Below are 71,736 nucleotides of genomic sequence, written 5' to 3' on the forward strand. Positions count from 1 at the left end.
TGGGGCCGGGGCTGTGGGGCCGGGGCCTGTGGGGCCGGGGCTGTGGGGCCGGGGCCTGTGGGGCCGGGGCTGTGGGGCCGGGGCCTGTGGGGTCGGGGCCTGTGGGGTCGGGGCCTGTGGGGCCGGGGCCTGTGGGGCCGGGGCCTGTGGGGCCGGGGCCTGTGGGGTCGGGGCCTGTGGGGCCGGGGCTGTGGGGCCGGGGCCTGTGGGACCCGGGCTGTGGGGTCGTGGCCTGTGGGACCCGGGCTGTGGGGTCGTGGCCTGTGGGGCGGGGCTGTGGGGTCGGGGCCTGTGGGGCGGGGCTGTGGGGCCAGGGCTGTGGGGTCGGGGCCTGTGGGGCCAGGGCTGTGGGGCCAGGGCTGTGGGGTCGGGGCCTGTGGGGTCGGGGCCTGTGGGGTCGGGGCCTGTGGAGTCGGGGCCTGTGGGGCCAGGGCCTGTGGGGCCAGGGCTGTGGGGTCGTGGCCTGTGGGGCGGGGCTGTGGGGTCAGGGCCTGTGGGGCCAGGGCTGTGGGGTCGGGGCCTGTGGGGCGGGGCTGTGGGGTTGGGGCCTGTGGGGCCGGCGCCTGTGGGGCGGGGCTGTGGGGCCAGGGCCTGTGGGGCCGGGCCCGTGGGGCTGGGCCTGGTCTGGCTGGGCGCAGGCGACAACCCGGCCTCTGCAGGATGGGTCCCAGGGTGGCCCGTCCCGCCGGGAGGAGACCGCGCTGCTTGCTGCCGCCTGGGGCGTGCGGGAGGCCTCGGCTGCTTCGCTTCCCTGGGGATGACCAGGGTTTGCAGAACTAGGGGAAGGGCCTCGGCCCCACAGCCCCTGCACAGTTGCTTTCCCTAAGCGTGCAGGCTCTGGGGCCCGTGTGCGGCCGCAGCCGCGAGCATCTCCCGGTCCCCACGGCGGCGACCGAGGCAGGACCCAGCGTCCGGAGCTCAGGGGACAGGCTGAGCGGGGCCATCAGGCTCCTTACCCGGCCACAGCAGGCATAACGGACGTGATAAAGAGCCGCTGGGGTCGCTAAGGTTCCCTCGGGGCTCATGTGGGGGCACCTTCTGCGCCCTTTGCCCAGTTTGCCTCACGGCCGCCTCGCAAGCACCGTGACAGAGGGGGGGACACCCGGCCGCCCGCGCCCCTGCCTCCTCCTGCTGGTGCCCCTGCCCCCTGCCCGGCCGTCCCCAGGACTGTGAGGCTGGAGCGAGACAACGCGGCCCCAGGACTATGGTGTCGCTTTTACAAAATGGCATGGCCCGTCCCATCACTTGCGTCCAGAGAGCCTCTCTTCGGGGCAGCTGAGCTCCCAGGGCTGCAGAGCCACGCGCGCAATCCCGCTGCTTCTGCGGGGAGTCCTGTCCCCCTCTCCTCGGGCCTATGGCCCGTCCTTGGTGCAAAGTCTGGCTCAAGACCCACTTCTCCCGGCAGTTGTTCTACCACCTGCTACACAGTGCTGCCAGCCTGCCGGGGACGGGCCACCACTGACCCCACCGCTCGCCCCACTGCTGGCCCTGTCGCTGGCCCCGATGCTGACCCCGTTGCTGACCCCATCGTGGACCCCGTCGCCCGCCAGCCCACCTGCTCCTTACCTCCCCGTGTCCTGTTTTCCCACGACAAGGCGAATCACCGAAGGCCGAGGACCCTGGGCGCCAGCCTGGAACCCGTCGCTCACTGGGTGCTATGGTAACTAACGCATTGTGAGGCCACGGCTTCGAGAAAGCCCTTTCTGCCTCAATTTATGCAACTGGACACTCGCTTGGAAGAGATGTTGAGAGGAAAGGTTGTTTTTGGTCAAAGGCATGAAAACTAATTTTTAGGAAGGTTTTTGTTGGATTCCGCTGTGTTCTTGCCTCTTCCCCATTTAAACCCTGGCGTCTATTCCCCCTTCTTCGTCCTCCATATAATACAGATAAACGGGGCCGCGAATGCTGACCACAACCAGAAAAACCGCCACACAAACTAGAGGTAGCTTGTGATGGGCGCAACGGGCAGGATGCTCGTGGGTGGGTGGAAGGGGCGCCGCTGGAGCGGACCTTACCTCGGGTGTCAAGGAAGGTGTGGGCATCTTGTGGGAAGGAAAGAGAGGGTTTCTGTGGTGTGTGAGTGGACACAACCATTTTCTTCTTCTCTAGAATGTTCCAGGCCAGTGGTTAGGGACTCACGGTGGAGTCTAGGCCCTGAACACACATTTTATAAGGTGCCCCACATCTCCTTGAGTTTAGGTTAGACGCTGGGTAAACCCATGCCGGCTTCAGCTAATCCAGGTGGGCACCAGGCCTTGTTTGCGTCTTAAAGTCAAGAGCATGTATCGAATCTCAGTAGTTGCGTTTGCCCGGTAGGGGCATAGCAGTGACTCATGATGCATTTGTTGTTGGTTCAGTGAACTTGAAAGCGTAAAAATATCAACAGTTGCTTTCCCTAAGTGTTTGGCTGGTTCCTTTGTTTTCACGAGACTTGTTGACCTTGGATCCGGGGCACTCACTTTCAAAGCATAGAGTGGTAGAGATTGTGGCAGTGTCCGAAAAGTGGCAGCCGGGGCCTTTCCTCGTTCCTTCTAAGGAAAAGATGAAGCTGTGTTAAACAATAGGTAATAATAATAATAATAATAATAATAATACCCGTCATCTGTGTACAGTGCTTCATCATTTTCAAAACCGCTTCACATTTTTTATTTTGCCTTGATAGCCAGTCGAATACAAAACAATCATGATGGGTGATCAATATGATGAAGGCGCGACGCTCAAAGCAGGACTGGAGAGAATGTGGATGATCTAAGCCATTTGTTGTACAAGTGTAATTTTTCAGTTAGGACACGTGCACATTTCCGAATTGCAGGGAAGGGAAACCAAAGCCGCCCGCCTGTGTCTCATGAGTCCAGGAAGGCTGCTCAGTGGGCAGCTGCATTTCATTACCTTTGGCTTTGGGGCAGGTTCAGAGGTGAGGGAGCTCTCTTTTTCATGTCCCTGTTATTAACTGTCTGATACGTATTAAAATTTTGGTTAAAGGATATTTTAAATTATGGAATAAGTAACTCGGGCTGTATCTCAGATCCTTGACAAGTGACAAGCCTGGGTTTCCAGAACAATACTCCATGTAGGGTCCAGATGCAAATACCACTGATAACAGCTACCAGGTGACTGAATAAAGAAAGTGTAGTCTGTGTATACAACAGAATATTACTCGGCCACAAAAAGAAGGAAGTCCTACCAACTGCAACATCACGGATGAACCTTGAGGGCATGATGCTAAGAGAGAGTAGTCAGAGAAAGACCAATACTGTATGATCTCGGTTGTAGATCTAAAAACTGAACTCATAGATGGAGGATGTTGACATTTGCCAGAGGTTGTGGGACTGTGGGAAATGAGGAGATGTGGTCAAAGGACACAGCCTCCAGGCGTAAAATGAGTAAGTTCCAGGGATCTACCGTACAGCGTGGCGACGCTAGTTAACTCTAGTGTATCATACGCTCGCGAGTTAGCAGGAGAGCAGGCCTTAAAGGTTCTCGCCGCACACACGTGTACGAGAGATAGCTATGTGGGGTGTTGGGTGAGCAAACTAGTTTTATGGTGGTGATCATTTCACAACACATAAAGGTATCAGACCATCACATCATTCACCTTAAACTTCCACAATGTTCTATGTCAGTTATATCTCAAGAAAGTTGGGAAAAAACTCCAATACACATAAATGACGATAAAAAAAAAAAAAACCTTGCTATCGGGTTAAGCACACACTGTGTATCAAAGTGAGCTAGCTCCTACCATTGGTCCCTTCCACAGTTGGAGATGCTGAGGTTTAGAGAGATGAAGTAATTAGTAACTAAGGGAGTTGGGACTGATTGATTGATTGCTTTTAAATATTTATTTGAGATGAGAGAGATGGAGAGAGAGAGAGAGATTGAGAATGCACGAGCAGGGGTGGAGGGAGAAGCAGAGTCCCCGCTGAGCAGGGAGCCTGATGTGGGGCTTGATCCCAGAACCCTGAGATCATGGCCTGAGCCGAAGGCAGACACTCAGGTGACTGAGCCCCCATGGCGTCCCAAAGCTTGGCACGTTTAATCGTTGTGCCACGTGCACATACCAGCGCTAAATGCTGACGGCAAAGCTGGTAGAGGGGAAATCTGTGTTGGCTTCCATGGATACCTGTCAGAATCAGAATTAGGATCAAGCCCCACGGCCAGTGACCACAGGTTAACAATTTACACGCTGAGTGAGACAGGAAGGAGAGGAAAATGGCAGGAACTACAACCTTGGCAGTTCCAGAAAGCGCAAATAGAATATCAACAGATTAGTGTTTTTTTTTTTTTACATTAATGTAGCATTATCACCATATGTATTTTAGTGGGTAGAACATTATGATGGTGACGGCCCCGAATAAATCCAGTCTCCTGTGTCTATACGATTCAGCTATGTAACTTTGCCACTTCTCACATAGAGAAGTGGAGTCTCTTTCCCTACTCTCTTGGATCTGGGCTGGCCTTGAGACTTTTTTTGACTAATAGAGTATGGCAGAAATGATGTTGCATGGGTTCCAGATCGAAGGCCTCTAAGGGGGCTGTGGTATCTGCTTTGACCATCTTGGAACTCTGAGACCTTCGTGTTGTGAAAAAGTCCATTTTAGCCTATTAGAAGATGAGGCCATAGATGGAGGAATAGAAGGACTAGACTGAGGTCCTTGCTAAGAACGAGCACCGACTGCAAGACATATTCATAGGGCCGTTTTGGGTCCTTTGATGAGGACAGCCTCGTGATTGACCCCAGCCTAGACCTGCTTACTTAGTTCTAAGTAGGCAACTCACCGGCTCAGGAAGAGTAACAAATTATTGTGGTGCTGAGCCACCATGCTTTGGGGTGGCTTGCTGTGCAATGACAGACAACAAACAGTGTCCGTGATCTTGATAACACTTCACGTTGGGTAACATTTTGCAGCGGTTTTCATAAAAACCTTGGGGTATGCCAGTCTAAAGCGGACAGTGATTGGCCCAATGCCGCACAGTTAGAAAGTAACAGAGCTGGTATTGGAATCTAGGTCTTGACCCAGGCATTAGGTGGCGGAGCATGAACACCAGTATTCCTTATTTCCTCGGATTCAAAGAAAAAATAATGTTGGTTCACTTGAAAGGTGACTTAATCATGTACTTAATAAATTTGGCTGACAGGTTTTACATACAGCCATTAGTAGGTAATCATTCAGTGCACTCAGGAGGGTGCATTGGAGGCCGTCTATGCAGCCTCTGGAAAGCACGAATGTTCCCAGGCACTGAAGTCATCCCTGGCTTTTTCTTTTTACCGCAAGGCTTAGGTTCATGAGTTCACTGCTTACATGGGGAGGGACTTCCCAATAGGGCGTAATTATTAGGAGGTTACTTCTCCTTCCATTTAGAGTTTATTGAAGTAGCAAAAATAAATTTCATTTTAAGAGATCAATGCAAGCTAACTAAGTTAACCATGTAAAAATGCTGTAGAACATTTCCGGAGTATTATCTTACAGCACCACGGGGACCACTCTGTGAGCTTGTTTCAAAAACAAAGCAAAAGCAAAACAAAACCAAACCGAACTGGGCTTCTCCAGAGATGGAATCTTTAACTTTTATCCAACTTAACACTCATTTCTAGCTGTGATTAAACACCACAGGCTTTTGGGTTTTTTTTGTTTTTGTTTTTGTTTTGAAACGTCGTGTCCCATTAAGTTTTGTGTGTGTGTGTTTTCAAGGAAGACAGGCTGCCGTTTTCCTTTACAATAAATCATAAGACAACTGGCAGGAGTAGGAGGGAACATTGCTTAGGTAGCATCGCACCCCTACATGGAAAAGAGCAAGGTCCTTGACGTGTGTACACGGCTTCACCTCTGGCCAACGTCGTCTGCTGTGGTGTCTGTAACAGTGTAGACGTTGGTTTCTGGAAAATGCAAGCCGTTTCTAGAACTCTTGGCTATTATCTTAAGCATCTGCTTGTGTGCCGCAAGAGTTGTTTGATTTGAACACGAGCAGGCACTTGTTTTAACTATGAAGTGACACAAAGTCAATAAAAAATCAGAAATAGTGATAATTTTGTAAGCTGGCTTTCACTAAAATTGACCTGTATGGTATTGGTTGATGGGATCGTTGGCGATGATTCTGAACGACGTCAGTGTGTTCCCTGGGTTTGCTGAAGTTGTGCGAATGTCTTTTCTTGGCAACTCAAAATGGCACTCGGTGTGTAAGGCCAATTATTTAAACATGGCCTAGATATTGCAGAGCATGGGATGTGAAAGTGACCGTAATGTGATTTCCTAGTCTTCCAGAAGGCTTCCTGAAAATTCCATTGTTCTGCTGCGATCATGCAAATGAGAAAAGATACAGGCTTTAGCTTCCGTATCCTGTGTATTAGGCGATGGTCGAAAATATGAAGGTTTTCCAAAAGAAAAAAAAAAAAAACCGAAATGTCCCGTGTCTATTTGTTTCTAATTTTCTTTCTGTTAATGTCACTGTAAATTTCAATGTCATATTCCCGCACGTTGCTGCCCCTAATCTGACAGTGTCAGAGGATCTATCTTCATTTTCTCACTCGTTTCATAATCTAATCCTCAGCTCTAACATGCAATTAGTGCCCTCTTCGCCCCCTGCATACCAAACAGGCAGCCGGTTACAGCCTTCCCTGTGCAATCCGTTTAAGCGAGGCCGCCCGTAATGAATATGTACATTCGGAAGACCTCGGCGCAGGGGGTCACAGGCAATCAACCTTGAATTCAATTATGCGAGTCAAGGTTAATGACTCGCTGCAGTGGTCAGAGGCATTCAGAATCCCGCAGATTAAATCAGCCTGTCAGAGCTGACAATGTAGAAAGGACGGAATTACTTGTGTGAGAAACAGGGAATCGTGCAAAGATAAAATGGTGTCACTCCTCAACGAAGATTACATGGAGTTCTCGGTGGCAAATCAGATTGTAAATCTCCTCTGGACTCGCAATATGATTAGTCTACATAAAGACGTTTCTAGATGGTAATACAGAGCTACTAATAAGACCTCCTGAACTCCACCCTCACTAGGTAACTTTGTTTTTTACCTCATCATTCACATCTTCTGATTGTTCAGCCTGAAAAATGAAATTATTATTTTTTGTTATTTTCATGAAGTGCGCCCCATGTGATCTTTTGTAGCATGACCCGACATTGAGTTGGTGGGAAAAATTAAAGATCTTTTTGCCTCCTTTTTTTTTTTTTTTTTTTTTTTAACATTCCATTTTCCCTTAGTTTTCTATTATGCTCTTGTCTTGGTAACACTAGAGCTAGCCAGGGAATAAAACTCAGAAACAGGTTAAAAATGGTGTTGCTCGTGAAAGGAAGTGTCTTATGAGTTAAAATAAAGTGTGTGCATATTCAGATTTTGTTATAATTTATTTGCAGAACAAACAAATACAAATTTGGTGCCAGAGACTAGCCGGTTTCTTGGTGCGTGCTGAAATATGCACATGTTCCCCAAATTCATGTGTGAAAGAGAGAGTTTCCCCTTCTTTATTCTCGTTAGAGCAGGGTCCCTGATTTAGACTCATTTCCAGCTGGAGAAGCCCTGACCTGTGAATAATCATCGGCGACACATTTCTTGCATATTAAAAAAAGCACATCCATATAATTATACATTCCTTTAAATGACAGACGTGTCCTTTAAATGTGAGGTTTCATTAAAACTTTTGTGATTTTTAACAATATATCAAAGTCAATAGGAGAGTTATTTTTCCTTCATTTTCTATTTTCTTTCCCTTGTTTTCCCCTTCTCTCTGTGTCTTCGTTTCTTTCTGTATTTACTGAGCATATACCATGTGTCTTGTCTGTGTTGGTGCAGAATCAGGATGAATTATCTGAATTTGTGGGGAGTTCCAGTCAAGTGAAGGAGGAAGGATGTAACCAGCCAGCGGGTCAGACAGCGTGGTGGGGACACCTGTGAAGTGCCAGGTCGCAGTGGAGGAGTGTGTAAAATACTATGTCAGATCCCAGAAAGAGGCTGTGGGTTCATGCCTGTGTGAGTGTGCACGTCAGGGGTGCGGGCGGCGTTAGGAAGTGGGGCTCAAGCAGCAAGGAAGACTTCACAGGGAAGGGAATCTCTGGGTCGAGCTTTGAGGAATCAACCAGAGTTTTCTAAGCGGGCCGGTGGAGAAAGGCCTTCTCGGCCCAGAGGACAACGTAAGCGAATGTAAGATGTGCTTGCGACGGTAGCAAGAGCCGCGAGCTGGTCAGGGGGTAGGGACGGCAGCAGGAGACAGAGGGAGAGGGCACGCGGGGCCCAGAGTCCCCAGGCTCCAGTGACAGTAAACCTCTTGGCAAATTTTGTCATAAAGCAAGACTCATTATCTAAACCAGATCATATCGTTCTTTCCCATTAATCTTTTCATAACGTGGGCTTTTAGGGTTGGACTTGCCGAAGTAGACGTGTATTGCCCGTTGCATCCCCCGGTGAAGGGAGAGGTCCGCTTCCCAGTCTCACGTGGGGGGAGAGCACGTCGGTGGAGGGGAGGGTGCGTGGCCCTGCTTCTCTGTCTTCACTCTGGGGACCAGCCTTGTGCCAACCCGAACACCAAGCCACGTTCATGGGTTGAGCAAAGGGGTTTCAGGGTACGTGTTAGGCCCCAAATGGATGCACATTCTTTTGTGCCTGAGGGCCTGGGCTCACACCGTTCCCACGACTGCCATCGGCCTGTTTTCTCTGCTCTTCCTTTCTGCCTTGAGGTCTTGAGTTCTCGTTCTCTGGGGTGACTTTCCAAGCCACGAGGCCAGGCGTGAGCTCGTCTGCTTCTGGCCTCAGAGCACTTGCTGCCCATGAACGTGGGCCGCTAAGCCATGCCGAGGTGGCCTTTTTTCTCATTTGATTCTTGTCTCTTAATTACTGGGAGGATTATTGTTTAATCACTCATTTAAAGGTTGACCCCATAGTATGGCCCACGCTGCCTGGTGTGACTGGTTCCTCTTACTCGGTGATTTTTAACGCTGGTGGGGAGGACGGAGGGCTGGAAGTCTGTGGAAGTCTTTGTCGTCTCCGTTCTCGGCTGACCGGGAGGTGCGACAGGAACTATTGGCTGGTAATGGACAGAGCGCCAGGCAGTGAAGGGACGGCGATGCCCCACTGCATTTTGGTACAACTCACTTTACCCTACCCCCGAGGCCTCACACATGAAGTCGCTCAAGCTGGAAGGGTGTCCCGCTGTCTTCCTCTAGCTGGTGACTCTTCATCCTGCAGGTGACAAGTTCATCTGTTGTCTATGTTCACCCCTCTAATTATTCGCTGCACAGCTCTCTTCCGATTGCAGCCTGTATTTGTAGGTATTTCTTTGTTTTCTTACTTATTGTTAGACTTTGAAGTCCATGAGAACAGGGATTTTTGTCTGACCTTTCTCCATGTAGCATCAGGACCAGTCATCAGCGCACAACTGGCTCCCAGTTACTATTTGTTAAGTGATTCTTCTTTTATAGACAGGGTATCCACATTTAGCAAACGAAAATACAAAACACTCACTTAAATTTGAATTTTGGATGAAGATTAAATAAAGATTTAAAAAAATATAAGTATGTCCCAAATACCATCTGGGGCATACCTATGCTAAATATGTATACTAAAAAATGATTCATTGCGTATGGGAAATTCACATTTATCTGGGCATTTGGTATTTTATTTGACAAACTTAATGTCAGTTATCAATAGCCTGAGGGTGCACACATGCGTTACACATCTTTCTGTTTCGTCTATTGCCTCAGTTAGTGCCTTCCAAAAGTAGGCACTCAAACATGTGCTGACGTTATTTGACTGAACTACATAGCATTTCAATATAACGGGATTGAATCTCTCAACTAATAGATTTCATAAGTGAAATCTCAGCGTAGTAAGTTTCCTTAGGAAAAAAATAAGAGTGAAAAATATCTTTTCATTGGGGATTTTTGTCTTGATGTGGTTTTTGGAGTTACTTCCAGTAAAAATTTCCCCATTTCTTTAGTTAAAACAAAGCCTATAATTCAAAGAGCTAATTGTGTTGTGAGACATTTTAGCTGCTAATCCCTAAACGAGCTCCATAAGTCACCGTCATTTTAAATGGGTTTGATATTACTCATAGGACATTTTGTTCTAAAAGATTATTCTGAGTCATGTTGAAAAATGTCCTCTACACAGGATTCAGTGATGGTCAATGGCCAAGGAGCTGTCAGTGGTTATATGGGGACTGGGGTTCTTTCATGCAGTTCCATCAGAATTCCAAGCAAGAAAACAAATGTCCTAGGGCTATTTTTATGAACCACATAGCCCAGAAATGGCAGAAATACCAAGAGGGCAAGAATTGTGTTCCTAGTCCTAAGTTTGGCCTGGGAGGGTCCAGCCATTCCTGGTACCCATCTGGTACTTGGGGTGCAGAATGCTGTGCTCTCTAGGTCCTACACTTCTTTTGTGGGTGGGTTTTTCTGGAGGAACCATGAGTGTTGGAAGGAAGACCCTGGCTTCGCGCTTGGGATAATGCAGGTCTTTTGGCAGGAGAAGCAGTAAATGAAGGGTGTGCATGCATTTTCCTGCTGTGCTCCCAAAGGTAAATATAGCTGATGGAGCAAACATACACTGGGTAGAAGAATGAAAAAAAAAAAAAAAAAAAAAAACAAGGAAAGAAGAATGAAATTCAACTAGCTCAGGAGATACGGTTTAAATCAGAGATCCTGTTGAATGGTCTAGTGTAATAAAAGGAACTGGAGTTCTATAAAATCATATAACGCCAGAAATTGTTATTATCTTTGTCATTATCAATATCACTCCAATAACATGATCCTGAAGCATCAAAATTTAAAAAATTCATAGGATCAGAAATTTGTTATTATTATCATTTTTTAAAGATTTTACTTATTTATTTGAGTGAGAGAGAGAGAGAGAGTGCTTGTGGGAGAGAGCATGTGTGGAGTGGGAGGGGCAGAAGGAGAGAGAGAAGCAGACTCCCTGGTGAGCAGGAGCCTGACCCAGGGCTTCATCCCAGGATCTTGGGATCGCGACGGGCACCAAAGGCAGGCACTTAACTGACTGAGCCACCTAGGTGGCCCCTGGATCTGAAATTTAATATGACTCTACCCAGACCTTCCAAACAAAAGAATACCTATCTCTTGGAAAGTGTGTTGCTGTTTTGATTTAGTTTACATAGTTAAGAGCGGTTAACATCAGAAGATTTTTTACATTCTTTATTCTGCACAAATAATATTTCCAGGTTTGTGCCCATCCAATAAGCCAAAATTGTTCTAGGAGAACAGAGTATAATTGCTACCAAGTTGCTTTCTGGTCGCACATGCTCTGCTTTTGTGATTCCTTGCCGTATCTTTGTGTTTTCTTCTTTTCCCATATCTTTAATATTATTCGTCCCAAATCATTTTTTTCTCCTTATTCTTCTCCTGATCCTCCCAGGATTTCAATTTTTCAAGAAAGCCATCTGATTCTATTAAAAAGCAGACAATGAAACAAATGCTTCCAAGCCCGGACTAGCCTGGGAGGTCTGGCCAACACGGATACCATGGGACTCAGAGGACGCCCTTGTGATATATGGGTCACACGCCCAATTTAATTTTAGATTATTTATGCTAAGTCAAGCCAGTCTCGAATTGACTACAATGTTCTATTATTATTCCCCAGCTCCCTTCCTGATCAGTGGAGGTGATAGAGTTGGCGAAGTTGAGTCTTTCCCAGATTGTGATTCTCTTTCCTCTGTTGCTATGTGAGTGAGCTGTGCCCTTTATGGAACTGTGGGAGCTTCTTTTAATGACAATTGATGCTGGTTTTCTGTTTGTGCTGTTAGTATACAATTGCCTTTATAAGTAAGTTAAAAATTGTTTGATTTTTAAAAACTGAGCAGCTAATAGTACAAAAGGTAAATAAGTATGGCTAACGTAGTAAGGTGGTCCAGTAGTGATCCAAGGTTGAGAGACACTGGGTGAGGGCCCACTGGCTGACTCATTCAGAGGACACCTCACGGTTTAGCCTCACAGCACCAACTGATGAGTCTCAAATTGTACTAGCAGAGTTGCCCTTGCTAAGAGAAAGGAAGCAATGGAATTTTCAGGATCCATTACTATATGAATTATGGATTAAATCAGTAAAGGTTCTGAGCTATAGATTGACATGATGCATCCTGTCAAAGGACCACTTATAAACTTGGAAGGTTCATTTATGATGTAACATGTCAAAAGCCCATTTATTAAAATCTCTAGGCCCTAGATTGATGATATTGTCTTTTCTCAAAATATATTTTAGTCTTAAGTGAAGGGAAGAGGAAAGAAAAGACAGCTTTCTTTTTAAAGTGACAGTTAGGAGACCGCTGTCGTAGGCCAGGTAAGCGATGGTGAAGGCCTTCACTGAGCTGTGGCTTTGGGAATGGTTTGTAGAAATATTAATGGGCAGAATCAATAGACTTTGTCGTCGCCAACTGGGTTGTGTCCCGGTTTAAAGGCCTTTGAAAATGGGGCTCGACCTTGTTCATCCTAATACCTCCTCCCCTCAAGGCCTGTGAGTGCACTTTGCTCACATTTGGCTTTTTCATGGATGAATAAAGATTTTGGAAGGGAAAGAGCCCAAACCAGTCTTCTAAGGAGGCCCCTCATCATCAGTGAATGCTGACGTGTAATAACAATCTGCTTTATACATTTAAAAAGTCTAATAGAAAAAAATGCGTATTGAATGTCCAATGACATTAAAGATGAGAAATTGGCATGTAGCTACAGTGAAATAAAAGTCATGAATACAAAGGGGTACTGGTGTTGTGAATTAAATGGCATAACAGCCTGTGAACCAAGTTCTGTGTTGGGTTAATTATTCTGGTAAATAGAAAAGATATACGAATTCACTCATTCATCCTTCTAGTGTATAAATATTTATTGAGTACATTGATTATGGTTTTATGGATCAGCAGTACCAAGCGTGCAGGTGGCCAGAACAGGTTGCGGACACTGTATTTAAGAAGCGAATGCTCTGTCCAGGAATTGCTAGCTAAGTGGGATGTTATTTACTGGTGCAGACAAATTAAAAACATAAATAACATTCCAGTGCCTAAATCTTTTCAATAAACACAAATTATGAGTTTTGTGTATGTAAAACACAATCTCCCAGTGGAAAAACACTTTATTGATAATTTATGTTGTACCAAGTGTGGGGCAACTGCTAAAGTCAAAACTATTTCCTAATTCTGTTTGCATTAAGAGTGCCCCCACCATAAACAACCCAAATATATATATAGATTAATCTGTGGATAATAAAATAGTGTCTGTTTGGTCAAATCTCATTCATTTGTTTCTAAATGGGTGGCTTTGGCATTTCATTCATGTTTTTGACTCCCGATTTGAGTCCAAGTCTACATTTGAAATGGTAACAAGCAAAGGGGCTGTCTCTGGTCCTACCCACACTCTCTCTCTCTGTGGCCAACCCAGGCGAATGGCTGGAGCAAGGGTAACTTGTCTTCAATGGACCTAGACTAGGTCACAAGGGCGAGTTGCCTTTGCCTCTAGCGCACTTCTTTCATGCCCTACTCACCCACCTTTTAGAAAAAATTTTTTGAGTTCAGTTGACACACAACGTCCACATTATTTTTAGGTGCACAACTTAGTGATTTGACAAGTTTATACACTTTGCTGTGCTCACCACAAGTGTCGCTCCCACCTGTCCCACTCCATTGCTGTTACCTCATCATTGACCGTATTCCTTACGCTCCGCTGCTTCTTCCCTGGACTTCCTGATTCCATAACTGGAGGCCTGTATCTCCCTCTCCCCCTCACCCATTTTGCCCAACCATCCACCACTGCTTCCCCCCAAACAACTATCAGTTTGTTCTCTGTATTTATAGTCTGATTCCGCTTTTTGTTTATTCATTTTTTAGATTCCATTTATGAGTGGAGCCATATGGTATTTGTCTTTCTCAATCTGACTTAATTCACTTAGCATAATGCCCTCTAGGTCCAACCATGCTGTCTCAGATAGTATGAGCTCATCCTTTCTATGGCTGTGTAATATTCCTGTGTGTGTGTGTGTATCACATTTTCTTTATCCTTTAGTCTATAAATGGAAATTTAAGTAGCTTCCATGTCTTGGCTATCATAAATACTGCCACCATAAACATAGGGTTGCGTATATCTTTTTGAGTTAGTGGTTTTGTTTTCCTTGGCTAAATAATCAATGGTGGAATTATTGGATCATATGGTATTTCTATTTTTAACTTTTTGAGGACCCTCCATACTGTTCTCCACAGAGGCTGCACCATTTGCTTTCCCACCAGCAGTGCACGAGGATTCCTTTTGCTCCACATCCTCACCAACACTTGCTGTTTCTTGTCTTCTTGAGTTTAGCCATTCTGACAGGCGTGAGGTCATATCTCGGTGTGGTTTTCATTTGCATTTCCCTGATGACCAGTGATTTGAGCATCTTTTCATGTGTCTGTTGGCTCATCCTACCTTTTAGATCCATTCTCTGCCTCATAGCCAGGAAGATATGAAGAACAAAACAACAAAAAAACACCAGTTAAGTGGAATCATGTCGCCATTCTATGGAAACATTACAGCGCATTCAGCAGAAATGCTGACTCTACCTCAGCTGATCCTGCCCAGCCTGCCTCCTTTTGCTCATCGTACCTCAGTCACATTAGTCTTATTTCTGTTCCTCATACTCCCTAAGCTCCCTTGCTTATGTTTCTCATAAGATTTTATCCCAGCCTGGAGTCTGGTGGGCAACTACTGACCCTTCGGGTCTTCGCTAGGGGAGCCTTCCCTGATCGCCCAGTGTGAAGTAGACTATCTCCTTTTGCCCACGGCTAATACCACTAATAACATCCTGTACTTTTCTTCATAACACTTACCATAATTTGCTGCATCTTTATTTATATTTTTGTTTATTTGTCTCTAGTCTAAAGTCCACGAGGGCAAGTAAAATGCCTCTTTTGTTGACCATTGAGTAATAAGCACAGAGTGCATATCTGACACAGAGGAGATAATAATTATTTGTTGAAAATGTTAACTAGAAACATTTGTTCATTCAAATTCAACAAGCCCATTTTGTTGAGGTACAAACTTCGGGTAAGACTTACACAGTTGTGCCTCTGTGGACAAAGGGATTGTGAAAGTTCAGGGTACAGTTTGTGGTCAGAGGAGGTATTTTGTCTGCACCCCTGAAATTGTGTGATGTGGTGACAGCAATGCGGTATAGGCAGTGTGTGGTCTTTGGCTCTGACATTTTTCGTTGTTACTTTTATCACTGTGGGAGGACAGTCTGAGCTGCTTGGAATTACTATCTCCGGTGGTAGAGACACAGTGGCCTTGTTGGTTCCCAAGTCCTTGAATAGGTACCGTCTCTATGAGCCATCTGTTTTCAGCTGGAACCGTGGCAGATAGAGTGAACAGTGAACATGTGGGGCAAGATTAGTGTGAGTTGAATAAAGTTTAATAAAGAGCTCAAAGTAGACTGATTTTATTTATTTTTATTTATTTTTTTAAGATTTTATTTATTTATCCGTGAGAGACAGAGAGAGGGAGAGACACAGGCAGAGGGAGAAGCAGGCTCCCTGTGGAGAGCTCGATGAGAACTCAATCCCGGGACCTCGGGATCACGCCCTGAGCCGAAGGCAGATGCTCAACCACTGAGCCACCCAGGTGCCCCAAAAGTAGACTGATTTTAATTTAAATCTTGGTCCAGAGCAGGAAAAGGAGTTTTTGCAATTGTCATATGGTCCAGCCCAGCTCCTTTCTTTAAGGGGCTCCAGGGAAGTTTCAGGGTTCCCTTTGTTGTGGTTCCCTTGATTCCTACTTGGCCTTAGGGTTTGGGTTCAAGACAGAAAGAGGAGAAAAACCATAGAATAGAGAGAGAAACCTAGAAGTGGGTTCTCAGATTCTCATAAATGGTACTGTTATTACAATTTTTAAGAGAATTAAATACAGTAACAGCTTGTAACTCCTTCACTCATTCCACTGACTTCTCTATCCCCTAGTACCAGGACCCCAGAGTACCCTGGATTTTAACTCAACATGTTCTCTTCTGCATGGAACAATGGGGGATGAGCACAGGAAGACCTGCACCCCCATTAGAATTTAAGAGTAAACTACAGCCTTAACTGGGACATCGCCCACCTGTCTGATCATATTTCCAAAAGGACCACATGTGTATGCTTAGGATTTGGGTGGACATTCCTCACCTGTTAGGGACTGAATGTTTGTGCACCCTTAAAATTCACATGTTGAAGCCCTAAGTCTCAATGTGATGGGAAGTAGCTAGTAGCTTGTGAGATGAGCTCACAAGGGTGGAGCCCTCCTAAATGAGATTAGTGCCCTTATAAGGGACAAGATCTCTCTCTCTCTCTGTCCCTGTCTTCCTCTCCCTCTCCCTCCACCATGACAGGTTACAACAAGAAGACAGCAGTTTGCAACCAGGAAGAAGGTCCTCGTAGAATCCACCCATGATCTTAGAATTCCAGGCTGGCATCCTGATCTTAGACTTCCAGTCTCCTAAACTGTGAGGAATAACTACCATTTTTTATGAGCCACCCAGTCTGCGATATTTTGTTATGTCAGCCAGAACTAAGATATTATTTCTGTTCTCTCACTAACTCCTGGAGCCAATAATCTGGTTGGCGAACTATTACTCATCTTACAGATCTAGTTAAAAAGCCATCTCAAGATTAATGTAAGCACTCAAAAGGGTTCCCCACCCATGATCCCTTTAGCCTTTAAAATGTCAGTGCTCCCAACCCCACCTTCCAACTACCACTGGTAGCATTGTGACTCTGTTCCTGAGGGTTTGTTCTGGGACCAGATCCTGCTCTAACCACAGGCAAGACAGGTCAGATGTGCTGGGGAATTAATGCCCCTTGGGAGCAGCTCTCAAATAATGTCCAGTAGGATTTGATTTAGCCTGGAAGGGAAGATGGGCTAAAAGGGGTGTGCTATCAGTAGATTGCCACTATTAAGGATAGCCCTTAAATCTGCTGAGCACTCTGGGATGCAGTGTTGAACATGCACCTCAATGTTATCCCCCTGAAGGGATGAGGGAGTGATTGAGACAACTCTGAGGCTTAATCCACACACCAGAGTTTTACTTTTGGATCAGAGAACTTTACCCAAAATCCCCTCTCCAGTTTGCCTCCCCCATATTTTATTGGATTGTTCTGGGATAATTTCTTTAAGAAATCATTTGTATATGGATCTTTATCTCAAAGTCTACTTTTGGAGAGCCCAACATAAGATGGACACTTCTTTGTTCAGCTGTTCAGAAAATATAGTCTGATTGGGTCCAGGTGTCCCTTTAAGTGACCATGGCTGAGGAACTGGAGGTACAACCACCTAGGAGACAACTCTTTGTTGAGAGACCACTTTCACCAAGTCTCTTGAATTTCTGCATATCTTGCAAGAGAGGCACTGATTGCCGTTTGTTCTAGAGCAGCACTGGAAGATAAAGATAGTGTCTTTCTCCAGAGCAAAGGGCCTGCATGCTTACTGCTCTTAATGAAAGACTCATGTTTCCTAAGGTCGGCGTTCCTTTCCCATGGTGTAACCCACCGCATGTGCAAGCGTCTATGGAGACCCATCCACATTGCCCCGGAGACCCTGGGAGCACGAGGAATTGATGCAAATAGGCTGATGCTCATGTTGTTCGCTGTGCTCTGAGGATAAAATCCTTTGTTTTTGAACCAGGAGTCTTGTGCCCTCTGCTAGCATCCATGAAACTGTGGCAAGTTAAATTCTTAGCTTGAAAATAGAGTAAAATATCAGACTTTTCAACTGTTCTTGATGCGTTTCTATTCAGCAATTGCCAGTGGTTCTTTTCCCCTCTGGCCATCTTGTTCAATTCCTCTCATTCATTTGCCAAATTTGCCAGAAGATGCTTTTCTGATTGACCCACTGGATGTGGCCTCTTCTCCCTCAGATCTGCACTCTTAGTATCTGCTGGTTGGTCACATGCTACCTTGATCTCACTCTCAACATCAACAAAAAAACCAAGAAGCTTACACAACTAAAAAGCACATCCCCATGGATGTTCTACCTCAAACACCCAGGCTTTCCTAATTGACTGTGACCTTGAAGCCCTAGCTCCCCTTTGGGCTCCCGAAGCCCCTGCTGGCTGGGCCCTCCTTCACTCCATCCTCACCTGTGCCTTGGGCTAGAGGGCATACCCAGACCAAAACATCTCCTTCCCATTATTTCTTTATTCTTGATCGTGTATTCAAAAGCCTACATTTTCAAATAGAATTTGAGTTGTTCATTTACATGTTAAAATGAGCCCAAAGGACTTCATAAATTGGCATGTTATTATTTTAAGTGACAGAGAAAATTACACTGAAAAGTTAAACCCAGTTTCTTGATGGCTCATTTGTGAAATCAGAAAATCCTATTTTTTTTAAAGTTTCAATTTCTATTTTACTTACTGTCAAAGTAGTGACTTTGTTTTTATTACCGCCCAAAGAGCCCATTATCTCTTTCATCACACGAGACTGCCCAAAATAACATGTCTCACTTAGAGAGGGACAACTCAGAAAACCATGTTGTGAAGGGTGGTGGTTTTGTTATGGAATCTCTCAGGCTTTGATTGGTTGAAAGGAACTTGGAAAATCTATATTATCGAGACTTAAAATCTGGTGAAGATTTTATTTGAGGATGTAGTACTTACACAGTTTTAAGCAAGCTATCCAATTCCATGGGAAAACTGTGGGTTAAGAACAAGCTCCATTTCTTACTTACTGATCTTAGGACTTAAAATCACAAAGCTTCTGTTTATTTGACTATAAAGTAGGAATAATAATACCAGTATCCCCACAGGCTGGGGGCTGGGCTAGGAGGATTAAGTGAGATGGTGCATTTGTATGTACTAGGGAGCATTCTGCAAAGCTGAGCATGCTGCCTGACGCAGAAGGGGAATTTAATAAATGCTTATAGAATGAAGGAAGATGTTACTTAGCAACTTCAAATCTACTCAGACCCATTAAAGGAAATGATTTTTTTAAAAAGATTTTATTTATTCATGAGACACACACACACACAAGCACACACACAGAGGCAGAGACACAGGCAGAGGGAGAACCAGGCTCCATCCAGGGAGCCCAATGCGGGGCTCAGTCCCGGGACTCTGAGATCACACCCTGAGCTGAAGGCAGACGCCCAACCTCTGAGCCACCCAGGCGTCCCTAAGGGAAATGATTTTGGATCTTGATTAAAGGTGAAGTGATTTTTCATAAAATATAATTCGCAAAGATTATTTTTCTGTATCTAAACTTAGTTTGGGATTTTACGACATCAAGAGTCATTTAGTAGGAACCCCGTTGCCCTCCATGACATTAGCTTCAAAAGTTTAGTGATTCACAGCTCCCCACCACCAATATATGGCTAAATCAAAATTCCTATTCAATCTAATAATATTTTACATTGTACTTTCTGCAGGTATGACCAGATCTATGAGTTTTTATACAGTGGTATAAAGCAGACCTTTTACTTGGCCTGAAACTTCTGACTTGAGTTATCTCTAAGAATTTATGAATAAGTAACCACCAGAAAAAGGATTTTTGCAGCTATTGCTGCCCCATAGTAGAATAAGTGGAAATATGGTAATTATGTTCGGTGTTTGGAGTTTAAGTTCATATATAATGACTTAGGTTGACTTTGACTATCTTGGATGTGGCCCTGGGTTTCCAAGATTGTTAGGCCTTCCTAGGAGCTACATCTCCTTGTCTCACATTTTTTCTCTTTGAAAGTATCTGATTCTAGCAGTTAAAATATGAGCTATTGAACATTAGCATAAAATAACACATCGTTGGAATGAGTTAACTGTCTCAAGACACCTATCAGTGCTGACTTTAATTTGTTCAGTGAGTTTATCTATTACAAATGTTTCACCTTATAATAATTCTCTAAGATCTGATTTTGTCATTCTGCTCGGACAAAAGAACTTCTCTTAAATTTCCGGAGTGGTTTATTTTTCATTTATCCATTTGTACATTTATTAGACATCTACGAATGCAAATGAATATGAACAAATTTACATGAAATCATCAATGTACGTGATCATAAATGGGGGAGTTTGTTGGGAAAGTTGGATGTTTTTATAAGATGTTACATGCTTCTTTCCAGCTGGAAATGAAACAGTTTTATTTCAGCATGTTGGAATGAGGAAGAACAAGAAGCTAGAACACATTCAGAGGAACAGCAATAAATAATTTCCCTCCTTTTAACAGTCTAGCTCTCCTTCCTGATATATTTATTCCATCATCATTGATTGGAGGAAGAAGAAAGAGAAGAAGAACTGCGTGAGCAACTAACTTCTGTTTCTCATCACGCTCAAAGGCTGAGAATCATTCAGAGTCTCACTGTCGCTAACAGTCACCTAGAGTTTCCCATAACCAGTGACTGAACCAGAAGAAGATGGAATCTTCCAGCACTGATTTCTCAGGAGTTTCTTACTGCTTGATGGCTTACAAACCAGGCTTTTTTTAAATGTTTATGGGAGAGAAAGGGCCAACAGGGTGGTGATTTGCTACTGTCTGAAAGGCAGGTTCATCTTGTGTGTAGGATGATCCTTTTTTTCCCCAGGTTCCAGACTCAAACAGTTGACTCTGGTTCAGCTGCAAAAGGCTCAGATTCATTGTTCCAGGTTAATGAAAAGTCTACCAATTTTGAGCTAATAATGCTGAGGAATACAAGGGAGAGGACAGACATGGTGAGGAAGGAGGGGAGAGAAAAGATGATGGCATATTCAAAAGTTCCCAGAGTTGTTCCGGGGGGAGGAGCCTGTGTAAGAGCACCTTGCATACTGGTCTGGGCCGACTGTGTAATGTCTGAAGTCAGCACAGGTCTATAGGTCATAAGCCACGTCCCCAGGTGAAGGGTCACACTTCCTAACACAGCTCCTAAGATGTTCTCCTTTTTTTTTTTTTTTTTTTTTTGACAAATTCAAAGCTCAGGAAAGTAGGAAGTGAACACATACTCCACAATTTCTTCACATTTCTGTCTCTGTTCACCTTTCCCACAGGGCAAAGAAACACCTCTTGAATGAATTTCCGGCTCCCCACCCACCTGCACATTTCATGGTGCATCAAGCTAAATATTTATCACTCACACGCTCAGTAAATTTAGATGGCAGTTATTGCTCTCAACTTGAGGGTAGAGCAGCAAACAAAACAACTTCAAGTTCCTACTCACAAGGAATTTAATGTTTAGTGGGGAATCAGGCAAGAAATAAGTAAAAAAAAACCTATATGCTAGATTGTGATAATAAGAAAGGAGGGTGATATGATAGGTGTGGGCGGGGAAGGGTGATTGGGAAATCCTCTCTAGGGGCTGGAGGGAGGACCCATCTGCCTGTAGATCTAAGTGTCACGGAGAAGTGACATTAGATATCAGAAAAGAACATGTAAGGAAGAGGGAAGTGCAAAGACCCTGAGGCAAAAACGGGTTTGGAATGTTGGAGGAAATGAAAGAAGGTCCAGGTGAATTAGACAAGGGGGGAGGTGTTATCTTTAAGGCCAGAGTCAAAGACTGTTCGTTTTGGAGCCTTCACAGACCAAGGCAAGGAGTGAGCACGTTGAGTAGGCGGGTGGAGCTCAGGAGGGGGGTCAGGGCTGGAGATACACGCCTGGGAGTCAAGGGGGTGCAGCCCGGGTTACAGCCTGGTGTCAGAGGAGGTCTCAGGCAGGGGCCTTGGAACATTCTGGTACGTAGATGCTGGAGAGAGGAGGCACAGAAAGAGCGCGCAGTGAGGCTGCAGGACAAACAGGAGAATGTGCTCGCAAGGAGAGTGAGCAGCTCCGGCAAGGGTGGCCAGGGGCTGATCAGACCAGAACTGCAGGGCGGAAACAACCCGAAGGGAGCGGTGAAGTCCTGGCTGCAGAGGGTCACGGTCACGAGGGGCGGGCAGAACGGAGGGATTTTACTGGAAAGGAAAACAGAAATGGGGACCGTCTGGGGGGACGTGGGGTCATCAGGAGTCCTTCCTCCCGCCTCCCTCCTTGCTTCCAGCCCCCTTCCCCTCTTTCCTCCCTCCCTCCCTTCTAGCCTAGATAGGAGGCTGCAGCCTGTTCCTGTGCCAGTGAGTCGGACCCGACCCCGAAGAAAGGGCTGAAGCTGGTGCCGAGAGCAGGGCCCGAGGGAGACTTAGGGACGCCTGGCCCGTGCGCGCTGTGCGCCTACAATCACTGGGACCTAAATGAAAGCAGCTATAACAGAGTCATCTAAGCGACCACGAGATCTGGACAGAGTTATATGATCGGAGCCAGCGATTGTAAAGCACTATGTAAATAATCCATGAGCTCGGAGACTGGCAGGGCAAAAATAATTGTCAAACATGACCTCTTCAGTGTCTACATCACTTCCAAGCGGTCTTTGCACCATTTTGCTCGTCTGAAGCCACAATCGGATGGGAGTTTCCAGGAAAGCGTGGGCTTAGGTGGCTGCTGAGCAAGGTGGGATATATAGGAAATGACCACGCCGGTGGCAATTAGGAACCAGGGAACAGAGGACATGTTTGTAAAGAAAAACAAATATATTTTGCGAGGAAAAAAATATTTTAAAGATCCACATTGGCTATCTAAGTCGAACAAGTTAACCAAGTAACTAATTGCTCAATTTTCAAGTTTCAGATGTAATCTGGTAGATGATGCTGCAAGGTGACCCTTTTTCTTCCATGTGAATCTTTAATTCAGATCTGTTGTGAATGGAGTATCTGCAGGAATCCCTTTTCTCTTTCTGCTAAAGAAGGAAGTCACTGTGTATTTAAAATGCAATAATCAGTAACCATTATTAAGGGTTTACTTTTTATTAGATCTTATCGCAAGAACTGTTCTTCGACGCATTTAATCCTCACACTAGCATACTTCCTGTCGTCGCCTCTGTTTCATAGATGATGAAATGGAGATTCAAAGATACCACATAACTTGCCCTAGGTCACAGGGCTGAAAAGTGACAGAGCTGGCATGGGAATCCGGGACGCCTGATGCCAGGCGCCTCTGCTTTCAATCACTGGGTTACGATTCTGGTGTGTCTAAAGGTATAAAAATATTATCCCATGGCGTTTAGATCAAGAACAAATATGATGAGCAAGCATTAATTTCACCGTAAGATTCATATTTGGATGATGTCTCCACCTTCTCTTTTTAGATTTTGAGGCTTGCCGTAGCATATAAAACAAATTCAGACGCAAACAAAACCAAAACCCACATCATGACCCTCTTGGTTCTTACACACTATTTAACAATTTCCTATTCTGAGTACCCGCTCCTCCCCCACTAGGAAACGTCCTTAAATTGTAGTTGGGAAACTTCAGGTTATGAAATTTCATTTCTTGCTTGTGAATGTTTTCAGCTACTCTCGTGTGTGAAGGTTTAGGGGCGTTGAGCAGAGTGGGATGGGTGAGGGTTTGTGGCTTCTTTCAGGCTTGAATCTCTGTAACCACAGAGAATGTGTCTATCTTTGCACACCAGGTCCCTAACCCTGGGCCTGGCGGATAAACATTTAATTAATCAGTGAGTGAATGACTCCACCATCCAGCGGCAATGCCTCCTGGCCCGTTGGACTTCTCTTGAAAGCATATTAACAAAATGGAATCCCATGGTGTCTACTTATATTTAATACCTTGTTTTTTTTCCCACCTACAATGAAGTATGAATATCATTCTTTCTTTTTTAAAGATTTTTATTTATCTATTTATTCATGATAGACACAGAGAGACAGAGAGAGGCAGAGACACAGGGAGAGGGAGAAGCAGGCTCCACGCCGGGAGCCCGACACAGGACTCGATCCCGGGACCCCGGGGTCACGCCCTGGGCCAAAGGCAGGCGCTAAACGGCTGAACCACCCAGGGATCCCCTCATTCTTTTTCAATACATTTACTTGTTCAGTTTTAAATTTCTCTATCATTGGACTGTTAGGTTTTTTTTTCACATTTCTTTACATTATAAACAAAATGACAAAGAAAAGACTGGTAGATAAGTCTGTGCACAGATTCTTTTTTATTTAAGTCGTGTTTCTGGGAGGGGCATTGCTAAGTCAAATAGTACACACTTTTTATGGATTTTCCCCAAGTTTTCCTCCAGAATGCATGTACAAATACCATATGGAATGTCTTTTTCTAAGCATCCTTTCTACCATGAAGGATGTCCTCTCAAAGATATTTTGCCATTATCTTGAAAAATTATATCACAGTTTTAATTTACCTCTGTTTCTGTTCGCTTGATTCCAGTCTTTATGGAAAGTGTAACAGGGATAATATTTTTTGAAATATATTAATGTTCTTTTCCTTTTTGTACTTCCTCTTAACATTGATTCTTCTGCTATCCAGCCAGAGGCATCCAGTGCTTTGGGGAAGCTTTGGACTGTTACATAATAGAATGAAGAGAGAAAGAAAGATCCAATGTTTAGCTTTTGAATTCCAAAATAGGACTTCTGATCTGCATGAAGTTAATTGTTTCAAAAGAGAGGCCTTTTTTTTTTTAAAGTAAACTTTTGAATTGAATATCTCCTATTAAAAAAAAAAAAAAAAAGCACGAATCCTAAGTCTTCTGCTTGGTGAATTTTATTTTTACGAGGATGCATCCGTGTAGCCGCCACGCAGGTCAGGATAAAGAGCGTTGCCAGCACCGCAGTTTCTCTAACGTTCCGCTTACCCCTGAGAGGTAACTGCTAGTCTGACTTCTCTCACCATAGATTTATTTTGCCTATATTTGAACTTTATAGAAAATAATTCATCCATTTTGTGATGATTTGTGTTTAGCTTCTCTTTTTCTCTTAAAATTAGGTTTGTGGGGTTTATCAATATGTACAGTATTAGTTTGTTTGATTTCATTGATATATAGTATTTGACTTTATGAATGTACCACAATTATTTTTCAACACAGTGAATAAAAATCCTGGGTGCCAATACTTACTCTTGTGACTTTTTAAAAATTTTAGTTACTTCATTGCATGCATAGTGGTATCTCACTGTGGGCTTCATTTGTATTTCCCTAGTGACTAATGATGCCGACCACCTTTTCATATATTTAGTAGCCACTTATATATCCTCCTTTCCAAACCATTTTTTGGGGGTTTGTTTTGACCATTAAAATGGTTCTGTCTGGTTTTTATTTCTTGTTGGTTTGCAGTTCTTTCTATATTTTAGATTTAAATCATTTTGCAGATATGTATCTTCTATTCGTCTTCCCACAATGGCTTGCCTTTTTCTTAATAGTGTCTTTTCATGAAAAAAAAAAAGTCTTATTTGTAAAGTGATCCTATTTATCAGTCTTTTTCTTTGTGATTTATGCTTTTGTGTTTTGTCTAAGACATCCTTGCCTCCTTCAAGGTCATGAAGATATTCCCCTGTCATTTCCTGGAATCTTCGTTGTTTTATTTTTTCCCACATATGTCTAATATCTAGCTGGAGTAGATTTCTGTTTATGGTGCAGAGTGGAAGATCAAGATTAACTTTCCCCCATATGGATACTTAACTGACCGATTACTACTTATTGGAATGACCGTTCTTTCCTCCGCTGCATTATGATGCCATCTTTGTTATAAATTAAGTGACCGCAGACATGAAATCTGTTTCTGGACTTTTATTCTGATTTGTCTATTCATCCATACTGTACCAATGCCACACTGTTTTCTTCATTAATGCAGCATCATAATAAGTCCTGATATATGCTAGTGAGTCTTCCAGATTTGATATTTTTCTTGCAGATTATCTTGGCTTTTTGCAGTTCTATATGAAATTTAGAACGGGCTTGTTAATTCTTACACAAAAAAATCCATTGGGAACTTGATGATTACATTGATTCTATAAATCAGTTTGGTGGAGAATGGATACCTTTATTTAATTTATTTTAAAATATTTTATTTGTTTATTTGAAAGAGAGAGAGAGAGAGAGAGAGAGAGAAGAGAAGAGAAGAGAATACAGAGAGAGAGGGAAAGCAGACTTCCAGCTGAGAAGGGAGCCGGATCCCAGGACCCAGAGACCATAACCTATTAGGTTTATAATAATTTCTCTCAGAAGTTTTCCCAGTTTTCGTTGGAGAAGTATTCACATCTTTCATTAGGCTAATCCAGATATTTGATGTTTAAAAACGTTTTTGTTGCTATTTTAAGTGATACTTTTTAAAAAATTTCATCCTCAAAGGTATATTGCTTCAGTGTAAAAATAAAATTGATCTTTGTGTAATGACTTTGGACCCAGAGACTTTGCTAAATTCACATTTTTTTGGTATATTTTTTTTATTGGAGTTCGATTTGCCAACATATATCAACTCATCCTGTCAAGTGCCCCCCTGCTAAGTGCACATATTAACTCTAGTGGTTTACCTATAGATTCATTTGGATTTTCTATCTTTGTAATCATCTGCAAATAATGGTAGTTTCATTTTGCCCTTTCTGATTTATATGCATTTAAATTTTTTCTTTTCTAATTACATTGAATAGGATCTCCAGTAAAATGTTAAATACAAGTTATAATAGTGTGATTCTTTTTCGTTTTTAACCTTTGGAGAGAGTTGCCACTTGATCTTAGCAAAACGGCTGAGAAGAGATGGGGAAAGTTTCCAGTACTTCACTGTTTATATTCTTTGTAAGATTAAAGAAAGACTCTTTCATTCCTAGTTTGCTTAGAGTTTTTATTTTTTAATTAACAAAGAGTGTTGATTTTCATCAAATAGTTTTAGTCTATCCAGGATGATCTTGCAATCTTTTATTGTTATTGTAGTGAATTACATTGTATAAATTAACTAATATAAATGGATTGATTTCTGAATATTGAATTAATCTTACATTCAAACTGAACTCGGTTCTAGGGCTTTATCTTTTTTTATTGCTGGATTTGATTTGCTAAGTTTTGTTTAGATTTTTTGCATCTATGTTCACAAGATATACAGGTATATTATCTTACAATGTTCTTTATGAAGTTACATGAACCTTATATAATGAAATGGGGAATATTTACTTCCTCTTTTCTGCTTTGTGTAAGATTGTGCTATTTCTATCTTAAACGCTTGAAATAATTCACTGATAGAGCCATTTGGGCCTGGTGTTCTTTTTGGGGAAGATTTTAATTACACATAAAATGTATTTAATTTTAATACATTAGTCTTAAGAGATAGCCCTTTCTTATTGTGTAAATTTATAAGTTGTGTTTTCAAGAAAATTATCTATTTGGCCTAAATTTTAAAAATTGTTTGCGTAAAGTGTTTTGTAATCTTATCATTACCCTTTTAAGGCCTACAAGAGCTATAGTGATGTATTTTTAAAAATTTCCTGATATTGCTAATTCATGCACTTTTCTCTTTAGAGATTTGTCTTTAGTACTTTATTAATTTCGTTAGCCTTTTTTTTTGTTAATCTTTTCAAAGAAGTCTGTTTTGCCATAGTTGATTTTCTCTAATTTTTTTCTTTCGTTAATGTCTTTTATATTTCTTTCTTTATACTTTCATTTCCTTGCTTAAAAACAGTTTCTTGAGGTGAATCCTAAAATCATTAGCTCTCACCCTTTCCTGTTCTCTAAGATATACATCTAAGACCATTTTTTTTCTGTTTCTTTTAGCTATATGATGCAAGCTATGGTGTTTTATTTTTTATATTTTTTAAATCATAATTCAGTTCAAAATAGTTTTCCATTTACATTGTGGTTTCTTGAATGTACTGAACTGAATCTGTTCAGTTATTAATTCAGTTATTTCTTAAATAACTGGGTTATTTAGGAGTATATTGCTTAATTTCCAGACTGTTTGGATTTTCTAGTTATCATTTTTCCCTTAATTTCACAGATCAAAGAAACTACTTTAAATGATTTCCATAGTGAGTAATTTGTTGAGACTTTATTTGCCTCCGTGATTAGCCAACTTAGTCTTTTATGATTTATGTAATTACTTCTGTATTTGGGTTTGCATCCACTGTCTTCTTATTTGTCTTCTGTTTGTCTCATCTTTGTTTCTTTTCTCCCTCTCATTTTCTTTTGTATTAATTATTCTTTTCAATCTTTCCTTTCTAACCTTTTCTTAGTCCATTAGTGCTTACCCTGGAGATCACAATATGCATCCTTGGCTTATTAGTATTTTACATAAATCAATTCAATCATTTCCTGGACCTAAGAAATTGTTCACTTCATATATTCATCTCCTCTTCTCCGTGTTACTGTTTTTTATCATGTATTTTATTTTTTTTAAAAGATCCATTTATTTATTTTAGACAGAGAGTGAGTGAGGGTGTGAGTAGGGTGAGAGGCAGAAGGAGAGAATCTCCAAGCAGATTCAGTACTGAGCGTGGAGCTGGACTCGGGGCTTCATCCCACCACCTGTGAAATCGTGACCTGAACCGAACCCGAGAGTTGGCTGCTTGACTGACTGAGCACCCAGGCGCCCCATCATGTATTTTAATTGTACACATGTTTTAAACTCTTCAGACATTAAACTGTAGTTATTCTTAATTTTTCCAGAGATGTGTATTTTTTGAGTTCTATTCATTTCTTCTTGCTGTCTGCATTTTCTACCTATTTCATGGTATAAACCCTTGAATCTGTGAGTTCATGATCATCTTTGGTTTTGGGAAATTCTCAACTATTGTCTTAAAATATTGCTTCTATCACATTCTGTCTTCATCCCTCTGGAGCTCCAGTTATGCATGTTTTTGCATCATGGCTCTATGCTTCATATGCTCTTTTCTCTATTTTCCTTCTGTTTTTCTTTCTTTCTCTTTTCCTTCTGTTTTCCTCACATGCTTTTGTTTGGACATTTTCTACTGATCTGTTTTCCTGTTCACATCTTCTGCTACATTTAATCCATGTTTAATCTTTGCCTTGTCTATCAAGCCCATCTACTGCATTCTTAATATCAGTATTCTTTTCTTTTTTTTCTTCTTTCAAGTTTTTATTTAAATTTTAGTTAGTTAACATACAGTATAATATTAGTTTCAGGTGTAGAATTTAATGATTTATCACTTGCATACAATACCCAGTGCTCTTCACAAGTGCTCTCCTTAATCCCCATCACCTATTTAGCCCATGCCCTGCCCACCTCCCATCCAGCAACCCTCAGTTTGTTTTCTGTAAAGAGTCTGTTTCCTAGTTTGTCCCTCTCTTCTCCAATTCATCTGTTTTGTTTCTTGAATTCCACATAGGAGTGAAATCATATGGTATTTGTCTTTCTCTGACTGATTTATTTCACTTAACATAATACTCTCTAGCTCCAACCACATCATTGCAAATGGCAAGATTTCATGCTTTCTTATGGCTGAGTAATATTCCATTGTGTGTGTATATATGTATATATCTATATCTATATCTACATCTAATCTATCTATCTCACTTCTTTATCTGTTCGTCAGTCAATGGACATTTGGGCTGTTTCTATAATTTGGCTATTGTTGGTAAAATCAGTGTATTTTCCAATTTTAGAATTTGCATTTAATTCTCTCTCTTTTGTTTTTCATTTAATTCTCTCTTAAGGATTCTAGCTCTCTAGTGATACTATTTATTTGGTCATTTATTTTCTTGAATATATTAATCTATAGATATTTAAGATCTATATAATAACCCTAATATCTGAATCATTGGTGGGCCTGTTTATAGTATCTTTTTTTAAAAAAAGTCTTGCACTTTGGAAATTTTCCTGTATCCTGGCATACATGTAGTTTTTGATTGTGTCAGATTTTATAAATGAAAAATTGTAGAGGCTTTGGGTGACAGTATTTTCCAAGGAAAATGTAATTTTCTTCTTGTGAGCTCTTTACTTTGATCCTTGATCCAGGGATCAAGGTGATTTAAAGGTAGATCTCAGTGTTTGTAAGGACATCTGTGATTTCCAGTTCACCTTCCTCCTAAGGCTTGGTCCTCAGGAGCCTCAGTGGAAATCCTGGAATGTTTTCTGAGGTTTTTCTTCCTTGTCAGGTGTGACTTAGCTTTTTAGCAGTTTAGCTGCTGATTTCTCTGTAATATCTTAGCCTCTTGCCCTGTATAGCTTAGACACTTGAAAATGCTTCAAGAAGAATGTACTAAATATTGGGGTCACTTATCTAAGGGTCACTTTACTCCCATCCCCTCAAGTCCTGATTGCCTTAGCAACCCTGACCTTCAGCTTTCGTCTTTCTGGCCTCATGAAAATGCTGAAAATCTTTTTCTGTTGCTTTCTTGGCTGTTAGAGTAGGGTCAAATCACATTGATTTAAGGTCTCAGATTGAGATGTCTCAAGGCTGGACTTCATGCTTAGTAAGGCCTTGTTTATTTCCAATGTCTTCATACTCCTAGTTAGTCCTTCAGGGCTCCAAACGCAAAGACTCGTCTTTACCAAAGCCTTCAACTTGCCTGTCTCCCAAACAGCAAAGACAGTGAATTAGCTGTATTTAGCTTCTTAGTATATTAGTAGCTTTTTCTGCTTGGATCCTCCACCTCTTTGCCTGCCTGGTTTGCAAAATAGGCAAATGCTTTGAGGGAAGAAAAGCAATCCAGACCATCAGGCTCACATCCCTGAGCTCCCCTTCTCTCCTGGGAACCAGTCCTTCCGGTCCTGGCTGTTTCGGCAAGCCTGAACTCCCATTGTCCATATCCCTGTCCCTTGAACCTTTTGAAACCTCTGACCTGCCACTTTGTTTTTAGTCTCTTGCCTAAACCTCTCATAGATGGGTGAGTGCCTTATGAGGAGAAGAGGCAGAGAAAGCCGAGCTCACCCCAGTGTGTTTGTCTTTTCTTTGAGATCTGGGCTCCTCAAGTCTGGGATGCCTTGATTGTTCTTTGATGGCTTTAAATAGCTCTTTAAAAATGACTTTATACAGTTTTTATAATTGTTTTAGTTGTGTGTTAAATTGATGCAAACCACTGTCTTAGCTGGAAACAGAAGTCTGAAAAGCTAGGTTTTCTTCCTAAAGAGAAAAGCTTTTAAAATTTTATAAAGCTGCTCTTTACATATAAACAGCTATGTTTAATCAATCTATGTATTTGTTCAGAGGGGCCGGAATATGATGACAAAGATGTCCTCCCCAGATAGGAGGAGGGTGCAGAAAGCTTGCTACCATGGGAGGAAGGGGGATATTTTTGGAGGAGCAAAGGCAAGATGAAATGTAGTCTGTAGTCTTCAGAGACTCTGTTCTCACCAACTTGGGCTTTGGCTTAAGAATTCAGGGAAATAAGAATACAGAAATCCTAGAATGTTGAATGAAAGAAGTGAGCCTACAAAGTATACATGAGCTATGAACCATCACAATATTCAAAGACAAACGAAACAAAAGACTATATATTTTAGGCACATCTACCCATATCCCAAATTCATACCAATAAACAAAGAAATGACAAACATAAAACTAAAGAAAATAGGCAAAGGAGTTTGGGGACATCAACTGTACTGATTATATTCCATTTCTTAATTTGGGTGGTGGAGTCCTGAGTGTCCATTATCACGCTAACTTACTTACCTGTTACAGAGATGATGTTGCTTGGATCAAATGTGTCAGAATGAAAACTGCAAACAGGAAAAAAAAAGTGAAGGAAAAAACGAACACTAGGCAGGAGCAGCTGTGCATGAGTTGTGACCTGTGCAGTACCTCTGGGGGTCAGGCCAGCCACCTCACAGCAGATTTCAGTAAATTCTGGAGGACTGTTGAAAACCCATGTGGTTCTACTGCTCCCCTCTCCCACTACCTTGGGGCCCTAAGAGCCCTAACAGACTCAGATGCCATCATGAGGAAAAGCAAGAGAAGGAAATTTCCCAAGTTGAGCATTTACCCAAAGGAGCCTGAGGTAATCCCAAGGGAAGAGATTTAGTTGTCTTCCATTAGCAAGATCTCCCCACCTTGCCCCTCCATCACCAGTGGAAATGTAGGGGCTCTGGAGCCAGCTGAGATCTGTCTCAGAGAAGAAAAGAAGGTTTATAATTATTGCACATCATAGCAACTGACATTGTGAGTAAATTTTGACCCTGGTACAAACTAATGCCTACGTACCCCGGACACACTGATGAAAAGGGGAGAAGCTGTAACAAAATTAGATTCTCAATCCTGTCCTGACCGCTGGCTGGCTGTGTGACAATCTCGGGTCCCTCACACCACCCGTAGTAGAGTGAGAAGGTGATTATGGGATCGCTGGTGTTCCTTCCAGGTCTGCGAGCCTAAGCATCAGGGACAGCCTTTGTTCTCTTGAGCATTCATGCTAAATCTTCTTTATTCTTCCTTCTATGATGTGATTCAGGGATGAAGCCATCATTTTGAATGTGTAGCCATCGGTGGTGGGGCCATTGGATCCCTTACTTCATCAAGGTAAGTCACTTTAGAACGATTTTTATCTCTCCCAACAAATTGCACGCTTTCAGAGGGCTTCGTGAGAGGGAAAAAGTCGAGAATACTGAAAGTTAAATACAGCTTCCAAAGGATTTATCAGGTAAATGTTATGGATTGTTGTGATTTAATTTATGGGATTAGTTTGACTTTCAATTACCAGGCATCACATTGAATCACTTTATATTTTGAACTCTGTAACTAGGACTCCTTATACTCGATCTTTCATTTGGAGAGGGATTATCAATAATTAGACACTGTGGCCTTATTGATCAGCTAATCAATACCCACATTAATCACCAGTGGTCTAAAAACAATTCACTCTTTGCATTAAAAGGAATCAGCGTGATCAAATTAGCATCTTTTGCTACAAGCAGAGCAAAGCGGTAGTTCTCCAAAGGGAAGCAAGGCTGAAAGAAGATGTGCCAACAGAATTCAGAGCCAGGTCAACAGTTGCTAAATGAAAATAATCTAATGACAGTCACTTCTGATGGTTTTTGCTTTTGTTTGTTTGTTTTTTTACTCTGATATTTGCACCATTTAATAAAACGTTACTCACTGCAAAAAGTGGGACAAAATGAATGTGGTCTACATTGTAAATAAGTGTTCTTCATTCTTGCAGTTAGACCAGAAATAATTTTATGCTGCAGAGAAAATCTAGGTACCTCAAAGATTCTAGAAAAATAGCAAGCATTTAGGGTTAATAAATGTGAAAGTGATTTGTTAGCTATTACAGTGTAAGAGTATTCCTATTTTCCCAAGGTACACCTATGACCCCAAACAGAGCTCTAGAATGTAAAGACTCTTTTTTTTTTTTTCTTTCTCTCAGAGATGTGGCTCATCTGGTTTCAAGTTAAAGCAGCTTGGTGGGTAGGAGGACAGAGCTTGTCTTGGACTAGGCCATACAGGCTTCAACTACACTGTCTCTCACGCTGTCACTCAAACCAGCGGCTGTCAAACAAGGTCACAGATTCACCCAATGGCTTTTAATAATTTGGCATTACTTTCGTATGAATAATTTATAATCTCCAAAGTACGAGACTATTATTTATGGTTAGTAGCTGTGAGATAATGAGACACATGGTTTTAGGGCTGTTTTTATTACCAAGTGGTGTCCATATAGTTGTAAGGAGTTAAAATAAAGAGAAGTGAAAGTGGATCTTTTTTTTTTTTTTAAGATCATATCAGAGGCAGAAATGATATATCACAGATGAGAATAATACTGGCTGTCTCTTCAAATTTATCCATTACAAACACCACACCACTTCTTTGAAATGGGAGCTTACAGCAGCATTCTGGCGGTTTCTTGAAGTCAGTCGTTTTCACTCTCGGAGGAAATAAAAAACGGACTTGTTTGGTCTTTGAGTCTCAGTTCCTACTGGGAATAAGACAATTAAGTATCATTTTTTTTATTTTCACTTTGGGTCTTAAAGAATAAAAACTATTTTGTCTCTGTGAAAACTTGGGAAAAAAATAGATATTGTATAATGAAAAAATATCATCTGTAATACCACCAAATAATTTTCACAGAAACAGGAATCGTAACGAGTAGTTTTTTTTCCTGTTACCTTTGATCATTTCCCACATTTAAAAATAGCATTTGAAAATGCTATCTTTAATGATTAAAAATATTCCACTGTATGGATGGTTACATAATTTATTTCCCTATTATTCAATAGTTTTGATTTTTCCAGTTTTTTCATTGTAATGAATACCTCTTTGACGAGAGTTCTTGAACATATATCTTTATTCATATTTCTTATTATTTCCTCATGATAGATTCCCAGGCGTGGGGTTACTGGGTCAAAGAGGAAGAAATTTTTAAACCTCTTGGTATGTTTCACTAAGATACGTTCCAGAAAGTTCATAATGATTTACAAGCCTACCAACAGTGGGAATGGGTATTGCCTTAGACAAATTTTGTCAAGCTGGTAGGTTAGAAAAAGGTGCATCGTTGTTCTAATTTGCAATCTGTGGATACTAGTAGCTGGACAATTTTAATATGTTTATTAGCCATTTATACTTATTCTTCTGAGAAATGTCGGCTAATGTCGTTTGCCCATTTTATTCTTTTGTGCGGTTAACACTTTCCTTATTGGAAAGGAAAGGGCTCTTTGTATATTAAAAGATACTGATTCCATGAAACATTTTAAATCTACGTGTATGTTTTATAATTGAAGAGACCATGTAGGTTCTGTAAATATCTCACCAATTAAAGATAGGTTCACGCCACACATCTCCAGTGACTGAAGTGTGGTTTGCAAAATTTATGAATTAGCTTTTATTTATCATCAATATCTTGAATTCATGGAACCAGTAGATAATATACATGTGTGTGTGTGTAAAACAAATATACGTATTTACGATATCTACCTATATATAGATCATACCGTCGGAAACCAAAATCATCATCTTCTTATAACCACCAATCTTCCCACCCATAACTGGAGACAAGTCCAACATATGCCTGTGAGGAAACAGACACGTTCAGGATGGCTCTCACTTCTCACACATTCCCAGTCATGTGGGAGAGGTGGACGTGGACACAATTAACTTCAACACAAGGCGGGGTTTGGTAAGCGCTGTAGCAGCATCACAAACAGAACGCGTCAGGCTTCTGTAGGAAGGAGAGATTAAAGGCGGCTGAGCTAGTCCCCTTGTGGACAGGGTGCCTGGAAGCACCTCGTACACAAAAGATAATTTTTAGTCTGGTTTGACCCCGTTAGGCCTGGCCTCAACCTCTCTAAACAGATCGGTCTTGGACAAGGAGAAGGTGGACCAGTGACAGCGGTTAAGTGTTGCGGTGCGGGGAAGAGAGAGAAGTGAAGGGCGAAGGCTCTTCCAGGAAGAGGGACAGCTTGGCTGGAAAGGGACAGTGTAGGGCCCTGCAAGTATATCGGCGAGGACCGGGTGGGGGCACACAGCCTGGGGTGGGCCTTGGCCCCCTGGAGAGGCAGGTGAGGACCAAAGAGTGGGCGTCTCGGAGTGTCAAGCTGCTTATGTTATGAGAAGTGGGGAGCCTTTGAGGTTCCTGAGCGGATGAGAGCTGTTGGAGGCGATACCTAAGTCAGACTGAGTGGCCGCAGGACAGTGGGCGTGGGAAACCCAGATGGAAGTTGAGACTAGGGAGTGACGTTCCCAGAGGAAAGCCAGCGAAAAGGAGAGTATGTAACTAAGGGCCACGCTGGAGGCAGAACTGAGAAGATTTGGTGACTCATTGGATATGGTGAAGAAGAAGGGAAGGGGAAGGAGCAAGATAAATCCCAGACAATCCTGGAGAGTTGTCTTGTTTGCCTTCCCATCCCCAGGGGTGTGATTCCTTGGCAGGGCTCAGGTGCATACCTGCGTTACAAACATCACACAGCTGGCTGCAATCAAAGGCTTCTGGTTTCGACATCAAAGGGAGAACCCTCCTCTCCGCACCCCGTGCAGGACAGAGCACCCTGGGCAGGTTTCTGGAGGAACACTGGCCGGAGCCTCAATCACTGCGACTTGCCCGAAACAGACACGAAGCTGTGGGATACTGGACGGGTTCCTCAACCTCTTGCAGCCTCCGTGGCCTCATCTGAATTCACTTCCTCGTGTGGCTTCAGGAATTAGGTGAAAAATGAATGTGGATGCTTTTCAGAGTGACTAGTAACCATAAGTGCTCCATTAATGCTGGCTATTGAGTTGATGGTGGTGAACATTTGGGCGCTACTTGTGAAAAGTAAGAACAGGGATACCCCCATGTGAAATGCAAGGGCTGAATATGCGATAAACTTGGAAGGGGCACAAATTCATAACATGAAGCCTGATTTAGACATAAGGAATAGAAGCCTAAGCTACACTGCAATCCTAAAGAGAAAAATAATTCGAAAAACAAACTCTTAGACTCAGTTGTCTTTCCTGAGATGGCATCCAAGGGTTTTCCGTGCTCCATCCCTTCTCCTTCTACTCACTTCCGAGTTTAACATGGCTTGACGCATTGTAGACTTACCAGATGTTGTATTTAATGTGTATTATTTGCTCTGTGATATTCATATTCCTTAGGATTAGAGGGTTAATTTAAGCCAGTTGTATATGTGTGCCAACTAGATATTTAGGACTCTGAGCGGATACTCGGCAACCTTTGTGAATGCGGTATTGACAGGCCTGGAGCACTGATCCAAATGAGACGCTCTCTCTTATAAGTGGGGTTTAGTCATATTAGAGGAGAGTTGCACAATGACAGTGTCTTAAATGTTTTCTCAGACTGATGACCTTGAGCAAAACGTCTTTCTAAATTAAATGAAATTAAATTAAAGAAAACAACAGTGATTGTAAGTGTGTGGTCTCCAGCAGCAATTCAGTAAATACACATGGCACCTGGTCTGTGGGAGAGCGACTGGTTCATTACAGGGTGTGCGCACCTGATGCCTCCTTGAAACGGAGTCCAGACATATGAAATGCAAAAGCAGTGGAAGTTTTTATGAAGGCACAAGCAATAATGGGCGCTTGGATAGACTTTCAAGGCTTGCTCCTCTCTCATGAAAATTCAATTATATGATGAGTTTTGGTTTTCTGATCCTGAACATCCCTCCTAAGTTTTCTCTATTGACATCCGGCTCCCTTTGGAAGGCAAGATATAAAAAACAAATATTTTTTTTAAAAAACCAAATATTTTTGCTTTCTTGGTAATTTACATTGAAAATTGTCTTAGTTTCTTGACATTTGAGAAATGGCCCTTCCTTTAGCCACCATGTTTAAAGTATTTGTGGATTTCAGCATCAAAATAAGAAAGATATTAATGGATTATCACACATGAATAACATAAGCATTTGTCAGTCCATTTAATAACAAACAGACAAATGAGAAGAGGAAGCTCCTCCTTCCAGTAGGAATCAGACTAATCAATGTAGACAGAATGAGGATGATGAAGTTAACAAAAAAAATCATCATTTTGTAATCCTTAGGAAAGGATCATTAATAGATGCTAAAGGTAGTGGCTAAAAATTTGATGAGGAACAGGTTTCAAAGTTTCAAAGGGTACTTTCAAAGTATCTTCCTAAATTATTCATTAATTATATAAAGAAAATGGTGACATTATAGTGGAGAAACTGGCAGGTGCCACTTGCACCAAGTGATCAAAGTGAGCATCACCACTGGTGGGACCAACCAACAGTATGAGCCTCCCGAGCTGGTCCCCTGAGAAGGACACAGTATCACTTCTGTGGTATTCCTGCCAAAAATGCATAATCTGAATTTAATCTAATCATGAGGAACACAGACAAATCCAAGGTCAGGGGCACGCTACACACCACAGGCCTGTTCTTAAAAAAAAAAAAAAAAAAAAAAGTCAAGAGCAGGAAAGACAAAGAAAGGCCGAGCAATTGATTTAGATGAAATGAGATTAAAGAGACGTGAGAACGAAATGCAAAGTGTAATCCTGGATTGGATCCTGAACCAAAGGGGATAATTGCTCTAAAACACATTTTTTGGAAAAGTCAGTGAACCTGGAATATGACACGAAGATAATAGTATCGGGCAGCCCGGGTGGCTCAGGGGTTTAGTGCCGCCTCCGGCTCAGGGCATGACCCCAGGTCCCGGGATCGAGTCCTGCATCCGGCCCCTGCATGGAGCCTGCTTCTCCCTCTGCCTGGGTCTCTGCCTCTCTCTCTTTTTCTGTGTCTCATGAATAAATAAATAAAATCTTAAAAAAAAAAAGAGAAGATAATAGCATTGTATTACTGTTCAAGTTCCTGATTGTGAGAACTATGTGGAGGTTAAGTAGGGTAATATTCTTATTCATGGGAAATACACTTGAAGTTTTAACAAGTAAAAAGGAATTATGTGTGCAACTTATTCTGAAATGGTTTAGAAAAATAAAACGTGTGTAAATCCATGTATTTGCCTATCTATGTGCGTGTGTACACGCGGACACACACAAAATGGGGCAGGGAGGAGGACGTGTAGCCGCTTAAATAAATAGCCTTTTTCTCAAAGGTAAAGTTCTTAGAGGAGAATATTCAAGCTACCAGAAGAACGTGAGGACCGTCGGTCATTTTCTCTCTTCCCCTCTGATTGGGGGGACTTGTGTGACCGCGTCGGCGCGGGTCGGCAGTTGCACTGACGTTGGTTTGGGGACCGTCTCGTCAACATGATTGGGCATCTGTCTAAAGGGACAGCAACGCTTCCTTTTCTGGACAATCAGAACGTAGCTTCTCTCCACGTCCTGGTCTCACACCCTTGGCTTTTGACAGGTACCACACTCACGCGGGCTTCAGCTGGCTGCGCACGATGGAATCGGGCCTTTACGTTTCAAGTACTTGCGGTTCTGTCGTTAGGAGCAACTTCAGTCTGTTTGCTTTATTATAATCACCGTTAGTCTTTTGACAGGTACCCCCCCCCCCCCATAGAAGGGGGCTGTCAATAAAACCCTGTCTCTTTGTTTTTCCCACCTTGATCTTGGTCTAAATTAGAATTTCTCCACGTCCAGGATAGTCCTATCTAGAAATGCAAGTTCTTCACACAAAATCAGGTCGAAATGCCTGCCCTTGAGTGAGTCGAGACCTTACATGATGCACATCTTTCTCATTTGTCCATGTCCCTTGTTTTATTGCTCAGAATAACTTTAATTAAGTTTTAAATCCGGTTCACTTGCACTGAATTGTCCAACGTCCTCCTGAATGGGGACTGGGAAATTTCGCCGAGCTGCATTTAGCACGTGTCTCCCCAAAGCGAACGTTAATAGCCGCATCACCCATAAATCAGATTAGACTATTAGGAGAGTAGTAAACTACCTAATCACCTACTCACCAATCGTAATAAAACTGAACTTGGTAATTAATGTACTCAATTTACTAATTGGGCCTTAAGCCCCTCGGGCCTTGGTTTAAGACTTATAAGGTACTCTGGATATTCAGTTTGGCGAAAGCCATAATATTCCTTCAGGGGTCAGCGACATTTTGCTGTGTGTCACCCTGACAGTGTCGCCCACAATAGGTAAAATGGCATTTGCTTTACCCGTGTATCGTTTTATTCTGAGGCTGGAGACATCAGAGGTAGCTTCTAGGTAGAAATTAGGACGAGACTTAATCAATTAGAGTTAATCTTAGCTTGATTCAATTCCGAACTAAGGCCAGTTTCAATTTGGCCAAAGCCGCCGTTCCTAGTTTATTATCAGTGCCCTAGTGGTGACGAACAGGAGGGGGTTCCGGGGCGATCAGCTTCGCACCCGTCTGTCCGGATCCTTGGCAGCGGGCTCCTGCGGCCCAGGGCGCTGAGCGGGCGGGGAGGTGGGCCGCGTCCAGGCCTGGCTTCCGGGGCCCTGCTCTTTGGTGTAACTTTCTGCCGTTCTTGTCTTGAAGCTCCTAAGGACTTTCCAACAAGGGTCCCTCCTTTTCGCTGTGCCCCGTGCCCCACGCGGGTGTGCGAGGCTGTCGTGTACATCACGTAGCTGCCCGAAGCGCTGGTGGGCCCGGTCACCTCTCCCGTCTGTCTCGTTCTTTCTCCGGCCACTGTGGCCCCGCAGGTGAGCCTAAGGGAGGCGGTGGCCCCCCCGACGGTCGTGCGACTGGGGCAGCGACACCGAGAGGCCGGGGACGGGCCCGAGCGCTTGGCTGGAGCCCTGGGGGGAACAGGCCTCACCGGGCCGGGCTCCTCCCGCTCTGGCTGCGTGCTGGTCATGCACACGGGATACGCCTTCACCCGAAGCGCCGAGGGTGCAGCGTGGATGGCGAAGGGGTGCGCTTCCACTCGGGAGGAATGGGCTCAGGAGCAAGAGGTCTGCTTGCTTCTCGAGTGACAGGAGCCGAAGCAAAGAGCCGCGCCTCCTCCAGCCACGGTGACAGGTGGCACATGCTGTGCATGTCCTGGGTGCCAGGCGCTGGGCGTGCCCGTGTCCCCGCCGGCGCTCCGTGTCCCACGGTGGGCTTGCTACCCTTGCTGCACCCGTGACCGAGTGGAAGCCTCAGAAGGGCCGCAGCCGCCACGACTCCACCGGCTCAGCTGACCCCAGGCCCCCACGCACACCCTCGGGCCGGAGTCAGATGGAGGGTGACCTGGCTGCGACCCCACCACCCCATCGACTGCGACGGCCCCGCGTCTTCCTTCTCCCTCACCTCTGTGTGCGTCAGCCGCGAGCTGCAGGTTCCAACACAGGAACGACCTTCCCTGATAAAGGCTTTGTCACCGCTTGGCCCTGTGCCGCTCAGTGAGTCCTCAAGCTGGGGTGTCTTCTGTGGCCCCAAGGTGCCTCCCGAAGCACCCAGGGGGTGCCGTGGGGATGCGCTGGCTGGGTCTCTCCCTGCAGGTGGCCCTTCCTGCCTCCAGCCTCACCCAGGCACATCTGCCGGGGTTCACCGTGGGTACTCTCAGCTTGCTCTGTTGCTAATTTTTTTTTTTTTTTTTAATGAAAGAACCATCAAGAGTTGAGGATGAATCTTCTATTGCTGAGAAATTCTCTTGCATTTCAATCCATTGTCCATTTAATTAAAGGAATGGAGAAAATCTGCTGTCATGGAAGCATATACTCAATAGGTTAGAGAAATAGCTCCTGCTTACGTAGGAATTAGCCCTGTCAAATCGATGAAGTGGGGTCACTGAGCACATAAATTCTGTTTACATACTTTGAAGCCAGCGGAGGTAAAGAAGGCATCGTTTTAAAAAGTTTGTTTGGAAATTGTAATGTTTTTGTATGAAAAATGAATTTGCATTCCCAAATTGATCCATACATTTAATGCAGTTTGTGTCAAGACCCAAGCCCCTGGCCCTTTTTTAGGCAGATACTGAAAAATTGTTCTAAAGTTCATCCAGAAGAGCGAAGATCCTACAATAAGGAACATTTTAAGAAGAGAATCACTATGATTGGGAACACTGTGCCTCAGCAGGATCATTATGAATTATAATAGCTCAGCACATTAAAACTGAATGGTGTTGGCCCAATAGTAAACAGACAAAGGGATTAGGTTTATGTAATGATCTCAAGTCAGTAGAAAAAGGATATATTATTAAATAAATTATGTTGGGAAAACTGACTGACTTTTTAGGAAAAGTAAAGCTTTATGCCTTAATATGCCCAAGAAAGTCGTAGTTTACATAAAAGTAAATTCCATGTGGATTAAAGATTTAGCAACAAAAAAATAAAATGATGAGGACGTTTATAAGAAACTGTGGATGAAAACAATGAAATCTCAGGGTAGAGGAAGACTTTCAAAGCGTGACCGGCAGTCGAAACCACGAAGGGAAAGGTAGGGTATCTGCACATTCACAAATGCAGAATTGGAAAATAGGGAATAAACCAAGGTAAAACACAAATGATAAATCGGAGGAAATGTTGGTGCATATGACAAAGGTTAAAGATAAGGAGCTCTTCCAAGTAAAAAACAAAATGATTATCTCTCACAGAAAAATGTGTTGGGGACTTAAGCAGGCAACCCAATAAAGCAACATAAATGACCTGCAAACAAATTAAAACTGTTCAACGTTACTCGTAGCCAAAGAAATACAAATTAAAAGCAAAATAGACCGTGTTCATCTGTGGGATTGACCATATCCACTACAGCCGGGGCGTGGAGAAAAAGGCATTGCCAGACCCAGAGTATTGGACGACATGTCTTTTGACTTGGCAAATCTATTTTTAGAAATAAATGTATCCTACAGAAAATGATTGGATATGTGTGCAATATAAATATGAAGATGTTTATATTCTATTTTTAAATTAACAGTGAAAAAATTGAAGCAGCTTATTTTTTTTTTTAAGGATTTTATTTATTTATTACCGAGAGACCCAGGCAGAGGGAGAAGCAGGCTCCCTGTGGGGAGCCCGACGCAGGACTCGATCCTGGGACCCGGGGGTCACGGCCTGGGCCACAGGCAGGTGCCCCACTGCTGAGCCCCCCGGCTGCCCCCGAAGCAGCTTACGTGCTCAGCAATAGGGGTTTGTGCAGTTATGCAATGGAATACTCTGGACGTTTCAGGATGCCAATGTGCTGGTTACTGAGTAAGAGGGTCACTGTCTGTTATTGAGCTCCCTGCCGCCCCCCAAAGCAAATGATGATGTAGTATATAAAGTAGGTTCCTGTTTGCTGTTTGTGAAAAATATTTGTATCAACTGGGGAAGAAGTTGGGAAGAGTAACCATCTAAATTTTGATGATGCTGCTGATAGGAGTAGGATTAGATGGAGATAAATTCTTACATTTTTGTGTTTTCCGATATAAAATAAAATTTAAGATATAATTATAAGACTTAGTAAGTTAGAAGTAGTACTTTAAAATACTAAAAAGTGTTTATAGTAGAGTAGTAGGATTACAGGTAATTTATTTTTTTAAAAAATATTTTTATTTATTTATTTATTCATGGGGAGGCAGGTGGCAGAGACCCAGGCAGAGGGAGAAGCAGGCCCCATGCAGGGAGCCCGACGTGGGACTCGATCCCGGGACTCCAGGATCACACCCTGGACCAAAGGCAGGTGCTTAAACCGCTGAGCCACCCAGGCTGCCCGGATTATAGGTAATTTAAAAGTTCTTTCTCTATTTTCCAAAATTTCTATACTCAGATATAGTTGTGTTACTCTTTCATTCAGAAAATAAAATATTGGGGATGCCCAGGGGGGCTGAATGGTCGAGCCTCTGCCTGCATTGGGCTCCCTGCATGGAGCCTGCTTCTCCCTCTGCCTGTGTCTTTGCCTCTCAGTGTGTGGCTCTCATGGATAAATAAATAAAATCTTAAAAAAAAAAAAACAAAAAACGATAGTTTTCTTTTGTTTATCTGCATTCACCAATTTTCAAAAATATACATGCATTACCCATGGAATAAATAGTAAAATTATGGAAGAGAGCTCCTTTAAAATTTTATATAGTATGTTTTACCTTTGTTTCAAAAACTCTCCCAAATCCTAAGCGTAAGTAAGGAACCTGGGACCAAAAGGCAAAATAATGTGTGTGTAAATGGGGTTTGGTAGGGAAAAGTCACTGCTGAGATTTTCAGCACTCCTCGACATGATCTGGAGGGTGGAGGGACACAACACCGAGCCTGGGCAGCCCTGTTGCTGACCCAAAGGCCGCTTTGTTTCTAGGCCACGACCTTGGCCTGCTTTCACCAACACAGGCTCACACGCATCGACACTGGGAATTGCAAAGCAGGTTTTGATTGAAGGGTCCAAAGGGATTTTTAAATTTGGGATCCTGGGGACTATGGAGCATGGGCTTTTGCCTCTGCTGGGGTTTCTGTGTCCGTCGTGCGGGAGCTGGGCTTCCTGAAGGACTTGGGCAGTGGGGGCTTCACCCCAGGAGTGTCTCTGGGCCTGGCTCCCACGCGCCATCGCTGCTCGAGCTGGGCGGTGTGGTTGGGCCCTGCGAGGGGCCACGGGGAGGCTGCTGCCTCTGCGGGGATGACTGACAGATCAGGCCCCGTCAAAGTTCAATTCTCCTTCTACTCTCAACCCAGGAGGGGGCTGGGGGAGCCTCCACCCCACCCCGAGCTCCCGCCTCCCTCCTGTCCCCTTGCCAGCTTTTACCTGTCGCGTCTGTCAGCACTCTGTCCAACTGACCGTCTCTTGTGCTTGTTGTTATTTTTCACTGTGTGCGTCTTGATGTGTTCTTTGAGGGCAGGATTCATGCCCTTTAATTCTCAGGATGCTGTATTCTTTTTTTTTTTTTTAAAGATTTTATCTGAAGTAAACTCTTCACCCAGTGTGGGGCTTACAGTTCCGACCCTGAGATCAAGAGTAGCACACGCCACCGACTGAGCCCGCCAGGTGCCGCAGGATGCCATCTTCTTGGGCGACAGGGAGGATCGTTGTTGGACGTCCCAAATTCTTGTCCCAGCTCTGTTGGGTGAACCCTGAGAACTCACCTTCCCTTTCAGAGCCTCAATTTCTTTCTTTTCTTTTCTTTCCTTTCCTTTTCTTTTCTTTCTTTCTTTCTTTCTTTCTTTCTTTCTTTCTTTCTTTCTTTCTTTCTTTCTTTCTTTCTTTCTTTTCTTTCTTTCTTTCTTTCTTTCTTCTTTTTCTTTCTTTTCTTTTTCTTTCTTCTTTTTCTTTCTTCTTTCTTTTTAAAAGATTTTACCTATTTATTTTTCCTTTACTTTTTATTAAAAAAATTTTTTTAATTTAAATTCAATTTGCCAACATCTAGTATCACACCCAGTGCTCATCCCAGCAGGTGCCCCCCTCCGTGCCCATCACCCGGTCACCCCCAACCCTCTACCCATCTCCCCTTCTGCAACCCTTTGTGTGTTTCCCAGAGTCAGGAGTCTCTCATCGTTTGTCTCCCTCTCTAATTTTTCCCACTCAGTTCCCCTCCTTTCCCCTATAATCACTGTTTCTTATATTCCCCGTATGAGTGAGACCATGTGATGACTGTCCTTCTCCGACTGACTTACTTCACTCAGCATCATACCCTCAAGCTCCATTTACGTCGAAGCACATGGCAGGTGTTCATCCTTCCTGATGGCTGGGGAATATTCCATTGTGTACATAGACCCCAGCTTCTTTATCCAATCAAGATTTTATTTATTATTTTGAGAGACAGCACGAGCAAGGAGGGGGGGCACAGGGAGAAGCAGACTCCCCACTGAGCAGGGAGCCGGACGTGGGACTGGATCCCAGGGCCCCGGGATTGTGACCTGAGCCGAAGGCAGATGCTTAACCGGCTGAGCCCCCGAGGTGCCTTCAATTTCTTTTCTTTTCTTTTTTCTTTCTTTCTTTTTTTTTTTTGGCTCACAAACAATTCTAAAGCTGAACTGTAACAAGGTGGGTAACGGCAGTGGGTGAGGGAGGCCGGCTTTATGAAGGATGCTTCTCGGAAGATTAATGCCTGGCCTATTTGTCCCACGTCTGGTACCAGGAACCACTGAATTTTTTAAGAGGGACGGTGGTGCAAGAACCATACTAAGCAGGTGCCGCCGTCCGCTCCGGCCTCGGGGGTGTGGAGGGAGTGGTGGGGACCGAGGCCAGCCGAGAGCTCGTGACCAGTGTCGCTGAACTGATGCTGCCCCGGAGGGGGCCGGCCAGGCCGCCGGGTCTCCTCGAGGTGCCAGGCACACACGTCTCTTTATGTTAAACGTCCTGCTGTCGGCCGGCTGGGAGTGGGCAGATGTTAGGGACGGTGGAGGTAGTGGTGCGGGCCCGTCGCGTCCCGGGCCCCAGGCGCGGTGCTGAGCTCCGGGCGGCCAGGAGCCCCGCTGCCCGGTTATTCCCGGTGTCTCCGGGGAGCGCTGCGCTGGGAGCGTGCACGGGCTCCTCACCGATCCCCCGGCCTCGTTTGTAGGAAAATGCCCATCCTATCAGGTGCGGTACTTAGGACCTTGGAAGTGCTGCCCACCTTCCCAGGGCGAAGACGGGACGCCCGCAGAAGCAGCCTGACGTTCACAGGGAAGCCTCGGCTCTCCTGGGTCCCCGGGCCGCGGCCAGCCGAGCTGGGGGGCGCGGGGGGCACCGGGGGCCTCTCTGACGCCCCGGCCCCGGCGAGGCCACGGGACGGCCGTTCCCCTCCTCACTCCTGGCGCCGCAGGACCGGACGTTTGTTTCCAGCTTCAGCAGTTGCACGGCGTGCTTTCGCTACACCATTGTCTAAAATATTGCCGGGGCCCTACCCGCGATAATTTGTCTTTTGTCCTATATAATTCGGGGCCGTTCGAGCCGGACGGGAACATCTGCATGGCAGGGCTGAACCCGACACGGTTTCGCGTCCTACACTGGGCCTGCTCTGAGGTCAGTTTCCTTATAAACTTCGTTATCACTGTTGGTTTTATTCATCCTATTTGACATATTAAGCTTCTGTATCTTGGCATAAAGGACACAATATTGCAGCATATTGGCAAGCTCATTTGCTTTTCCCAGCTAGTGTTGTGTCCAAATATCAATCCCCAGGGACAAACACGTGTATATCGACTGCAGGAAAATGAAGCTTAGCAGCAGGTGGCCTTTTGCCGCCTAATGAACATGGCAATCTGTTACTATCACCACGGCGCCTTTCACCAGACAATTAGGCAACTAAGCATGTAATTATTCAGGCCAACGAGAAGAGGCTCTCCTCTAATTTCATCTTTTCATTGCTGTTTACTCACCCACACTCCCCTCATTAGCGAGAGATTTTCCAGTCTATGCTAATTGGTTTCAATAACATTCATTTCAGTTGAAAGAGAACGATTCCGTTAATTGAGAATCGAAAGAATCTTTTCATTTTAAGTGCGTCCTGCTACGGAAATCTGAATACTCTCAACAGGTTCGAGCTAATGAAATTAAGTCACCCAGCCATTAGCGCTGTAATAGAAATAAAGTAATTTATTTTCATTGAAGCATGTGCTGTAGGTCCAGAACAATTAATACAGCTTGGAGAGGGGGGTCGCTCGGAACAGGAAACAGATCCGGGAGAAGCGGGACGCTCTCCCTCCGAGCGGCCTGTTGTGTTCTCGCTCGAAAGCGCCCGCCCGGCCCGGGCCACTGTCCACGTATTTCAAGGCAACACAACTCATTTGTGAGATGACACGTATCTAATCGCGGAGCGAGGGCCCGCTGTCCCCACGGCGGCCACCTAGATGTGTCCGGACGACTCGATGGCTGAGCTCGGCCGAACGCGCTCGTGAGCGTTTCAGAGCCAGGCAGGTCGCCTCGTGGGGAGCGGCTCGTTCCCGTTCCCGGGGCACTGAGAAGGGCAGGCCCGGTCCCGCTCGCCGGCCTCGGCCCGCCAGGCGCTGCAGAGTCCCCTCCAGGAACAGGCGGGGCCGAGGCTTCAGGGCCAGGTGCCAACAGACGTGTCCCATAAAGCGCGCACCCCTCCGAGCAAACGGAGTCATCCAGGTGAAGCCCTCAGTGTGAGCGAGATGAGAGGCTTTGCTTTGGGGGCCGGGCCCACCCGTGTCGCGAGCCACCGCGCTCGGGAGCCGCGGGAAGGTTCTCGCCGGCCAGGATCCCTTTATTTTAAAGCAAATCTCCTCCAGTTTCAGAGGCTGGGATACTGAATACATTACTTTCGCACCCGCAGAAATGTACCTACATCATGACACTTTTACCAAAATTCTCATATCTTATTTAGTTGTTATTTTTTTTCATGGAATAATCAATATGAAGCCATTTGGGTTGCTGTCAGGCTAGCTGCCTGCGTATAAAATTCCCTTTGCTTCTCCCACAGAAGAGCCAGAGTTCTGCTGTGGCCATTAGTATATAGCACAGGTCTGCCTGTTTCTAGAAGCTCCTGTGGATGTCGGTTGGCGGGTGAGTGGGAGGGTGGGCGGGGTGGTGCGTTATGCAAATGTAATGTCTATTTTTTTTTTTTAGTTAGATTCAGAAATGCATAATGGGGACAGACTTACAAAATAATACACTGCATAGCGTTATGAATATTTCAAAGAATTATTTCTTTATTTTGTGCATAGCTCAGAGTGCTGACATTTGATTTATAGCTGCATGGATGTACCTGGGGTTGCTAAGGTTACCCAATTTCATTCACCCATAGATATTTGAGATCTACATAATGCCATCACATCCTCCACTGCATTTCAAAGTGATGTTGATAAATGGTGCCTTCCTTAGATGATATTTCCATTTAGATGTGATATATCTCATGATTTCTGTCTTTTAAAATATTGTGGTTGATGAAATTTTACATTATGTGCATATACAGAAAGCAGGGATACATATTTTTTCAGTTTTAAAGGTTCGAAAAACTATGAAGTGTGGGCTTCCCCTCCCCCTTCCCCGCCCTGCACCTATTCCCATATGTTGAGGCTTACTGTGACTAACATTGAGCTCTTTTTTTTTCCCCTAAAAGAAAAAAAAAAAAAAACACCCTACATTATTGTTTGTCTTATGTTTAGAGATATAACAAAAGACTGGCTAGTCACCTGCAATCGTTTTTATGATGTTTTATACCTTTGCAACAAAGGCTTAAGGTTTTCTAAAAAAAAAATGAAAACGTCTTTTGAGATTTTGGTAACAAACCTATGGAAGTTATTTTTTTTCAACAGATCTTTTTAGAAGTAACAGTTATTAGAGTCTCTGTGCATTTACGTACACACATGTGCATACACGCGCATACCCGTGTGCACAGGCACACGTACCTGTAACTGATAATACATAGTTTGCTGCTGCTGCAATGATCAGTGACCTCGTAGCTTGTAATGTATTCCAGTCCTAGAAAGAGGTCTGGTTCAGGGTCTCCTAACTTCAAAGGAGTAAGAGATCAGACCTGTGGAAGAAAACAGTTGAAAACTAAACATATCCATAAATTTTTTGCGAGAAGGATAGACCTGGCTCCACAGGGCCATAAAGTTGCCGGTGGGGAGAGATGAACACATCCAGCCACGAGCCCCCCTTAATGAGGGACGACTCTGTGGCTTCGTTTCCCCCTACCCAGCTGCCTTGAGTTCTGAAAAATTCATTCTTTCCCTCCCGCATCTGAGTGAGGACATAGTACTGGGCAGGGCTGGCAGGATGAGGGCAGGGGGTGGAGGTGCTGGGGGCAGCCCACCTGCTGAGGTTCTGGCCTGTGCACGGTCTCGGACCTGCGGACCTGCTGGGCCAGGCTGTCAAACACGTGGAGAATGTTCTGAATTACCTGGAACATTTAAAAGATTGGAAGATCTCACAGAAGAGGTCTGTGTTTTGGATTCTTTTTTTTTTTTTTAATTTTAATTTATTTTTATTCTATTTTTTTTTATTTTTTTTGTGTTTTGGGTTCTTGTGCAGAATCGGAAGGCCCGACCAGGCCTCACCTGCTTGGCCAGCTGGGCCCAGCACGACTCCTCAAGCCCGACCCCTCGGATTAACCCTCCTCCTCCTTGGGGCAGGCAGGTGCCTTCGGCCAGACGGCAGATGACCCGGGCATACGGCCTTGAGGCCCCGCAGACCTGGGCCCGAGCTTGGCTCCCGGTGACTGGCTCCGTAAAGCCACTTGCAGGAACTTGTGCTACCCCAGGGCATGTACAGGTACGGTGACGCTATCCTGAGTCTCAAAAGGTAACGGATCTGCCTTAATCAAACAATACTTGACTTCTCAAAAATGCTAAGCATCCTCTGAGCTTTCAGAGAGCTGTGGTCTTTGTCGGTGAAGGATCTCAGGGTGGACAATCGCTGACTACCCCACAGGGGTGCTTGCTGGCGGCCCTCGTACTCCAGGCCACGGTGAGCGGGCCCCCTTGATGGGCTCTTCCCTTCAGAGACGATTCCTCCGTCCTGTGCAACGCTGCTCGGTAGCATTTTACCCCAACCAGAACTTTCAAAGTCAGAGTCAATTTCGTCAAACCCTGGCTGCTGCCAAGTTTATGGAATATTCTAAACCCTTGGTCGTCATATTAACAATCTTCAGTGGCACCTTCGTCAGGAGTAGGTTCCATCTCAAGAAACCACTTTCTTGGCTCATCTGTTAACAGTTCATCATGAGCTCGCAGCAATTCAAGTATAATAATAGCGAAAAAGCTTGAAATATCGTGAGAATTCTCAAAATGTGACAGAGACACAAAGCGAGCAAACGCCGTTGGAAAAACGGCGCCGATAGACTTGCTCGGCCCGGGGTTGCCACAATTGTTTAATTTTTAAAAAATGCGAAATCTGCGAAGCACAATAAAGTGAAGTGCAGTGAAAGGAGGCGCCCCTGCACTTGCTGAGCGACTGGAAGATAGCGCTCTGCTGTATTATGTACGTAGAGGCCTGTCCTCCGTGGGGGTCGTGAGATCTTGTGGGGCGAGGCAGACTCGCTCCTCACTGTATCTTCAGGGCTAACCCAGCACGGTAAACATTTATAGACATTGGTTCAGTGTTGCACACATGTCGTGCGGCTGAGCGATTGCTCTCCTTGCCCAGGGAAAGAGTAACACAATCGAGAGATGGGAGACAGTAGGTCGGCTAGGCGGTGGCCCCGAGAAGCCAGCGAGAGCAGCACGCGACCCAGGTTCAGATGCCACCGGGCTGCTGGCCTCCGTGGGGAGCACGTTCCTCAGCGTGTGATCTTTTTTGGTCTTTAGCTTTCAGGCTGCCAGAGAAAGCCTTCTGGAAGCCTTACCCTCTGTCCTCCTTAGATGGACACCCTCCCGCCTTTGGTGTCATTTCTCTTGGCCCTACTTGACCTGTCTGTGGACCCCGTCTGTTTTCCCTTTAGATTAAGATCATGTTTTTACTCTTTCTTTGCCCCTTCTCTGTCTGATTCCTCTTCCCTCCATTTTCCCATGGAGCCACCTTCAATTTGACGATGCCCAATTCTGTGCTTTTCGGTTACATGTTTGGCTAAGATTCAAGGTGGAAAAAAGGGGTAGTTACGGTGGGGAGTGGAGGAGAAGTAACTGGAATTATACATTCACCTCTGGTGGTCTATTCATAATTCTTGAACAAGACCACTTAGCAATAAAACTGGGGAGGTCATTGGGAGCACAGGCTCAGGAACGGGATTTCTAGGATTTGTGTTCTGGCCCTACCTCTTATGAGCTCTTTGACCTTGGATAAGCTATTTAAGCTCTCTGGCTTCAGTGTCCTCATTTGCAAAATGAAGAATATAATAGTGCCCACGAATGTGAAGATTGAATGAACAAATATATTTGGTGCTTACAGCAGTGCTGGCATATGAATGCTCAACAAATGTCAGATGTTATTATCTTAGCCACTTGTTTACCTTCATTCCAGCCTTTTGGGTGGTGCCATGACCACCAAGTCACCAGTTATACAAATTCTCCTAAATATTTCTATAATCTTGGGGCATAATAAAACATATTCTTTGAGGAGAACTTTTTTTTAAAGATTTTATTTATTTATTCATGAGAGACACACACACACACACAGAGAGAGAGAGAGAGAGAGAGAGAGAGAGAGGCAGAGACACAGGCAGAGGGAGGAGCAGGCTCCATGCAGGGAACCCAATGCAGGACTCGATCCCAGGTCTCCAGGATCACGCCCTGGGCCGAAGGCGGCACTAAACAGCTGAGCCACCCGGGCTGCCCGAGGAGAAGTTTTTAAAGATGTATTGAATAAGAAGAATGAAGGATAACTATGCATCTGTAGTGTTTACGTCCAGGCAATAGTGGTGATGTATAAGGGTCTTCTAAAAGTCTCTCCAATATTTTTAGTATAGATGCAGAGTCCTTTATCTGAAATCCAAAGTCCAAAAAGCCCCCAAGGTAAAATATTTTTTCTTCATAGTCTTTGACCTGCATTCGATGGTCAAACCTTCCCTGAACTGGCAAAAGGCTATTTTGGGTCTTTGACCCCTTAGGGTGACTATTCTATATTTTCTGCAAAAATATTAACATATTTGATGATGAGATGCTGTCCCAAACTCTACCCTGGATGCTTCATGATATATGATATATGCACTAAATTACATTTCAAAAATTTAAGAAGTTTTGAATTCCAAAGCAATGTGTATCCAAGTGTTTTGGGCCACATCTGCCCTCTTGTCTGGAACAGAGAGATACTATCTTTTATGGCCTTTTTACCAGCTGTTTCTCCCCCTCCCAAGTACAGCACTCTGGATCACCTGTTCATTTATTCCATATTTACTGAATGACTACTAGTGCCAGCCACCGTTCTAGGCTCTCGGATACATGAAGAAAAATGTGGGCCTTGTTTTCATGGGTCTTATACTCTACCCAGAGAAGATGCTTAATAAAGGAATAAGAGCATTTCAGGGTTTTGAAGAAGATAAAATACAATCATGGGGCGGGCAGTTACTCTGCATAGGGTGTGTGTGTATGTGTGTGTTGTGAAGTCCCTTTAGACAGGCTGGTTCAGGAAGGCCTCTCTGGGCCGTGACGTTAGGACAGAAACTTGAATACTAGAAAAAGTCAGCCATGCAATGAGCTGAACAAGAATGTTTCAGGAAGAGCAAATAGTAACTGTAAAATCCCCAAGACCAGTATGACCTTGACAGCCTCCAGAGCTGGAAAGAAGTGGAAAGAACTACTCATGTATGTAGTTGGGGGAACACTGAGCCATGGTGGACAAAGGTGCAAGGTGTGGTCAAATATGATGTAAAAGAAAAAAAAATAAAAAAATAAAAAATTTATATGATTTAAAAGGCCTTGGCGGGGTGGGCACAGAAAGAGTTTGGATTTCATGCTCTACGTAACGGAAACTGTGAGAGGCTGTTAAGGGGGTGACATAACAGTTGTACATTTTCAAAAGATCATACTGTTGGTTACTATACATATGTGTTGTCACTGTTTGTGGGACTAATTATTTATTATGACACAAGTACATGTGGAATACAATGCATAGGTCACCTGCAAGTAAAGGAGCCGAAATAACAGTGACTTAAATGAGATAGTTGGTTTTCTTATACAGAAGAGCGAGGAGGTAGGCAAATGCTGGGCTGAAGGGAGGACTTGGCTAGATGCACAGACCCCTTTTAGATTTTCGGTCTAGTATCCCTAGGTAAGCGTTCATCCTTTGGTCTAAAATTGCATCAGGAGCTGCAGCCATCGTATTCCGTCTTCCAGGCAGCGTAATAGGTGCAGTGGGAAAGGCCATATGTGAATTGTCCCTTAAGGAGGGTTCCTGAAGGCTGACAAGTGACACTCTGCTTACATCTCACTGGCCAGAATGGAGTCACATGGCCACACTTTGCTGCAAGGAAGCCTGGGAAATGTAGTCCTTACTTTGGGCAGCTATGTGAGCTGAAGCTCTGGAGTTTTGATCTTGTAGAAGAAGGGGGGAGGCAGATGCTGAGGGCCCATCTGACCATCTCGCTGGCATCTATGATCTGGAGGTTAATCTCGATGACAGCTCATTAAAACTGGAAGTGAGATAGGAAGTTGCTAGGTCAACCCGACGGTGGTCCCGTTCCCACAAGCCCCGTTTCTAACAGGTGCCGTAACAGAGCCCCAGAGGCTGGACGTGAGGCACCCAGGGTCACACGGGGTGCCACTGGCTCTGTCGGAGGACAGTGCTGCCCACTGGAGTTTTCTTAGCAGGACCCAGGCTGTCCCTCCCACCAGTTTTGCAGTTCCCCTCCTGCTCCCCCCCCCCACACCCCCATCACAAACAATAGCCAGTCAAATTGGGTGGAATGGGCAGATTTGCATATTTAAAAAAAAATGTCCACCTCGGAAGCCAAAGAAACACAAATCGAAAAGGTTACCATTGGGGAAGCTCATCTGTTAGTTCCCCAAAGGAGGATCTTCAAGGTCAAGATTAGCAAGTACCGGGCGTAGACCTGGCCTGGGCCTTTAGCAGGTGGGTCTTCCAGCTCCCAGAATCGGTTTTCGTTTTTTCCCCTTTCTTTCTTATTTTTAAAAATATTCATGCCCTGATGAGCAACGAATTCCCCAGAGCAGAATGGAGATGACCCCACGGAGCACTGGGCTCTGTTGATGGGAATTGCTTTTACCTTCTGGAAAGAGAATAGGCCACAAAGGATCAATCTTTTCTCTGTTGTATCTCTTTCAAGTTGAACTGCATTGGACAATGAGTGGATTAAAAAAAAAATCCTGTGGCCTGGTGTGCCTCAGATGTATTTGCCAATTTTAACATCATTCTCTAAGTTATATAAAACTGGAGAATAAATGCCCAAGCCTTCTGTATGGTGAGCAGTTTACTTCCCAGGCAGGGATCACATTTGTAACAAATCTCCTCAGAGATGCATTTTGTAAGTGAAGTGAAGAAATCATTAGCAAAGCAATATTTGAAGACGCAGACTGGCCCAGTTCTGAAAGCAACTCTATTTTAACCTTTAAAAGATATCATTTTACTTACTAGGCTGCTTATTACAATTACACAGTGTTTTTCTTGGCCCCTGGCTCCATTAAACATACGTTTTATAGCAAGTTCTCAATTACATTATCCTGACAGGCCGGCTCAGGAGGACACGTTATAAAGGGGAGAGGCTGCAAGGCGGTAAACTGGCCCTCATTAAGTTTATGGTTCTATTACCTTGTTTAGGGCGCTTTTTCTTCGCTTCCCCTCACCGGCTTGCTCTCGTGGTGTTTAATTTATAAGAAGCAAGGGGGCCACTGTCGTCCTCCCCGCTGGCGAACCTGCTTCCGAGGGGCTTTGGGGGCATGTGCGCTCGGCCCTGCTGCACCCAGCCCTCTTCCCCACGTCTCCCCCTTAACCCAGCTTGGGTCTCCTGGGTCGTACCCTTTCGGGGTTAAGTGTCAGTGGACTGTGCATCCTGGCCCGAGGCCGGGTGCCCTTAGATGGGGATGAGGTCTTCCCAAGCTTGCCAAACGCGATCAGACGGACACACCGACGTTTGGTAAACGATGCGCGCTCTGCCTTCGCGCGGCCCAGCTTGCTGCTCGGCGGCCACGGTCCCTGCGCTCACCGCGGCCCTCGGGTCAGCTGAACTATTTTAATTTGCAGAACATTACACATGCATAAATGTATTTCTATCTCCGTGCTCCGACAGGGGAATCAAATCAGCTTGAATTTATGTAAAATGCGTTCAGGTTGTTGGTGGAGGAAGGAGCGTTTGTGCTCAGACGCCCAAACGCCGTGTGGCCGCGGCTAATTGTAGGCTTGTAACAAATGGCCGGTGGTTGCTTCTGAACCAGACAGAATCTATGGATGTTGATTATGAAGAGCTATTATGTATTGATAGGCTGGGATTTATTACTGACGGTAGAAACCGATGGGCCTGGGGTGGACGAAGTGGGACGCTGGGGAGTGGGCTCGGGCTAATCTGTCGGGAGGAGGGCGCTGCCTTCTATCAATTAGGGAACAAGCAATTCTACTGATTTGCTATCGGCGGACTCATCAAGGGAATGGGCGTCCCAGACGGCGCGGGCTGCAGAGCCCAGGGGGGCGACGGCACCTGAGGCAGACGGAGCAGCAGCTCAGGAAACCCCGCGGAGGCTGCGGTGCCCCGAGGTCACCGGGGTGGGGGGAGGGGGGCCCTCGCCGCCCCGACGCCGCCCAGGGGCTCCCCCGACACCCCCGCGGGGCTCCTCGGGTCACCCCCGCGGGCCCGGCCAGGGTGCAGGGCACATCCGGGTCCCCGCAGGTCCCGGGGGCGGCCAAGGTGGCCCGGCGCCCTCGCACAGGCGCACGACTCCTCCCACTGGAGGCGCCCGGCATCTGCTGCAGCGACGTCACCCCGCGAGGGCTGGGAGCAGGGCCGCAGGGGCGCCTGCCTGGCTCGGCCGCGCTCGGCCAGGGGGGTCGCTCTCCCGCCGGGGTCGCGGGGGTCGGGGGGCGGGGGGGGGGACAGCGCGCCCCAGCAGCGCGGCCTGTGCGTCCTGCCCGGCGGTGCTCACGCGGTCCCCGCGCCCGAGTTCGCGGCCTGAGCCCCGCAGCTGCCCTGCGTCCTCCCAAAGGGCCGTCCGCTCCCACGGGCCCGGGAGGCCGCAGCCGCGGGAGGCGAGTCCGCTGCGGCCTAACCAGGTTTCGCGGCCTAGAAGGTTCTGCGGGGGTTCTCACCGGCCAACGGGCGGGCGGCGGCGAAAGCAGGCGGCTCCGCTCCTGGATGACCCCGCTGCCCCGGGGTGACTCCCGCTGCCCCAGGGTGACTCCCGCTGCCCCGGGGTGACCCCCGCTGCCCCGCGGTGGCCGGGGGCCCTGCAGGCCCGAGAGGCGGGGCGTGGCGCGGGCGCTGAGCGGGGTCACGCACCTGCCGGCCGGGGGCGCCGAGTAGCAGGTGTCTGGGCCGCGGCCGGGAGCGCCCGCGAGCCAAGGAGCCTCTGGCAGACGAGGACGGGCCGGCGCGGCCCACAGCGGCGGGGAGGCTCGAACACGCGGCTTCCAGGGCACCGCCACCTTCCCAGCCTGGAGGCCTGAGAGCCGGGGCGAGCCTGCAGCCCGGGAGCTCCCTGGCCAGGCCCGCGGGGCTCGGCCTGGGGTGGCCGCGGGGCCAGGGCCGCGGGCCGGGGGGAGCGACCCCGGCCGGGGTTTCTCTGGTCCGACGGCGGCGTCCTGAGCCGTCGGGGGCAGAGGCCGCGCCTGTAAACACCCGCCGGTGCAGCCGTGTTAGGGACGCGGCCCTGGCGTCTGCACCTGTGCTGCTCCTCGCCTTCCTCACCCGGGGGGGACGCCCCGCGCCCCGAGGCCTGGCCCCGCCGGGCGCTCGCCTCTCCCTGCAGCCTCGGCTTCGGGTCCCTCCACCACCGGCCCCTCCCAGGCTCGGAGTCCTTGTCCCCAAGCCCGCCCTGCCTTCCAGGCCCCCGAGGCACCTTGTCCCCCCTCTCCTCATCTCGTGCCTAATTAGCAGCATCCTGCGTGGGGCTTTTATTATTACTCTTTGCCCTAAGTCTTTCCGGGATGGGCTCGCTGCCCCCAGCCCCGCCAGCACGGCCCGGCCCGCGGCCTCTTGCTGCTGCCGCCCCGCCAGCCGGGCACCTGGTGCCCTGCCGCAGGTCTCCCCCGTCCTGCCGTCCTCCTCAGCTGCTGCCAGAGGGACCCTACTTAAGATGCAAATCCGGTGCGAGTCCCCTGCTCCTGTCACCTCCAGGGCAGGCGTAAGCTCCTTACAGCTCAGGAGGTCCCCTGCCTGCCCGCCTCCTCGGCCCCAGCTCCTTCCTGCTGCGTCTTGACTCCTACTTGGCGCCCCGGAGGCTCTGCACGGCTGACGGTTTGCTCCCCGCGCTCGCTTCCGTGGTTTCCAGTCTCTGGGCCTCTTGCTAAGCTGGCCTGCCCTCGTGTCAGCTGTTTGGTGTTTGGTTTTTTTTTTCCCTCTTTGCCCGGTGTCTTCTCTCTGGCCGGCAGTTCTCCGCCGCAGTGGCCTGCCCTCCGAGCGGGCCGTGGCACCCGCGCGCTCCCTGGTGATGCTGGGACCGAGGTCGTGCCCCTCCTGCCGGCCTCCCCGGGCCCTAAACCATGCAAGGACCGGGCTCCTTCTCAGTCGTCTGGTTCCCCCCGGCGCCCAGCGTAGCACCTGATGCGTTGAAGATGCTCGGTAAATATTTGTTGGCCTGACCGCCTCTGACCAGGCGGTTTCTTGTCTTTCTTAACTCCGATTTACCAGCCTTCAGTGATAAGTCAGACTGAGGTGGAGGTTTTCCTTTGGAGCCTAAAATTGGCACATTTGTCATTGTACACTTAACCAAAAAAGAAAAAAAATCAGCTTTGATGTTTTTGGAGGCTACGTTTGAAGTTGAAAGGTTGACGTATGCATCGTGATATAAAGTAGTGGTCTTTTCAAATGATTTTGCTTCAACCTTCCCAATAAAACAAATGAACTGTGTTCATGGGATTTCGATGTGCTGGTTTTCCTTTGACACTAAAATGAAATGAATGTGCAAAGGCACAAAAACAGTATGTATCCTCAATTGGATAAAAGCTCACCTTTATCTCCCTTTGACCCTTTTATTTTCACAATACTAAAGAAATATTAAAAATGGTTGGGGCTGGCGAATTTTAGAAAAGCCATCAGTTCCCACTCACTTTGCACCTGGTCGCCCTCGGGTAACCTTGAGCTCCTCTTCCTTTCCCCTCTGCAAACACTTCCCAGAATTGGCTTCCTTGTGCTCTCTGAAGCCCACAGTCGACATCCACACAATGGAAAGCCCTCTGCTACATGATCTTTTCTTGGAATCCAGTCCCCTGGGGCTTGTGTGGGCTTGATCTAATCATCGATCAATGTCTCTGGGGGAGAGCGGCCACAGAAAGGTCTGCAGGAACCCTGGCTTGCCTCCCTGCCGGACCAGACAAGAGGGGCTTTGAGCAGAGGCACGTCCAGGTTCTAACGCCAGGGAGGCGGCCCTGGGGGACGAGGCGGGGGTGCCATTCGGTGGTGTGCAAGGAGGCACAGAGAAAGCACCCCTCTTTGACTATATTCTCTTCACTGCATTTCTTTCACACTGTTTTATCTCAGGATCACAGTCAATAAGCACCATGGCCACCTAATACCTAAAAATTGTTGAAAAGGTACTACTTTTGGAGAATAAGCTCAAGGGAAACCACTGACCCCCTTGCTTCCCTCTCGATTTGCAAAGGGCCTGTGGGAATAAGCTCTGGGTACGCATCTGCGTGTGCGTGTGTGAAAGCAGGTGTGGTTTGCAAAGTGTGTGTTTGTGAACATTGGTAAAGACATAGGTTCATGTGAATGTATGCGTGAGCGTGTGGTCGTGTGTGTGTGTGTGTGTGTGTGTGTGTATTTGGAGATGCGCTGTCTTGAGAAGGACCCCCCTCCCTTGGCCTCCAGTTGTTTTCCCATCACGGAGCCCTATGGAGCGGCCCCACCTGGCTAACTCCTCGTGGTCTCCATCACGTCCCGCCCCATCATCCAGGTCAGCCTACACCTGGGTACAGGCCACATGCTGCGGACTTCTACGTCCAACCGCGTTTGTGGCCTCCAAGTTCTCACAGACACATGCTAGAGCGGCCTCAGGGCTTGCGACGTGTTATCAATGACAGGAGCCAGGAAGAAAGAAGTATCCAGCTCAAGGCCTGGAAAGCCACTCTAAAGAGTAAGAAGGTTTAAAATACTAGGTAGGCTGTGGGCTTGAAGACAGACTCTGGAGCAAGAGATGGTGGCTGTAATTTTTTCATGAATGCCCTGTAGCCATAGGTGTGAGTGTGTGTGCATGCAGGTCTTTGAGGCACCGACCGGGGCAAGAGGCACTTGCTAAGCAGGTGGGATGGTGTGTTTCCAAATGATATTCCACGGCAATATCTTCCCTCCTTTGTTTTTTGTTTTGTTTTGTTTTGCATATGATCTTGTCATTTGTCCATTTATCCTCCCTTTGAATCTGGGCTGATCTCTGATCTCTTTTGAACAAAGTAATGTGACAAAAGCGACATCATATAGCTTTTGAGGCAGGGCCTTAAGAAACCTGCCGTTGACATCTCCACCTCTCAGAGCCCAGCCTCTCTGCTGTGAGAAGCTCAAGTCAGGTGGCAAGGCCCACGTGGAGGAGAATGGAGGTGCTCCGCCAACAGGTGACAAGGGTTCCAGATAACATCGGCACCCCTTGGCCACCACAGAGTTAGCCACTTTGAAGCCTCAGCCCAGCTGAATCTCTGCAAGACTGTGGCCACAACCACAGTCCAGAGTCTACCACCCGGAGCAGAAGAATAGCTCAGCTGAGCCCGGTCAACCCACAAAATTACGAGCAGTGCTCAATGGTTGTTGATGCTTGAAGACGTTAATTTTTGGGGTGGTTTGTTATGCAGCAGCAGATAAACAGCTTATTCGGTGAGTTGCTGCTGTAGATTGAGCTGAATGAGGACACGCTATCGTCACAGCTGCCAGGGAGGGAGCGACAGTAGGTTATGCAAAAGGCAAATGATGGAAGATGCATTTCATTCACGTTTTTCTTTATGGGAAGGAGTCTTCAACTCTTTAACCTTCATATGATATAGAATAGCTAAAGGAAAACGTTAATAGTGGTCATTTTTGAGTAATGGCTGCTTACCTACAGTAAGCGTTTGTACAATGAACATTTATTATCTCTCTAACAAGATAACTTCTTATTAAAAACAGCTAATGGGCTTCTTATTTAGCTTTTCTGAAAATGGAATAGTACCTTAAGGCATGCTGCACCTCACACTGTGAGGAAGGCAGGGGGATTTTTTTTCTCTGACAGCATTAGCTTTTACTTAATTATTAGAAGGTTCTAATGAGGATCTCATTTGCCTGGTTCTCACTACTCAAAAATCCTTTTTATTTAGAGTAGATAGATTTAAATCATACTTTGTCAGCTTGAAATGTGAAATCCTCCTTTTGAGTCTGTCTTAGTTAAGTGAGATCATAGATTTAGATGGGTTCAGAGAGAACACTCATGGGCTGGCAGGGCATGAGGCACAGCACATTATTTTTGTTCTACGTTCAGTCATCTGCTGCCAACACCCGTGTCAATGAATGCCCATGTGGATGCTCCTCCTCTCCTCCTGGAACACGCCTACACTGCTTGGGCAGCCCCTGGCAGGTATGCTGGGCCTGTGTGTCTGTGCTCCAGCTAATCGGATGGCTCCTTGAGACTTCCTTCCATCCTCCTTCTCTTTTGCAGTTCCACAGAGCCGGGGAAGTCACAGGATGAAGGCGAAGGTACCACCGATGGCCTGAAGGGCCTCGCGGGGCTCGCCAACAAGACCACTCACCTCAGCAATCTGCGATGGCCTTGAGGGTAAAATAGCTCTTTGTTATGTCAAACCACTGAGATTTTCTTGTTATCCTCTGCGTAATCCATATTCACAATTGTAAAGTGCTTTACCTTCCCAGATGAGTTTTCACAGACATCATCTCACTTAATACCCTCAATGGCTCTGTGATCTGGGAAGGGTGAATTTTGTGCCCCTTTTACAGAAGAGAAAACCGAAACACAGAGAGGCAGATTCCTTGCTCAGACAATGCTGTCTGGTCAGTAAATGGCAGAGCAGGGACTTGTCTTCATGTTTCATATTCTTTCGTCTTCCCCTGCTGCCTTTCTCTAACTCAGGTCTGATTTCCTTGATGAGTTTCATTTTGTCTCTAGAGTTAAAGAGCACAGAGCAGTTCTTTACCTCCCTCTCTTCCCACAAAGGAAGTCTCACTAAAGTGATTCCTCTCTGTAAAGTCCAGTAAATTGGACAGTCATTTCCACGTGCTCCTCAAGTAACGCAAACAATGAAATGGATGGTTCATGCCGGCATTTCACAAAACGTGGTCTGGTAACCCTAATCCTGAGAGACGGCTGCCTTCTGCTCAGGGTGTGATCCCAGAGTTGCATCAGGCTCCTCATGGGGAGCCTGCTTCTCCCTCTGCCCCTGTCTCTGCCTTTCTCTGTGTCTCTCATGAATAAGTAAATAAATAAATAGATAGATAGATAGATAAATAAATAAATAAATAAATAAATAAATAAATAAATAAATCTTAAAAACAAAAGGATGTCTGATCAAGCCCTTCTATTCAATTCTTTCTGCTCTATCCATTTCGGAGATAAACTGTATTAGCATGAAAATGCTCTGAGAAGTCCTGCAGTTAAAGCATCTATTCTATAGTATGACACTTCTAAAAATTGTTCTGCAGAGCTATAGTTTTGGTGACTCTGGTTTAGATATTTAATTCACTGAATATAGGAAGTGGAATTAAAAAATATTTTGCAGTTCTCATTTGTTCCATGACTGCATTATATTATGTTTCTCCATTCTCTTTTTCTTAACTATTCTCTAACCAAACTATTTTTAACCAAATTCTTATGCTCTCTCTTGTCCTCTTTCTCCTTTTTTACCCTCCTTTTCTCCTCCCCTTTCCCCTGTTCTCTTCCTATTCTGCTTTTCTACTGCTTGAGATTTGTCACTGTTATCTTGGTTTTCTAAAATGTTTGGCTCCTCTCTTAGTCTGTTTGGGTGGCTATAACAAAAAAATCATAGGCTGGGTGATTTATAAACAGCAGAAATTTATTTATCACAGTTTTGGGAGCTGGAATTTTGAGATCAGGGTGTCAGCATGATTGAGTGAGGGCCCTCTTCCTGGTCTCTGACTTCCTGTTGTAGTCTCGCATGAAGGAAAGGGCTAGGTCACTGTGTCAGGCCTCTTTTATAAGGGCACTAATCCCATTCATGAAGGCTCTGGATTTCAACAAATGAGTTGGGGAAGGGGGAGGGGTGCTGGGGAGGAGGTAGTAGACACATTCAGAGCAGAGCCTTCCCTATTCTAGTTGATCGGAGAATGCTGCAGGCAAGAACCGTCTGTCTTTCAGTAACCATTTGACAAAATGTGTCACATCCTTGGACACAGAATGGATAAATGTAAGTCAAGTGGATCATGGTAATGACCATGGGGGAGGTGGGAATGGTGGCCGTTAGCCCCACGCGATTCAACAATTTTAGCAGTGATTGGATGAGCACATTAACAGTAACTTGATTGGATTTGTGAATGATGTGAAGATGGAAGGGCTGGATAAATATACCGCATGCCAGGATCAGGATCCTTTAAAATCTCAGACAAGGCTGAATTTAACAAGACATCATTTAACAGGGATAAATTTAGAGTTAGGCTCTTAAATCTAGAAACTCGACTGTATAACTATAGTATCAGATGACATGACTGAGTAGAACCAAATATAAAAAAGTCCTGGGCTTTCTAATTTGGTTGTACATTCAATATATAATCTTGTGGCTTCCACTTAAAAATGGCAAAGTAAAACATTTTAACCCTCAAAACCCACCAAAACTTAAAAGAAAAAGAAAGAGAAAAAAAATTTTTTATTCATTGAAACCAAAAAGGAATGGGAAAACCCAAGCCACAGAGCAAGAAGTACACATGGCAAATGCTGTGGCTTCCAGGCTGAGATGTGGCAGCTTGCTGAGAGTAGAAATATGGATCCCTGGATTATTTTTGGATTAGGATCTAGGATTAATGTGCTACAAGTCTGACAGATGTGGACAATAAAGCTTCTGGGAGCAAAGACGGGCGAAAGGAGCAGTTGCAAATGCTTCTAGAAAGACTTCATTCCACCCAATGAAAGATGGGGAAGGCAGATTTGAAGGAGAAACTTTGCTGACACGCTATTCCTAATGTCTATCTTGATGCAGTTTGCTGTGAGAGAGAATGCTGTGAGAATTTATTTTATTTTATTTTTTATTTATTTTTTTTTAAAGACTTTTTTTTAAATTTATGATAGTCACAGAGAGAGAGAGAGAGAGGCAGAGACATAGGCAGAGGGAGAAGCAGGCTCCATGCACCGGGAGCCTGATGTGGGATTCGATCCCGGGTTTCCAGGATCGCGCCCTGGGCCAAAGGCAGGCGCCAAACTGCTGTGCCACCCAGGGATCCCTGCTGTGAGAATTTAAAGGAGATTCAACAAATATAAAATTGGTATTCCTACAAATGATAGAAAAGATATTTAAAGATATTTTAGAAAAAAAATTCTCCTTAACTCAAGGCAGACATGAATCAGTAAATCAAAGAGCACACACAATATGTTCCAGGAAAAAAATCAATACAGAACATTCATACCAAAAAATTACAGCGATTTTACCACAATTCAGAGATAAAGAGTCATATGGAGAATGAGGCTTAAAAAACAAAAGAGAAATATACAAAAGGCATCAAATAAGGGCTGGCTAGAGCATTGTGATAATTCTGCTAAATCCTTTGCTTCATTTTTGAGCTTGGAAGGTTAAATTGCTATCTAATAAAATATAAGCCAATTGTAATAAAAATCCCGTTGGAAGGGGTAAAAATAATTTTAGTGCTCATTAGCAAAAATAAATGTGGAAAAATAGGGAAGCATTCGAAAAGGACGTACGCAAAGGAAAATTTACCTTGCTGGATATTAAAATATAAAATTACAGTACTAAAAACAGTGAGGTTCTGGTGTCAGGAGAGGTGGACAGACATCCCGTATAGACAAGGAATACCTGGCATTCCATCCCTACTCTTAACTGCTTAAAGATAACCCCGTCATCCTTTAAGTTTAAGAAGCTCCAAGATCATCTGCCCTGGAAAGTATTCTTTTTCCCCTGCCCTTTCATTGCACCTTGTGTACACATTCATGTTTACTTTAGTCGTCGGTCTAGATTGTAAGGTTCCTGAGGGAAGGAACCATGGTTTTTAACTTGTAATACCGATGCATGTACCGTTGATACCTCAGCAATCCGGGCTGGAGCTGCACAGGTCTACCTTTATGCAAATTTCTCAACACATACAGTACTGTACTGTAAGTGCATTTTTCTTCCTTATGATTTTCTTCATAACATCTTCTTTTCTCTGGCTCACTTCATTGTAAGAATATTGCATACACTACCTGTAACATACGAAATATGTGATTGTTTATGTTATTGGTAAGGCTCCTGGTCCACAGTAGACTGTCAATAGTTCAGTTTTGGGGCAAAGTTAGACGTGGATCGTTGACTGCATGGGGGTCAGTCATCCATCCAATGCCCGTGTGGTTCAAGAGTCAACTGTATTAGTGTAATGCCTGGCAAATGGTAGATGTCCAATATGTATGGGATGAGTGAAAGAAGACCTAGTAGATGGAAGAAAGTGATCTTGGATTATGTGGACCTACTTAGAAGATGACGAGTGGAATTAATACCTGTAAAGCTGCAATTTGACATGGATTTTACAACCATGTGAAGGTTCCTGAAAGGGAAAAGTTAATCTAATAATGGGTTTCCTGTGAAGTTCGCTGGATTGTCGGTTGGAAACCGCTCCATTTTCCCCTTCCCGTGTTCTCTCTTGAACTGCAGGGGCTGGAGACCCCAAAACTACTTTTCCCGGGGTCAGGGCTGCAGGTTCCAGGTCAGAGTTCGGCAGGGAGAGGCGTGGGGTGGGAAGGCCAAGACCTGCAGGAGCCACTGCTGCTCCTGTGGTGGAAGGCCAGAGCCGTCATTGCCCCTATTAACACCACTTTGTTCTCTTATGAGAGCCAACGTTCCTATACTGTGTGTGGTCTTGTTCGGATGGTAACTTTGGGGTCCTGTTGGCCTCTAAGCTGCAGAAAGCTCAGGAGGTTTCCCTCTGGGACCTACGCACGTCGTGTGGGCAGGTGGCCTGAGCTCAGCAACCAGCAGTCGAGTTTATTCTTTGGACGTAGACCCCTGCAGGGTCACAGGGGGCCCAGGGCTCTGCCCGATTGCATTTCTTTGAGCGCAAGTGCCCCGTAAGGCCGCCTGGCCGTTCTTTTTGCCAAGCAGGCCCTGCAGAGCTGCTGACTGCTGTACGTTTTCCGCTGTGTTATTCAGCCTTCTTTCAGACCCCGCGAGCTTCTCCGCATCATCACAGTAACACACGCGTCTGTTTGTTATCCAGAGACGGGCTCTTGCAATCACAGAACCTTGACATCTGCATAACCCGGGAATGGCACAACATGGGCATTTGGATTTTGTTTCTCGAACATTGAACATTCTAGGAAAATACATCTTTAGGTCATTTTATCGGTGAGGGAAATAACATATTTATTCATAACAACATTCTTTCTTCCCATCCCATACTTATGATATTGGTAAAATGTTAACCAAGTTAGTGATCTTAATTAGATTTAAACCCAATAATCTAAATTTAATAAAATGTGGCATCACTGCTATTAGAAATGGCAAGGGATTTCGCAAACACAAGAGAATGCATTTTATCTTCACAATTAGTGGTCTCACTATTAGTGAGATCCCGATCCTGATAATTAATGTCTGCTAATGCCACAGGTGAATTATGAAGGACCCATTTCACACACAGGAATAAATGAATAATCCCACTATAAAGCCATTAAAAATGCACAGGCTGCAAAGAGTATAGGTTAATAAAGTGCCCAATAAATAAATTAACATACTGGCCATAAATTATTGTGTTCTGTCAACATCAAATTTGTTAACCATAGTACAGCAGAGAAGATTTTTAGATTGAACTAGTGCTGTGGCTGAATTAATAGGAGGGAAGAGAGAGGGTGTGAGAAGGAACAGTGCTTCTGAATGAGGGAAGTTACCTCAGTGACTGAGAGCTGGTGCAGTTATGAAAAGTCAAGTGTATCAATCAGGATGGGTTAAGTTGTGCTGCTGTAACAAAACCCCCAAAATCCAGTGACCCGAAACAATGAAAGTTAATTTCTCACATATATCATACGTCCGTTGCCAGTTGGCGAGATGCTCCTTGTCACGGACCCAGGATGACACGGCCGTCACCTGGGGTATTGCCAGTTGTCATAGCAGAGGTAAACATGAAATCCCCGCGGAATGATTCCAGGAATGAAGTGCACAACTCAGACGTGACATGGGTCATTTCTGCTCCCAGGTTGTTGGCTAGAACTAGTCCTTGGCTCCACCCAACACAAGGGGCCGGGAAGTACAACCCTCCCATGTACTCAGAAGTTAGGTCAAAATATTTGATAAATGAATGACTATGGTTTAATTTGAAAGAAAATGGCAGATGGCTTAATCTGAAGTGACTTGGAAAGTTTCTGGTTGGAATTTAGATGCTTCAGAAGGTTAGCTCCTGGCAGCAAGGAGGGTAACTTAGAGTTTGTACACAGTAGATAAAGTACGAGAAGACTCTTCTTACAATTTTTTCCTTTCTATAGTCTTTTTAAAAAAGGATTTTATTCACTTATTTGAGAGAGAGAGAGCAAGCACGAGTGGGTAGGGGCAGGCAGAGGGAGAGGGAGGGACAGACTCTCCACTGATGCAGGGGGACCCCAGGACCCCAGGACCATGACCTGAGCTGAAGGCAGATGCTTCACTCACCGAGCCACCCAGGTGTCCCTTCCTTTCTATATTCTTTTTTTAAAAAATATTTATTTATTTATTTATTTATTTATTTATTTATTTATTTATTTATTCATGATAGACAGAGAGAGAGGCAGACACACAGGCAGAGGGAGAAGCAGGCTCCATGCCAGGAGCCCGACACGGGACTCGATCCCAGGACTCCAGGATCGCGCCCTGGGCCAAAGGCAGGCGCCAACCACTGAGCCACCCAGGGATCCCCTCCTTTCTATATTCTAATCAACATTCAGGCCCCAACCTTTTCACCAAAAACATAACCCCTTTCCACACAGAAACTTAAAAAAGAAGTCCAATAGTGTTAGGCGGTAGAATTGAGCATTTTTATATTTTGGGGAATGGGGTAATAAGGAAACTGTAATATGAAGCTGAAACCCATTAGCAAATAAGTCCTTCTGTGTCTTCTTTAGGTTTTTGGTCACGTGGGTATTAATTTCTATTTTTTTCCCTACATCGAATGCTTTACACCGTTTGAATAACAGTTTTATTTCAGGTGTCTGATTTTATTTTTACCCACTCATGCCTCTGTTCATTCCCTTTTAATTTTATCTATTTTTACTCACAGGAAGGAAAATGTTGACAAACCCTGAGGCATTCTTCTGGTGACTAGGCTGTAGATGGTCTCTAGCAAGAAGCTACTTGAAAAGAGCTCTTGGTACCTTTCCTTGAAACGACGGCAACAGAAAGATTTGCTTGGTGATATTACATTTCCTCCTTGGTTCTTTGAGTGCCAGAGAAGCCAGCTTGCTGGAGTTGTCGTTAAAGTTCATGAAAGGCGTGTTGCCGCGTGTTAGATGCCCAGTCCGAGGTAAGCATTAAGAAATATACTGGATTTTAACCTTAAAGGCTGTACACTTAAGAAAAAGATATGGGGTACATTACAGACCAGGGTAATAAACAGAATAATTCATGACTCCCTGAGGGGGTTGGGCTTTTTTTTCCAGGGGGCAAGTGAACAGGAACAAAATGCCTCTCAAGCCCTTGAGGGAAGAATGTATTGTGCAGCTAATTCTCATGGGCACAACTACTACTTTATTCAATGGGAAATTGTATTTTTTCATTCGACATCTGTTTTATCACTCTTCTCTCCTTAATCATCTCTTTTTTCAACATTGCAGACCATTTAATCATATTCCAAGCATGGAAAAACAATTGCTGGCGATCAATGATTTGTATCCTCCCTGTCTTGATCAGCAGTGGGGAATTAATAATAAAATAGTTTACGGAGCATGAGGACATTGTTCCAACTTGTTACTGGGCGACGGGATAGTGTAGATGCATCACAATGCAGCTCAAAGTGAGATTTTGGTATTTTGAGACCCTTTTTTTAGTGTAGACAGGGAAAAATTTTAGCAGATTTCTTGAAAATGCTTCAGTCTTATCCTTCAGAGCAACGGGTGCAAATTGGGGCAGAATGATGGTCATACGTATGGTAGTGACTTAATACCTGCCCCGTGCTAGGTGCTCTGCCAAAATGCTGCTCCTCTGTTACATTTATTTATTTATTTATTTATTTATTTATTTATTTATTTATTTATTATTTATTTATTTATTTATTTATTTATTTATTTATTTGGGAATACTTTATTATTCTCAATTTACAGATGAGAAAACTGAGACTTTCAGGCATGAGGTAACTTGCCTAAGGTCATGTAGCTAGTGAATTTTCTGAGTTTTGAGTTCTGGCATTTATGACTGACTCTAAAACTGCTTTCTTTCCTATATTTCTCTTGTATTGCTCTGGAATTCCCAAAAAACAATTTTGCGTGAGGATCTAGGTTTCTGAAATCAGACAGAATGATTAAGCCAACACTGTCAGGACTTCTGTTCGTAAGTCACATGCTTCAGACTTTCAGCTGCTGACACTGGAGGGTGTCTGGATCTGGGTCAGAAGGCAGGATTCTAGGGGCGCTTAGCTGGCTCTGTTGGTTGAGTGTTTGACTCTTGGTTTTGGGTTTGGGTCATGGTCTCAGAGTCCTGGGACTGTGCCTAGCTTGCAGTCTGCTTGTCCTTCTCCCTCTGCAAATCTTCATGGCTCTCACACTCTCACGCTCTCATTCTCTTGCTCTCTCAAATTAATAGATAAAAAAAATCTTAAAAAAAAAGGAAGGCGGGATTCTAACACTTTCTCTACCCCCCATGGATTGGCTGGATGACCTAAACAAATCAACTTTTCTGGAGAGGACCTTTGGTGTTTTTACCTGAAAAATGACAGGAATGATCTTCATCTATCTCCCTTACAAGCAAATGAGGGAACGTTCATGACAATGTTTGAGAAGAACACACACACACACGCACATATATGCATATATAATGGAGGCATTAAATTTACAAGTATTTATTTGTTGAGGTGCAGAAGTGGTGTCCAAGCAGAAATTTCAGAATGATCGTCTATCCTAATTCAAAGCCAACCAACCAACAGCAAACCAGCAGACATCAGCAACTCCCTGCAGAGGAAGGAAGACGATGTTGAGCGGCTGGCTATGACGCCCTGGCTCAGTCTACCCACCATTTTCTACTACTCAGACCAATTACAATCACCCAAATTTAATCTTCCAGTTTCAGTCTTCCCCTGTGGCATCATATGCTATCTCAGGCCGTTTGGGCTCTGGGACTCTTACATACACTTTGGGCTGTTGCTACCTCTAAGTGGGAAAGATGATCAGCACAGTCCCTGCTATCTTTGCTGGTAGAAGATGGAACCTCCTGGAGTCTTCTAGACTTCCCAAATAACAGTGATGTTTAGCCCTTTGTGTGGTGAACGGACTTCTCTCAGAGAAGCTATGCCTCTCCTTTCGCATGGCACATCAGTTCCCCCCTCATCTGTTTCTTCCGGAGTCATCGTCTGCCGTTTCCCACCTCTGACTTTCTGCTCCAGAAACACTGCACCACCTTTGGTTCTGTCTGTGCCTTTGCTGCTTCCCTTGCCTGGAGATCCCCTTTCTTGGCTTGGCCCCTTTCTCCCCCTGGTGTGCTCCAGGTTACTCTTCTGGATTTAATTTCAGTATCACTTGTCCCAGGAAGTTGTTCTTGACTCCCTACTTCGTCCCCTGCTGCTCTCCAAGCAGAAGTTTCCCTCATCTATCTCCACAGTGCATTGAAATGATCTCTTCATATTCTCTGTCTTCCTAAGTCATATATTCCTTCAAAGAGGATAACGTCTTTCTCACCCTATGTCCTTGATGTATAAGAAGTGCTGAAAATGTTGGTCACATGAATTTCTTTATTTAATTTGATATATTGAAATTAGAAAAATCTTTTCTTAAGCAATAGTTTCGGGTGCCTCTACGTCCAGCCAGTCAAAAGATTTCTGTGAAAGCAGTTATTTTCAGTAATTTTTTTTTCCTCTCCAGGGTGCATGCCACCCCCACCTGCCGAAGACAGGATTGTTATAAACCTCTTTCTGATTGGGAAAAGATGAAAGAAGACGATTTTGAAATTATTTAACTGAAAAATCCTATAAGCATAGAAATCTACCTGGATTAAGTCTGAAATGAGGCATATGCCTTGAGACTGAGAACACGGGACCTGGTTATGACTTGAATTTGTATATTAAGGGACAGAGGATGAGGAGCACAGATACTCGAAGACCTCAAGTAGTCTTCCTCCTGCGGGTCCCCGGGCGACGTCGATAGCGCGGGGCCCTTGGTCTGTCTGTGTTAGGACAGCCATGTCGGAGCCGAACCCCTGTGTCTATGGATCTGTCCTATTTCCGTCTGAATACATCAACATCTCTTCCTCTGATACTTGGGTTCGGAAGTTCTCCTTTCGGTTTCCTGGGTTTAAGACCATATCTACATAGAAAAAAACATATTAAAATGATTATTTGGGTATAAGTAAGTCCCTAAGCCTCTTTTCATCAGTTAGAATGAAAGTGCTGGGTTGCAAGATGGGCCGGAATGAGCCAGCTAATCGCCTGGACTCTTCGCCACGCTGTGTGCGGAAAGGACGGCCTAAAGTTTTTGCACTAAGACGTTCATCCCTCCTTCTTCTTGCTCTTTGATTTTTCTTCTTGTTCTGTGCTAAAGCTGCCTGCCTTCCCCCTTCTCCAAAACCGTATTTCACACTTGAATACACTTTCTTCTCTGCTTTTAAAATTTTTGGTAATCAGATGATGATTTTATAGTCCTGATTTATGTTTTAGAAGTTACTTTTCCTAAGTATCCCAAATGAGATCTATTTGGCCCCTGCTGCAGACCAGATGCTGGTCAGGTCTGGCTGAGCTATTGATTTAATCCTGTACATTTTCATAATTGGTAGGAATCAGTTTTCCCTTTTATTCTAACATTACAGATTTGTAACAATATGTGAAACAGGCTTCATTCTTTCATGTATGGTATGGCCTTAATAAACATTTAGTAGTTTCCTGCAAGAGCATCACATACATTAAGATGCAGGCCTTTCATTTTGTTTTCTGTTTTTAGTAAACGAATTGGGTTAATAAGAGAGATTTTTTTTTTTAAGAGAGATTGTTAAAAAAAAAAAAAAAGTGGGGGAGGAGGGCATGGGGAACCAAGAATGTATATTTTCCTTATTGAGTCTTTTCATTCTTGGTATGCATCCGACTTTTTTCCCATCTTTGAAATTCTCTTTAAGATGGCATTCTCTTGGGAAGCTCATCATGAGCTTTATTAGGAATTTCCTAGGTTGAGGCAACCCCAACTTGTGTCTAATTTTAAAACGGATAGTTTCAACCTTCAAGTTTACTTGGACTGGCTAGACTTGGCAATGAGTTTGGAGATGGGCTTTTCTTATGGCAAATTTTCTCCTGGGTGGGTGTTAGAGCCATGAACTTGTAGAGAGAAGACCTAGATTGAATCATTGCTCTACTACTCATTTGGGACATGAACTTGGACAAATACCCGAATGGTGTTGAACTTCAATTTTCTATCTGTAAAATGAAAATCATCATTTTTACCTCTGGCTTATTCTGCAGATTAAAATGAGGCTGAGGCAATTCATATATATGGCAGTCCCACACCCGGTGCTAATTTCATGGGCATTAAAAATATTAATTTCCCCCTATCTCATTTGTTTCCCTCACTGATGCTGTGCCTCTCCTGCATGGGAACAGGTTGGCCCATCGCTTACTGTACATACTGAATGAGAAAGGCATGATGCCACAGAAACATGATCATGTCTAGGAGGTAAAAAATCACACTTTGAAACGTGGGGTGCGTCTCTTCTTCACATTGCGAGACCTTAGAACCCCGGCCTGTGCATTGACCTGAAAGCTTACCCTGAAAAATCAGCTTGTTGTATGAGATTAATACAGATTTTTAGGATTGTAAAGCAGTCTCAAGGTGGTTTAGACAGAAGCCCTCATTTTTAGCTAAGGAAATTCAGGGCCATAGAAGTGAATGAGTTGCCCAAGGTTGGTTATATGAGCATTAGATAGTTTACATAGGAAAGAATTTTTGAAAATAACAGTGGGTGGTAGATAGAGCCTCTGTAAGACCAGGAGCAATTTCCATATTGCACTGGTGGAGGAATCCTCTGGAGACCCAGCTGTTGCTACCT

At 44.7% G+C, this 71,736-nt stretch overlaps 1 protein-coding gene and 1 long non-coding RNA gene across 4 annotated transcripts in view; one reads left to right on the top strand and one right to left on the bottom strand.

Annotated features, from left to right (window-relative positions):
- Nucleotides 1-1,035: 1,035 nt before the first annotated feature.
- On the top strand, nt 1,036-37,538 carry LOC144293632 (uncharacterized). Its single transcript, XM_077864577.1, has 3 exons — nt 1,036-1,660; nt 32,112-32,179; nt 32,535-37,538. Exons 1-2 carry the CDS (start codon nt 1,224-1,226, stop codon nt 32,137-32,139), a joined length of 465 nt encoding a protein of 154 aa, XP_077720703.1. The 5' UTR covers nt 1,036-1,223; the 3' UTR covers nt 32,140-32,179; nt 32,535-37,538.
- Nucleotides 37,539-68,531: 30,993 nt separating this feature from the next.
- LOC144293630 (uncharacterized) overlaps nt 68,532-71,736 on the bottom strand; it is a 4,957-nt gene continuing 1,752 nt past the window's right edge. Inside the window, exons 2-3 of one of the 3 annotated variants that reach the window (XR_013360815.1) lie at nt 69,694-70,010; nt 68,532-68,663 (exon numbers count right to left, since the gene is read on the bottom strand). This is a non-coding gene — a long non-coding RNA (uncharacterized LOC144293630). Of the gene's footprint in view, nt 69,588-69,693; nt 70,011-71,736 lie in introns of those variants that run through there. The other 2 variants (XR_013360813.1, XR_013360814.1) reach the window with 2 other exon arrangements.

The sequence above is a fragment of the Canis aureus genome, chromosome 22, assembly GCF_053574225.1.
Source record: "Canis aureus isolate CA01 chromosome 22, VMU_Caureus_v.1.0, whole genome shotgun sequence".
In the NCBI taxonomy this organism is placed as follows: domain Eukaryota; kingdom Metazoa; phylum Chordata; class Mammalia; order Carnivora; family Canidae; genus Canis; species Canis aureus.

What these genes read in the sequence shown, in the direction of transcription:
- LOC144293632 (XM_077864577.1), top strand. Translation starts at nt 1,224, where the DNA reads ATGGCATGGCCCGTCCCATCACTTGCGTCCAGAGAGCCTCTCTTCGGG. An exon ending in GTCGCTCACTGGGTGCTATG is followed by an intron (nt 1,661 to 32,111) that starts GTAACTAACGCA and finishes GATGTGATTCAG; the next exon opens with GGATGAAGCCATCATTTTGA.